This window comes from Staurois parvus, unplaced genomic scaffold (assembly GCF_062004578.1).
Source record: "Staurois parvus isolate SC_StPar_1 unplaced genomic scaffold, SC_StPar_1.0 ptg000914l, whole genome shotgun sequence".
NCBI lineage: Eukaryota > Metazoa > Chordata > Amphibia > Anura > Ranidae > Staurois > Staurois parvus.
This window is the reverse complement of record NW_028318710.1, coordinates 1-70000: the sequence shown is the minus strand read 5'-3', so window position 1 is coordinate 70000 and position 70000 is coordinate 1. Positions and strand designations below refer to the sequence as shown.

Here is a 70000-nt window from a genome sequence, read left to right as displayed (position 1 = left end):
AATCACAGCTCACACAGTATTTCTCAATGACTGCAAGAATGCAGACAGAGAGAAAGAGAAATGATTGCTTTTACATCCTATATGGGTGTAAAAGCAATCAGTGTAAAAAAAAAATCTTCATCACCCCCCACAAGTAGTGCAGTGTCACCATGGTGACACTGTACTGCTAGGGTGACAATATGTAAAAAAAATAAATAAATAAATAATAATATAAAAAAATAAAATAAAAATGTAAAAAAAAATGTTTAAAAATTATAATTTTTGGTTATAAACCAATTTGGATTTTTTTTTTACTAAAAAAATAACGGAATACATTTTGGCCGAGATTTATGATGAAATATTATTTATTTGCAAAATTTTATAAAAAAAACACTTTTTTTCAAAATTTTTGGACTTTTTCATTACATAGTAAAAAAAATAAAAATCCCAGCGGTGAATAAATACCACCAAAATAAAGCTTTATCTGTCTCAAAAAAATGCTAAAAATTTCATATGGGTACAGTGTTGCATGACCGCGCAATTGTCATTCAAAGTGTGATAGCGCTGAAAGCTGAAAATTGCCCTGGACAGGAAGGGGGGGGAAGTGTCCGGACTGGAAGGGGGGGAAAGTGTCCGGACTGGAAGGGGGGGAAAGTGTCCGGACTGGAAGGGGGGGAAAGTGTCCGGACTGGAAGGGGGGGAAAGTGTCCGGACTGGAAGGGGGGGAAAGTGTCCGGACTGGAAGGGGGGGGAAAGTGTCCGGACTGGAAGGGGGGGAAAAGTGTCCGGACTGGAAGGGGGGGAAAGTGTCCAGACTGGAAGGGGGGAAAGTGTCCGGACTGGAAGGGGGGAAAGTGTCCGGACTGGAAGGGGGGGAAAGTGTCCGGACTGGAAGGGGGGGAAAGTGTCCGGACTGGAAGGGGGGGAAAGTGTCCGGACTGGAAGGGGGGGAAAGTGTCCGGACTGGAAGGGGGGGAAGTGTCCGGACTGGAAGGGGGGGAAGTGTCCGGACTGGAAGGGGGGGAAAGTGTCCAGACTGGAAGGGGGGAAAGTGTCCGGACTGGAAGGGGGGAAAGTGTCCGGACTGGAAGGGGGGGAAAGTGTCCGGACTGGAAGGGGGGGAAAGTGTCCGGACTGGAAGTGGTTAAAATCCGAAGTTTACCCCCAGTTCACACCTATGCGGCCGTGCGGGCCGCGTTTTGCTCGGGCACGAGAGCGCATTCATTTGAATGGACTCCCGTGTCACGCAAGGAAAGAAGTCCCTGCACTACTTTGGAGAACGCAGCCCGCACGGGAACTTCGGTTCGCAGTACGGTTGCGTTTCCCAGTGCGGGCGGAGTGTCCTTAGAACTAATGGCACCTGCCCACGGGTCCGTAATTCTCTGTGCGGGTGGTGCGGCAGCACGGATATTCGTGCAAATCCGCAGGGGCACCACCCGCACAGATGTGAACCAAGACTTAAAGTGGAACTACGTAAAAAAAAGAATAACTAAAAAAAAAAAAAGTTATACTGTAGCGAAGAACAACTTTTTTTCCCCCGGATGGAATGGAGAGGGTTTTCGTTGCTGTCTGAGCCCCCGATAGCAGATTCACCCTGGTCACCATTATCCTACATTTTGGGTTGTCACCAGTGCAGGAAGAGAGGGAAGATCTCTCTATTGGGACGCCAGTTCTGAATTCCCTCACTTTGGGGAGGAGGGGGGGGGAGATTTCCTCACACTTCCTGCTATGGTCATGGAAAAGGACGCGCAGGGAAATCTCCACAATGGGACACAACTGGCAAAAAAAACAAAAAACATAGGTTACACCTCCACCCCCCCTCCCCCATCTACTCAAAAAATTAAGAAAAAAAAAAGTTCAATCCACTTTATTATGCCTATACTATGTCTTTCCTGGCTCCTCCCCCCCATCGACATGCTGACATTTTTAACTATTTCCTGTCCGGCCGTTGTATATAAACAATCGAACGGTGACAGTGAAGGGCCTCCCCGCCCCCTGCTTGCCCTCCGGACACAGTGGAACACCAATCATCGGACAGAACCTCTGTGCGAGGTCCCGATCATGTGATCGCTGACTGGCCAATCAGCAATCACATGCAGAGTAGTAAGCACTGGAAGGGGGGAAGTGTCAGACTTGAAGTGATTAAGCTCAGTGATGTCATTGTTGGGTCTCTGTGCTTCTCTATGCAGTGCGGGCAGATCATGGCTGGTGGGAGGGGCCGGCAGGGTGCTGTACATAGCTACCTGAAAACATCCCAGCACCCTGCGGCGTCAGTCCTCCTCTCAGGAGCCCTCTGCAGTGGGAGGAGTTATGCAAATATCAGAACGTCATAATGGGTGGGGTCAGTGAAGAGTGGGCGTTCCTAGGCTGGCTGTATTTGCATAGGTAGCGCCCACATGTGATGCTGAGCCTCCATGATTGTAAGAACTGACATCCAATGAATGAAAGGGGCGGGAAATGCAGGTTTTCAGGAGTTGCTCCTCTCTGTAAGTAGTGAACGTAGTTCTGGGGGCACAGATGAAGGACGATGCAGCGGGGTCACTGTACCTGTCACGGCCTCGGTGAGACACAGGGTGACATGCTGGCCCTCCCCGCCTCCTCCGGTGAACTCCGCCATTCCTTGGGAGTCACGGTTTATCTGAGCCAACAACATGTTTTTTACCTGGAAGACAGGAAAGTCGGGTTAGTTATTACAGCATTGACAGGATCCCATCACAGACCATCACGTCCGCTGTCACAGACCACACAGACCATCGCGTCCGCTGTCACAGACCATACAGACCATCGCATCCGCTGTCACAGACCATACAGACCATCGCATCCGCTGTCACAGACCATACAGACCATCGCATCCGCTGTCACAGACCATACAGACCATCGTGTCCGCTGTCACAGACCATCGCATCCGCTGTCACAGACCATACAGACCATCGTGTCCGCTGTCACAGACCATACAGACCATACGTGTCCGCTGTCACAGACCATACAGACCATACGTGTCCGCTGTCACAGACCATCGCATCCGCTGTCACAGACCATCGCATCCACTGTCACAGACCATCGCGTCCGCTGTCACAGACCATACAGACCATCGTGTCCGCTGTCACAGACCATACAGACCATCGCGTCCGCTGTCACAGACCATACAGACCATCGTGTCCGCTGTCACAGACCATACGTGTCCACTGTCACAGACCATACGTGTCCGCTGTCACAGACCATACAGACCATCGCGTCCGCTGTCACAGACCATCATGTCCGCTGTCACAGACCATACGTGTCCACTGTCACAGACCATACAGACCATACGTGTCCGCTGTCACAGACCATACAGACCATACGTGTCCGCTGTCACAGACCATACAGACCATACGTGTCCGCTGTCACAGACCATACGTGTCCGCTGTCACAGAGCATACATGTCCGCTGTCACAGACCATACAGACCATCGCGTCCGCTGTCACAGAGCATACGTGTCCGCTGTCACAGACCATACAGACCATCGCGTCCGCTGTCACAGACCATACAGACCATCGCGTCCGCTGTCACAGACCATCGCGTCCGCTGTCACAGACCATCGCGTCCGCTGTCACAGACCATCGCGTCCGCTGTCACAGACCATCGCGTCCGCTGTCACAGACCATACGTGTCCACTGTCACAGACCATACGTGTCCACTGTCACAGATCATACAGACCATACGTGTCCGCTGTCACAGACCATACGTGTCCGCTGTCACAGACCATACAGACCATCGCGTCCGCTGTCACAGACCATACAGACCATCGCGTCCGCTGTCACAGACCATACGTGTCCGCTGTCACAGACCATACAGACCATCGCGTCCGCTGTCACAGACCATACAGACCATCGCGTCCGCTGTCACAGACCATTGCGTCCGCTGTCACAGACCATACAGACCATCGCGTCCGCTGTCACAGACCATTGCGTCCGCTGTCACAGACCATACAGACCATCGCGTCCGCTGTCACAGACCATACAGACCATACGTGTCCACTGTCACAGACCATACGTGTCCGCTGTCACAGACCATCGTGTCCGCTGTCACAGACCATACAGACCATCGCGTCCGCTGTCACAGACCATACGTGTCCACTGTCACAGACCATACAGACCATACGTGTCCACTGTCACAGAGCATACGTGTCCGCTGTCACAGACCATACGTGTCCACTGTCACAGACCATACGTGTCCACTGTCACAGACCATACGTGTCCACTGTCACAGACCATACAGACCATACAGACCATACGTGTCCGCTGTCACAGAGCATACGTGTCCACTGTCACAGACCATCGCGTCCGCTGTCACAGAGCATACGTGTCCGCTGTCACAGACCATACAGACCATCGCGTCCGCTGTCACAGACCATCGCGTCCGCTGTCACAGACCATCGCGTCCGCTGTCACAGACCATACGTGTCCACTGTCACAGACCATAAAGACCATACATGTCCGCTGTCACAGACCATACAGGTCCGCTGTCACAGACCATACAGACCATCGCGTCCGCTGTCACAGACCATACGTGTCCGCTGTCACAGACCATACAGACCATCGCGTCCGCTGTCACAGACCATACAGACCATCGCGTCCGCTGTCACAGACCATACAGACCATACGTGTCCACTGTCACAGACCATACAGACCATACGTGTCCGCTGTCACAGACCATCGTGTCTGCTGTCACAGACCATACAGACCATCGCGTCCGCTGTCACAGACCATACAGACCATACGTGTCCACTGTCACAGAGCATACGTGTCCACTGTCACAGAGCATACGTGTCCACTGTCACAGACCATACGTGTCCACTGTCACAGACCATACGTGTCCACTGTCACAGACCATACGTGTCCACTGTCACAGACCATACGTGTCCACTGTCACAGACCATACGTGTCCGCTGTCACAGATCATACAGACCATACGTGTCCGCTGTCACAGAGCATACGTGTCCGCTGTCACAGACCATACGTGTCCACTGTCACAGACCATACGTGTCCACTGTCACAGACCATACAGACCATCGCATCCGCTGTCACAGACCATACATGTCCACTGTCACAGACCATACAGACCATCGCGTCCGCTGTCACAGACCATCGCGTCCGCTGTCACAGACCATACAGACCATACGTGTCCGCTGTCACAGACCATACGTGTCCGCTGTCACAGACCATACAGACCATCGCGTCCGCTGTCACAAAGCATACGTGTCCACTGTCACAGACCATACAGACCATCGCATCCGCTGTCACAGACCATACGTGTCCGCTGTCACAGACCATACAGACCATCGCGTCTACTGTCACAGACCATACAGACCATCGCGCCCGCTGTCACAGACCATACGTGTCCACTGTCACAGACCATACAGACCATATGTGTCCGCTGTCACAGATCATACAGACCATACGTGTCCGCTGTCACAGATCATACAGACCATACGTGGCCGCTGTCACAGACCATACGTGTCCGCTGTCACAGACCATACAGACCATACGTGTCCGCTGTCACAGACCATACAGACCATACGTGTCCGCTGTCACAGACCATACAGACCATACGTGTCCGCTGTCACAGACCATACGTGTCCGCTGTCACAGACCATCGCGTCCACTGTCACAGACCATCGCGTCCACTGTCACAGACCATACAGACCATAGCGTCCGCTGTCACAGACCATCGCGTCCGCTGTCACAGACCATCGCGTCCGCTGTCACAGACCATACAGACCATCGCGTCCGCTGTCACAGACCATACAGACCATCGCGTCCGCTGTCACAGACCATACACAGCACACTCCTGAAATTCGGCTTGGACTGAGTGGGAAACGATTAGAACCTCTGCTAGGTTTTGTATTGGTCTGTCCCCGTGGGGTGATGTGACATCACTTCCTGTCCCAGCGACAATGTGTCTAGGGGACAAGAAGTGATGGGCTATTTCTCCAGCAGGGACAGAGCTGACACGGTTAAAACTAGTGATGCACCGATAGATCGGCCGCCAAAATTATCGGCCCAAAGTAGGATTAACAGCGTTTTGCCCATAGAAGTGCCAATAATGATAACTGACTTCAATGTAAAATCGCGTCCCACTGACTTCAATGTAAAATCGTGTCCCACTGACTTCAATGTAAAATCGCGTCCCACTGACTTCAATGTAAAATCGCGTCCCACTGACTTCAATGTAAAATCGTGTCCCACTGACTTCAATGCTAACTTGACTCCTGTTGACCTCAATGCTAAATCGGCTCCCGTTGACTTCAATGCAAAATCGCCTCCCAGTGACTTATGCAAAAATGTCTCTCATTGACTCCAATGCATAAACTCCTCTTATTGACTTCAATGCAAAAACGCTCCCCCACTGACTTCAATGCAAAATCACGTCTATTTACATTTTTAATTTGATATACATTTCATTTTACTTTCCATCCAATGTTTGTGTTACTTTCGATAAAAGTTATTTTACGTTAATGGATTGTATTTCTGAGTTCATATTAACTAAAAAGTCGAATACAAAACAATTAAATAAAAAAATTACCTCAGACTGTCTACTTTCCAAAAAGGGGTCATTTGGGGGGATTTGTACCATCCTGACATTTGGGGGGATTTGTACCGTCCTGACATTGGGGGGGATTTGTACCGTCCTGACATTGGGGGGGATTTGTACCGTCCTGACGTTTGGGGGGGATTTGTACCGTCCTGACCTTTGGGGGGGATTTGTACCGTCCTGACCTTTGGGGGGGATTTGTACCGTCCTGACCTTTGGGGGGATTTGTACAGTCCTGACATTGGGGGGGATTTGTACCGTCCTGACATTGGGGGGGATTTGTACCGTCCTGACATTGGGGGGGATTTGTACCGTCCTGACATTGGGGGGGATTTGTACCGTCCTGACATTGGGGGGGATTTGTACCGTCCTGACATTGGGGGGGATTTGTACCGTCCTGACATTGGGGGGGATTTGTACCGTCCTGACATTTGGGGGGGATTTGTACCGTCCTGACATTTGGGGGGGGATTTGTACCGTCCTGACATTTGGGGGGGATTTGTACCGTCCTGACATTTGGGGGGGATTTGTACCGTCCTGACATTGGGGGGGATTTGTACCGTCCTGACATTGGGGGGGATTTGTACCGTCCTGACATTTGGGGGGATTTGTACCGTCCTGACATTTGGGGGGATTTGTACCGTCCTGACATTGGGGGGGATTTGTACCGTCCTGACATTGGGGGGGATTTGTACCGTCCTGACATTGGGGGGGATTTGTACCGTCCTGACATTGGGGGGGGATTTGTACCGTCCTGACATTGGGGGGGATTTCTACCGTCCTGACATTTGGGGGGGATTTCTACCGTCCTGACATTGGGGGGGATTTGTACCGTCCTGACATTGGGGGGGATTTGTACCGTCCTGACATTGGGGGGGATTTGTACCGTCCTGACATTGGGGGGGATTTGTACCGTCCTGACATTTGGGGGGGATTTGTACCGTCCTGACATTTGGGGGGGATTTGTACCATCCTGACATTTGGGGGGGATTTGTACCGTCCTGACATTTGGGGGGGATTTGTACCGTCCTGACATTGGGGGGGATTTGTACCGTCCTGACATTGGGGGGGATTTGTACCGTCCTGACATTTGGGGGGATTTGTACCGTCCTGACATTTGGGGGGATTTGTACCGTCCTGACATTGGGGGGGATTTGTACCGTCCTGACATTGGGGGGGATTTGTACCGTCCTGACATTGGGGGGGATTTGTACCGTCCTGACATTGGGGGGGATTTGTACCGTCCTGACATTGGGGGGGGATTTGTACCGTCCTGACATTGGGGGGGATTTGTACCGTCCTGACATTTGGGGGGGATTTCTACCGTCCTGACATTGGGGGGGATTTGTACCGTCCTGACATTGGGGGGGATTTGTACCGTCCTGACATTTGGGGGGGATTTGTACCGTCCTGACATTTGGGGGGGATTTGTACCGTCCTGACATTGGGGGGGATTTGTACCGTCCTGACATTGGGGGGGATTTGTACCGTCCTGACATTGGGGGGGATTTGTACCGTCCTGACATTTGGGGGGGATTTGTACCGTCCTGACATTTGGGGGGGGGATTTGTACCGTCCTGACATTGGGGGGGATTTGTACCGTCCTGACATTGGGGGGGATTTGTACCGTCCTGACATTGGGGGGATTTGTACCGTCCTGACATTTGGGGGGGATTTGTACCGTCCTGACATTGGGGGGATTTGTACCGTCCTGACATTTGGGGGGATTTGTGTGTGTGTTGAAGACGTCACAGGACAAGATGCACATTTGTATCAGGATTATGTTACAATGTAACAAATGTATTTACCAAAAGTCCGTTTATGAAGGGAAGGCGACCGTGAGACACAGCAGATTGTCTCAGATTGTCCTGTATTGTCTGGAAAGTCGTGGAAAATTGACAAAATCAGTGTGAACGATCGGGAGAAAACCTTTGTCATGGGGACAGGATATCGCAATCTGCTGTGTGAGGGCGGCCATACATTATACAATTTTCCGTTAGATTTACCAAAACTTTATAATACGGGGTCAGGCCTAAACAATTAATTTGTATGCAATCAGGCCACGCCCCTGCACTACATAATGAAGGTAAATCGAAGAAAATTGTATCATGTATGGCCAGCTTTATACTCGACTATTTTGCGCATACTGTGATCTGCACTGTACATCCCATTCATACAATGTGGCCGGGGGGGGGGGGGAAGCCTGAGCTTCATGTAACATGCTTCTGTGATTGGAGGACAAGCATACTGAGCTCTCTGTATACAGGAATATATGGATCTGAATATATATATACACACGGCTGGAAAAAAATTAAAGGACGACGTTGTAATCCAAGTCGCATCAAGTCCATGACACTCCTGGGATATGGATCTGGTCAGGAAAGTCGCAGAGGGGGTTGCTCATCAGTTGCAGCTGCTTTGGTGTTCATGAAATTAACAGGGGAACTAGATGGGTAACAATGAGATGACCCCCAAAACAGGAATGGTTTTACAGGTGATATTTTTTCCCCTACTCATCTTTTCTTTTTTTCACTCGTTTTGCATTTGGCTCGGGTCGGTGTCACTACTGGTAGTATGAGGCCGTACCTGGACCCTACAGAGGTTGCACAGGCAGTCCAACGCCTCCAGGATGGCACATCAATACATGTCATTGCCAGAAGGTTTGCTGTGTCTCCCAGCACAGTCTCAAGAGCATGGAGGAGATTCCAGGAGACGAGAGCACGGAGTAGATTCCGGGAGACGAGAGCACGGAGGAGATTCCAGGAGACGAGAGCACGGAGGAGATTCCAGGAGACGAGAGCACGGAGGAGATTCCAGGAGACGAGAGCACGGAGGAGATTCCAGGAGACGAGAGCACGGAGGAGATTCCAGGAGACGAGAGCACGGAGGAGATTCCAGGAGACGAGAGCACGGAGGAGATTCCAGGAGACGAGAGCACAGAGGAGATTCCAGGAGACGAGAGCACGGAGGAGATTCCAGGAGACGAGAGCACGGAGGAGATTCCAGGAGACGAGAGCACGGAGGAGATTCCAGGAGACGAGAGCACGGAGGAGATTCCAGGAGACGAGAGCACGGAGGAGATTCCAGGAGACGAGAGCACGGAGGAGATTCCAGGAGACGAGAGCACGGAGGAGATTCCAGGAGACGAGAGCACGGAGGAGATTCCAGGAGACGAGAGCACGGAGGAGATTCCAGGAGACAGGCAGTTCCTCTAGGAGGGCCGGGCAGAGCCGTAGAAGGTCCTTAACCCATCAGCAGGACCGGTATCTGCTCCTTTGTACAAGGAGGAACAGGATGAGCCCTGCCAGAGCCCTACAAAATGACCTCCAGCAGGCCACTGGTGTGAATGTCTCTGACCAAACAATCAGAAACAGACTTCATGAGGGTGGTCTGAGGGCCCAACATCCTCTAGTGGGCCCTGTGCTCACAGCCCGGCACCATAGAGCTGGATTGGCATTTGCCATTGAACACCAGAATTGGCAGGTCCACCACTGGCACCCTGTGCTTTTCACAGATGAGAGCAGGTTCCCCCTGAGCACATGTGACAGACATGAAAGGGTCTGAAGATGCCGTGGAGAACATTCTGCTGCCTGTAACATGGTTCAGCATGGTGGTGGTGGGTCAGTGATGGTCTGGGGGGCATATCCATGGAGGGACACACAGACCTCTACAGGACAGACAATGGCACCCTGACTGCCATTAGGTATGGGGATGAAATCCTTGGACCCATTGTCAGACCCTATGCTGGTGCAGTGGGTCCTGGGTTCCTCCTGGTGCAGTGGGTCCTGGGTTCCTCCTGGTGCAGTGGGTCCTGGGTTCCTCCTGGTACACGACAATGCCTGGCCTCATGTGGGGGGAGTATGCAGGCAGTTCCTGGAGGATGAAGAAATTGATACCATTGAATGGCCCCCACGCTCGCCTGACCTAAATCCAATAGAACCCCTCTGGGATGTCATGTTTCAATCCATCCGACGCATCCAGGAGCTCAGTGATGTTCTGGTCCAGATCTGGGAGTAAATCCCCCAGGACACCATCCGTGGTCTCATTAGGACCCTCCCCCGACATTGTCAGGCATGCATACAAGCACGTGGGGGCCACACAGACTACTGAGGACCATTCTGAGTTGCTGCAATGACATTTCAGCAAAATGGACTCGCCAGCTGCATAATTTCTTCACTTTGATATTCGGGGTGTCTTTGAATTCAGTCCTCGGTAGGTCAATCATTTCCATTTCCATCAAATGATGGGGCGTCCTTACGTTCCTCACCCATCCCCCGTCCATGTCAGGATAGAGATCCAGCAGGAGATTCCTCCCCATTGAGATGGGTTTTCAAAGTGGTCCTTTCTTTTTTTTTTGAGCCGTGTATATGTATCTTAGGGTTCAACAAATCCCAGGCGCCTGGGTTCATACACTGCCTCTGACTCCAATGCAAAGTCGTGTTTTATTGACTCCAATGCAAAGTCGTGTCTTATTGACTCCAATACAAAGTCGTGTCTTATTGACTCCAATGCAAAGTCGTGTCTTATTGACTCCAATGCAAAGTCGTGTCTTATTGACTCCAATGCAAAGTCGTGTCTTATTGACTCCAATACAAAGTCGTGTCTTATTGACTCCAATACAAAGTCGTGTCTTATTGACTCCAATACAAAGTCGTGTCTTATTGACTCCAATACAAAGTCGTGTCTTATTGACTCCAATACAAAGTCGTGTCTTATTGACTCCAATACAAAGTCGTGTCTTATTGACTCCAATACAAAGTCGTGTCTTATTGACTTCAATGCAAAGTCGTGTCTTATTGACTCCAATACAAAGTCGTGTCTTATTGACTTCAATGCAAAGTCGTGTTTTATTGACTCCAATGCAAAGTCGTGTCTTATTGACTCCAATGCAAAGTCACATCCCATTGACTTCAATGCAAAGTCATAGATGTTTAACCCCTTCCCAATCAGTGTCAGTACAGTGACAGTGTATATTTTTAGCACGGATCACTGTATTAGTGCCACTGGTTCCCACCAAGCATCAGTTAGTGCCAGATTATCCACCGCAGTCTCCCAGTCCCACTATAACTGATCGCCGCCATTGCTGGTATAAAAGATAAATAAAAAATTCCAGTATATATCCCATAGTTGGCAGATGCTACAACTTTCGCACAAACCAATCAATATATACTTACAGGGATTTTTTTTTTTTTTGGTAACAAAGACGTAGCAGAATTTGTACCTAAGATTGCACCTAAATCCACCATTCATTGGATCATCAAGAACTTCCAGGAGAGGTTCAGTTGTTGTGAAGAACGCTTCAGGGCGGCCAAGAAAGTCCAGCGAGCACCAGGAGAGGATTCATCTACGGGATGGGGGCACCACCAGTGCAGAGCTAGCTCAGGAATGGCGGCAGGCAGGTGTGATGCATCGGCACGCACAGTGAGAAGACTTTTGGCGGATGGCCTGGTGTCAAGAAGGGCAGCAAAGAAGCCACATCTCTGCAGGAAAAACATCCGGGACAGACTGATATCCTGCAGAAGGTCCAGGGATTGGACGGGTGAGGACTGGGAGAAAGTCCTTTCTCTGATAAATCCCCTTTCCGACTGGAAGCCTTGTCCAGAGAAGGAAAGGCGAGAGCTCCCATCAGTCCGGTGTCATCCCCACAGTAAAGCCTCCTGACACCATTCATGTGTGGGGTCACTTCTCAGCCAAGGGAGTGGGCTCACTCACAAGAACACATCCATGAATGAAGAATGGTCCAAAACATCCTCCGAGAGCAACTTCTCCCAACCATCCAAGGACAGTTTGGTGAGGAACAATGCCTTCTCCAGCATGATGGAGCGCCTTGCCAGAAGGCCAAAGTCATAACTAAGTGGCTTGGGGAACCAAACATAGAAATTTTGGGTCCATGGCCAGGAAACTCCCCACATCTTAATCCCATGGAGAACTTGTGGTCAATCCTCAAGAGGCGGGTACACAAAACACCGCCACAAATTCTTACAATCTCCAAGCATTGATTATGGAAGAATGGGCCGCCATCAGTCAGGACGTGGCCCAGAAGTTGACGGAGAGCATGCCGGGGGGAATCGCAGAGGTCCTGAAAAAGAAGGGTCAACACTGCGAATATTGACTGCAGAAACTTCATGTCGTTGTCAACAGAAGCCTCGGACAATTGTGAAATGCTTGTCATTCTACCAGAGGAACATCGGACAAAAAGATAGAAAAATACTGAAGCAGCAGGCTTTGTGAACATTAACATTTGTGTCATTTTCTAAATTTTTGGCCACAGCTGCAGATGAAGGTCTCTGTATATAGTATATATATCCCTGTATACAGAAGCCAGTACAGTATATAGTATACAGGGATATAAACTATATTGTCAAAAGTATTGGGCCCACCCTCCAAATCATGTGATTCGGGTGTTCCAATCCCCTCCCTATCCACTGATTCAGGTGTTCCAATCCCCTCCCTATCAACTGATTCAGGTGTTCCAATCCCCTCCCTATCAACTGATTCAGGTGTTCCAATCCCCTCTATATCATCTGATTCAGGTGTTCCAATCCCCTCCATATCATCTGATTCAGGTGTTCCAATCCCCTCCATATCATCTGATTCAGGTGTTCCAATCCCCTCCCTATCAACTGATTCAGGTGTTCCAATCCCCTCCCTATCATGTGATTCGGGTGTTCCAATCCCCTCCATATCATCTGATTCAGGTGTTCCAATCCCCTCCATATCATCTGATTCAGGTGTTCCAATCCCCTCCCTATCATGTGATTCGGGTGTTCCAATCCCCTCCATATCATGTGATTCAGGCGTTCCAATCCCCTCCAAATCATGTGATTCAGGCGTTCCAATCCCCTCCCAATCATGTGATTCAGGCGTTCCAATCCCCTCCATGTGATTCAAGTGTTCCAATCCCCTCCCAATCATGTGATTCAGGTGTTCCAATCCCCTCCCAATCATGTGATTCAGGTGTTCCAATCCCCTCCCAATCATGTGATTCAGGTGTTCCAATCCCCTCCCAATCATGTGATTCAGGTGTTCCAATCCCCTCCCAATCATGTGATTCAGGTGTTCCAATCCCCTCCCAATCATGTGATTCAGGTGTTCCAATCCCCTCCCAATCATGTGATTCAGGTGTTCCAATCCCCTCCCAATCATGTGATTCAGGTGTTCCAATCCCCTCCCAATCATGTGATTCAGGTGTTCCAATCCCCTCCCAATCATGTGATTCAGGTGTTCCAATCCCCTCCCAATCATGTGATTCAGGTGTTCCAATCCCCTCCCAATCATGTGATTCAGGTGTTCCAATCCCCTCCATGGACACAGGTGTATACAATCAAGCCCCTAGGCATGCAGACGGCTTCTACAAACATTGGTGAAAGAATGGGTCGCTCTCAGAAGCTCAGTGACTCCAAGCGTGGTCCTGTGGTAGGTGGTCACCTGAGCAATAAGTCCATCCGTGACATTTCCTGGCTACTAAATATTCCACGCTCAACTGTTAGTGGGATTATAACAAAGTGGAAGCAACTGGGAACAACAGCCACTCAGCCACCAAGTGGTAGGCCACGTCACATGACAGGGCAGGATCAGCGCATGCTGAAGCGCACAGTGCGCAGAAGTCACCAACTGTCTGCAGAGTCAATAGCTAAAGACCTCCAAACTTGGTGTGGCCTTCAGATGAGCCCAACAACAGTGCGTAGAGAGCTTCATGGAATGGGTTTCCATGGCCGAGCAGCTGCATCCAAGCCTTCCATCACCAAGTGCAATGCAAAGCATCGGATGCCGTGGTGTAAAGTACGCCACCACTGGACACTAGAGCAGTGGAGACTTGTTCTCTGGAGGGGCCAATCACGCTTCTCTGTCTGGCAATCCGATGGACGTGTCTGGGTTTGGCGGGTGCCAGGAGAACAGTCCTTGCCTGACTGCATTGTGCCAAGTGTAAGGTTTGGTGGAGGGAGGATTATGGTGTGGGGGTGTTTTTCAGGGGTTGGGCTTTCTGGATGTGCTGTATATCTCCCTGTATACAGAAGACAGTAGAGTATAGATTATACAGGGATATAGATGGAGGTCAGTATACAACGATGAAGATTTTATATAGGAAAACCTCCTGTATAGATGGTAATATATAGTGGTGCAGCGAAATGAAAATCCTGGTGCCGAAAACCAAAATTCAAAATGAACTTGGCCGAAAAACGAAAATGAATATATATTTTTTTGGAAAAAAATACACTTTGATTAAAAAAAACAAAAAAACTCTTTATGGAGAGATATGGGGGGGTCAATAGGACATAATTAGTGACAGGTCCTCTTTATGGAGATATGGGGTCAATAGGACATAATTAGTGGCAGGTCCTCTTTATGGAGAGATATGGGGTCAATAGGACATAATTAGTGGCGGGTCCTCTTTATGGAGATATGGGATCCATGAGGCATAATTAGTGACAGGTCCTCTTTATGGAGACATATGGGATCGAGACATAATTAGCGACAGGTCCTTTTTATGGAGATATGGGGTCAATGAGACATAATTAGTAACAGGTCCTCTTTATGGAGAGATATAGGGTCAAGATGGAGGATTGGCTTTCCTCCGTGAAGGGACTGGACAGGGAAGGCGGAGGATTGGCTTTCCTCCGTGAAGGCACTGGACAGGGAAGGCGGAGGATTGGCTTTCCTCTGTGAAGGGACTGGACAGGGAAGGCGGAGGATTGGCTTTCCTCCGTGAAGGCACTGGACAGGGAAGGCGGAGGATTGGCTTTCCTCTGTGAAGGGACTGGACCGGGAAGGCGGAGGATTGGCTTTCCTCCGTGAAGGGACTGGACAGGGAAGGCGGAGGATTGGCTTTCCTCCGTGAAGGGACTGGACAGGGAAGGCGGAGGATTGGCTTTCCTCCGTGAAGGGACTGGACAGGGAAGGCGGAGGATTGGCTTTCCTCCGTGAAGGGACTGGACAGGGAAGGCGGAGGATTGGCTTTCCTCCGTGAAGGGACTGGACAGGGAAGGCGGAGGATTGGCTTTCCTTCGTGAAGGCACTGGACAGGGAAGGCGGAGGATTGGCTTTCCTGCATCAGAAGTTTCCACGGGTTATCATGGAAAACCTTACGGCAGACATATTTGATGGTCCTCAGATAAAGGAGCTCATGAAGGACGCTAGTTATGATGAAGCATCGAATCCTGCTGAACTCTCTGCCTGGCTGTCCCTTAAAGCGGAGCTCCACCCAAAAGGGGAAGTTCCACATTAAGCCTTTGTCCCCCGCTCCCCATTAAGGATTGGCACCTTTGGGGAGCAGGTACCCGACTTTGACAGGTTCCCGCTCCCACTGCGATCGCCTAGGTGATCGGAAGCAGAATTTGTCCTCCCCGTAGTCTTCTGGGACAGGTGACAGGTCCAAGAAGACTACAGGACCATTTGCAAAGCGCAGCTCTTCTCGCACATGTGCAGTGGGCACCCGGCTGCAAAGCCGCAAGCTGTCCCAGCCAGGTGCCCACACTAAAGATGCCGGCACCAGGGAGGGTAGACAGCCAGTGAAAACAGCCGTGGTGAGGACAAAGCTGGACCAAGGGGATCGGAAGTTGTCCTCCCTCCCCGTAGTCTTCTGGGAAACGTGACAGGTCCAAGAAGACTACAGGACCATTCACAAAGTGCAGCGCTTCTCGCGCATGAGCAGTGGGCACCCGGCTGTGAAGCCACAAGCTGTCACAGCCAGGTGCCCACACTAAAGATGCCGGCGCCAGGGAGAGAGGACGGCTGGTGAAACCAGCCGTGGTGAGGACACCGCTGGACCGACGAGATCGGAAGTGGAAGTTGTCCTCCTACCCTCTCTCCCCGTAGTCTTCTGGGACACGTGACAGGTCCGAGAAGACTACGGGGCCATTTACAAAGCGCAGCGCTTCTCGCACATGTGCAGTGGGCACCCAGCTGTGAAGCCGCAAACTGTCCCAGCCGGGTGCCCACACTAAAGATGCCGGCGCCAGGGAGAGAAGACGGCCGGTGAAACCTGCGGTGGTGAGGACACCGCTGGACCAAGGGACAGGTAAGTGGCTGTATTTTAAAAGTCAGCAGCTACAGTTTTTATCTTTTCCAGATGGAAGTCAGTCCTTGGCAGCCACAGAAGTCCTCAGTGGGAGACGGCCATTGATGAGTTTGTGAAGAACTTCTGCCAACTTCGGGTGCGCACGTCGGTGAAAACGCATTTCCTTTGGTCCCGCCTTGACTATCTCCCGGAGGATTGTGGAGACTTCAGTCAGGAACGGGAGGGGTATCACCGAGATCTCCGGGTGATGGAGGAACGTCATCGAGGACGGTGGGATGTCGGCTTTCTGGCCAACGACTGCTGATGCCTGCAAAGGGGCGTGGTGCCCAGAGGGGCATGGTGCCCAGAGGGACGTGGTGTCCGCAGAGGGGTGTGGTGTCCGCAGAGGGGTGTGGTGCCCGCAGAGGGGTGTGGTGCCCGCAGAGGGGCGTGGTGCCCGCAGAGGGGCGTGGTGCCCGCAGAGGGACGTGGTGTCCGCAGAGGGGTGTGGTGTCCGCAGAGGGGTGTGGTGTCCGCAGAGGGGCGTGGTGCCCGCTCAGCACCAGCCGAAGTCCCTGAAGGGACCTTTCAGCCAGGATTGGGGCTTTTTTGTGTTTTTTACTCTTTTTTTAGTATATTTTAGGAACATTTTGTAAATCTTTCGTGAAGACAAAAAAGCATTGCGATGTCTGCTATGTGCTTACAGCTCAAAAACCTGGACGGGTGAGAGGAGCAGAATCTTCAGAATCAGCGCAAAACAAAAAAAGAAGAAAAAACTGGTTTAAAATCAGCTGTTACATCTTAGGCCTTCAAAACATGGCAGCCGTGTAATATGTGGGGTCTCTGTATATAGTAACACATATAATGGAGCTGTGTGTACAGAAATGTATATATAGGAGGTCTCTGTATATAGTAACACATATAACTGAGGTCTATGGAGCTGTGTATACAGTGATGTATATATGAGATGTGTATATAGTAACATATATAATGGAGGTGTATGGCGCTCTCTGTATACAGTGATGGATGAGGTCTCTGTATACAGTGATGTATGAGGTGTCTGTATATAGATGCGCTCTCTGTATATAGATGTATATATGAGGTCTCTGTATATAGATGATGTATAGAAGAGCTCTCTATATACAGTGATGTATGAGGTGTCTGTATATATGAGCTCTCTGTATATAGTAACACATATAATGGAGTGGTGTGTATATAGATGTATATATGAGGTCTCTGTATATAGATGATGTATATAAGAGCTCTCTATATACAGTGATGTATGAGGTGTCTGTATATAGATGCGCTCTCTGTATATAGATGCGCTCTCTGTATACAGTGATGGATAAGGTCTCTGTATACAGTGATGTATGAGGTGTCTGTATATAGATGCGCTCTCTGTATATAGATGTATATATGAGCTCTCTGTATATAAATGTATATATGAAGTGTCTGTATATAGATGATGTATGAGGTGTCTGTATATAGATGATGTATGAGGTGTCTGTATATAGATGATGTATGAGGTCTCTGTATATATGAGCTCTCTGTATATAGATGATGTATGAACTCTCTGTATATTGATGTAGTCTCTGTATACAGTAACACATACAATGGAGCTCTCTGTATACAGATGATGTATGAGGTCCCTGTATATAGATGTATATAGATGCGCTCTCTGTATAGTGATGTATGAGATCTCTGTATATAGATGATGTATGAACTCTCTGTATATAGATGTAGTCTCTGTATATAGTAACACATACAATGGAGCGCTGTGTATACAGATGATGTATATATGAAGTGTCTGTATAGTGATGTATGAGGTCCCTGTATATAGATGTAGTCTCTGTATATAGATGTAGTCTCTGTATATAATGTATGAGCTCTCTGTATATAGATGAGGTATGAGGTCCCTGTATATAGATGAGGTCTCTGTATATAGATGAGGTATGAGGTGTCTGTATATAGATGTAGTCTCTGTATATAGATGATGTATGAGGTCCCTGTATACAGATGATATATATGTCGTCCAGGAAGGCCTCTGTATAGAAGGTCTCACAGCCCCCTCCTCCCCCCCGTATAGTAGAATCCTCCCCGGTGTGTGTCCGCCTCCCCTCCCCCTCCAGGCCCGGTATTCCGGTGTGTCGGAGCGGTGAGGTAGGCCTAGGCCTGTCCCCCCGGGCGGGCTCTCCTCACACACAAGGCACACTGGGTAACACACATTTATACACCAACCTCCGACACAATTTTCCAACAATTCCTCCGTCCGACCACCATGCATCAGGGCAGGAAACGGCCGCGCTCTGCGCCCTGCGCCCGGGATTCCAGCATAACAACAGGCCGGGGGGCGGGGCCGCGACGGCACGGCGAAACGTCTCATTGGTCGGGGCGGGGGCGGGCTTTCCCCTGGGCGCCCTGCGATTGGAGGAGGAGTCCGGGACGGGCAGACGCACGCCTGGGAGACGCGTGTCGCCATCCAGAGCGCAGGGCTCCACAGAGGAGACCCGAGGGCCCGCCCATTCCGCTGATTGGACGGGAGGCCCGCGAAGTGTGGAAGGTCCGTGTTTCGAGATTGGTCCGCCAGGATGTCAATAGACAGCGAGGCCCGCCCCTCTCAGCCCTGGAAGAAGCTGCTGGTTCTGGGGCTGAGGAGAGGCGCCGCCATCTTGTGGTGTGGAGAGGCCGGGAGCGGGAAGGACCCCGGGGGGGTCAAAGGAGGGCCAAGCGGGCGAGAGTCACTCCGAATTATCTCTCTGCACTGGGGAGGACAGAGCGGGCCCTGCCGAGTACACCTCCCCCCACACCTCGGTGAGAAGGCTCTGAGGGAAGCGGGGACTCCATCCTTTGGGCTCAGCCACCACCTATGTGCTGGTCGGGGAGGGACAGCTTCCATCAGAGGCTTCTCACACAGGTCCTGTGCTGATCCCACAGCCTGTAATAGAGGAACTCGTGACCAAACCTGTGTTACCATAACGACTGATCCGCGGGGGAACGCCGTCCGAATCCGCGGGGGAACGCCGAGCACCGCGCCATCCGATCTGCGGGGGAACGTCATACACCGTCCGATCCGCGGTGGAACGCCGAGCACCGCACCATCCGATCCGCGGGGGAACGCCGAGCACCGCACCATCCGATCCGCGGGGGAACGTCATACACCGTCCGATCCGCAGAGGAACGCCGTGCACTGCGCCGTCCGATCCGCGGGGGAACGCCGTGCATTGCACCCCTGATCCCCGGTACAGTGCCGCATTGTGACCCCTGATCCCCGGTACAGTGCCGCATTGTGACCCCCGGTACAGTGCCGCATTGTGACCCCCTGATCCCCGGTACAGTGCCGCATTGTGACCCCCTGATCCCCGGTACAGTGCCGCATTGTGACCCCTGATCCCCGGTACAGTGCCGTATCCTGATCCCCGGTACAGTGCCGTATCCTGATCCCCGGTACAGTGCCGTATCCTGATCCCCGGTACAGCGCCGTATCGTGACCCCCTGATCCCCGGTACAGCGCCGTATCGTGACCCCCTGATCCCCGGTACAGCGCCGTATCGAGACCCCCTGATCCCCGGTACAGCGTCGTATCGTGACCCCCTGATCCCCGATACAGCGCCGTATCGTGACCCCCTGATCCCCGGTACAGCGCCGTATCGTGACCCCTGATCCCCGGTACAGTTCCATATACACTATATTGCCAAAAGTATTCTCCCCGCCCCCCAAATCGTGATTCAGTTGCAGTAGAGGCCTGGCAGAGCATCACCAGGGATGACACCCAGCGTCTGCTGATGTCTATGCGTTCCACACTTCAGGCTGTAATTGACTGCAAAGGATTTGCAACCAAGTATTAAAAAGTGAAAGTTTGATTTATGATTATTATTCTCTCCCATTACTTTTGGTCCCTTAACAAGTGGGAGGCACATATGCAAACTGTTGTCATTCCTACACCGTTCACCTGATTTGGATGTAAATGCCCTCAAATTAAAGCTGACAGTCTGCAGTTAAAGCACATCTTGTTCGTTTCATTTCAAATCCATTGTGGTGTATAGAGCCAAAAATGTTAGAATTGTGTCCATGTCCCAATATTTATGGACCTGACTGTATGATAGTCCCTGATCCCCGAAGCAGTTTCATGTATGATAGTCCTGGATCCCCGGAGTAGTTTTATATATGATAGCCCCTGATCCCAGGAGTAGTTCCATATATGATAGTCCCTGATCCCCGGAGTAGTTTCATGTATGATAGTCCCGGATCCCCGGAGTAGTTCCATATATGATAGCCCCTGATCCCAGGAGTAGTTCCATGTATGATAGCCCCTGATCCCCGGAGTAGTTCCATGTATGATAGTCCCGGATCCCCGGAGTAGTTCCATATATGATAGTCCCTGATCCCCGGAGTAGTTCCATATATGATAGTCCCTGATCCCCGGAGCAGTTCCATGTATGATAGTCCCGGATCCCCGGAGTAGTTCCATATATGATAGTCCCTGATCCCAGGAGTAGTTCCATATATGATAGTCCCTGATCCCAGGAGTAGTTCCATATATGATAGCCCCTGATCCCCGGAGTAGTTCCATATATGATAGCCCCTGATCCCAGGAATAGTTCCATATATGATAGTCCCTGATCCCCGGAGTAGTTCCATATATGATAGTCCCTGATCCCAGGAGTAGTTCCATGTATGATAGTCCCTGATCCCCGGAGTAGTTCCATGTATGATAGTCCCGGATCCCAGGAGCAGTTCCATATATGATAGTCCCTGATCCCCGGAGTAGTTCCATATATGATAGTCCCTGATCCCCGGAGCAGTTCCATATATGATAGCCCCTGATCCCCGGAGCAGTTCCATATATGATAGCCCCTGATCCCCGCAGCAGTTCCATATATGATAGCCCCTGATCCCCGGAGCAGTTCCATGTATGATAGTCCCTGATCCCAGGAGTAGTTCCATGTATGATAGTCCCTGATCCCCGGAGTAGTTCCATATATGATAGCCCCTGATCCCCGGAGTAGTTCCGTATATGATAGCCCCTGATCCCCGGAGTAGTTCCGTATATGATAGTCCCTGATCCCCGGAGTAGTTCCGTATATGATAGTCCCTGATCCCAGGAGTAGTTCCATATATGATAGTCCCTGATCCCAGGAGTAGCTCCATATATGATAGTCCCTGATCCCCGGAGTAGTTCCGTATATGATAGTCCCTGATCCCAGGAGTAGTTCCATATATGATAGTCCCTGATCCCCGGAGTAGCTCCATATATGATAGTCCCTGATCCCAGGAGTAGTTCCATATATGATAGTCCATAGTCCCTGATCCCAGGAGTAGCTCCATATATGATAGTCCCTGATCCCCGGAGTAGTTCCATATATGATAGCCCCTGATCCCTGGAGTAGTTCCATATATGATAGTCCCTGATCCCAGGAGTAGTTCCATGTATGATAGCCCCTGATCCCCGGAGTAGTTCCGTATATGATAGCCCCTGATCCCCGGAGTAGTTCCGTATATGATAGTCCCTGATCCCCGGAGTAGTTCCATATATGATAGTCCCTGATCCCCGGAGTAGTTCCGTATATGATAGTCCCTGATCCCCGGAGTAGTTCCGTATATGATAGTCCCTGATCCCAGGAGTAGTTCCATATATGATAGTCCCTGATCCCCGGAGTAGTTCCGTATATGATAGTCCCTGATCCCCGGAGTAGTTCCATATATGATAGTCCCTGATCCCCGGAGCAGTTCCATGTATGATAGTCCCGGATCCCCGGAGTAGTTCCATATATGATAGTCCCTGATCCACGGAGTAGTTCCGTATATGATAGTCCCTGATCCCCGGAGTAGTTCCATATATGATAGCCCCTGATCCCAGGAGTAGTTCCATATATGATAGTCCCTGATCCCCGGAGTAGTTCCATATATGATAGTCCCTGATCCCCGGAGTAGTTCCATATATGATAGTTCCTGATCCCCGGAGTAGTTCCGTATATGATAGCCCCTGATCCCCGGAGTAGTTCCGTATATGATAGTCCCTGATCCCCGGAGTAGTTCCATATATGATAGTCCCTGATCCCAGGAGTAGTTCCATGTATGATAGTCCCTGATCCCCGGAGTAGTTCCATGTATGATAGTCCCTGATCCCCGGAGTAGTTCCATGTATGATAGTCCCTGATCCCCGGAGTAGTTCCGTATATGATAGCCCCTGATCCCCGGAGTAGTTCCGTATATGATAGTCCCTGATCCCCGGAGTAGTTCCGTATATGATAGTCCCTGATCCCAGGAGTAGTTCCATGTATGATAGTCCCTGATCCCCGGAGTAGTTCCATGTATGATAGTCCCTGATCCCCGGAGTAGTTCCGTATATGATAGTCCCTGATCCCAGGAGTAGTTCCGTATATGATAGTCCCTGATCCCCGGAGTAGTTCCGTATATGATAGTCCCTGATCCCCGGAGTAGTTCCATATATGATAGTCCCTGATCCCAGGAGTAGTTCCATATATGATAGTCCCTGATCCCCGGAGTAGTTCCATATATGATAGTCCCTGATCCCTGGAGTAGTTCCATATATGATAGCCCCTGATCCCAGGAGTAGTTCCATATATGATAGTCCCTGATCCCTGGAGTAGTTCCATATATGATAGTCCCTGATCCCTGGAGTAGTTCCATATATGATAGCCCCTGATCCCTGGAGCAGTTCCATATATGATAGTCCCTGGTCCCCGGAGTAGTTCCATATATGATAGTCCCTGATCCCCGGAGCAGTTCCATATATGATAGTCCCTGATCCCAGGAGTAGTTCCGTATATGATAGTCCCTGTGCCTTCCTTTCTGTATCATCCTCTTCCCACCATACAAGCTGAGCATTGTCCTGCGATCCGACACACTCTGGGGCCCCATGGAGCCACCTTCTCCTCCTATGTCACCAGGAGCCGCCGGTCCCTTCCGGGTTCTTACAGCCAAACTTTTCAGAAAATGGGTTGGGTCACTTTATTCAAAATGGATGGACTGCCCTATCGTCACACGCCAAGCCGGGGCCCCCAACATTACATACCAGCCAGGTGTGAGGGGCCACAGTGCCCACCGGGACCAGTGTATGCCATAGATGTGTTGGTGTGCTTTGGTGTCATTCATCATCTATGGCAGCCGTCCCCAGGCTACAGCTGACACTGCAGGACTTCCTCTTCGCACTACTGGACTTCCTCTTCGCACTGTGATTTCTTCTTCGCACTACTGGACTTCCTCTTTGCACTACTGGACTTCCTCTTTGCACTACTGGACTTCCTCTTCGCACTACTGGACTTCCTCTTTGCACCAATGGACTTCCTCTTTGCACCAATGGACTTCCTCTTTGCACTACTGGACTTTCTCTTCGCACTACTGGACTTCCTCTTCGCACCAATGGACTTCCTTTTCGCACTGCGGGACTTCCTTTTCGCACTGCGTGACTTCCCCTTTGCACTGCGGGACTTCCTCTTCGCACTACTGGATTTCCTCTTCGCACACTGAACTTCCTTTTGGCACCGTGGGACTTCCCCTTTGCATTGCGGGACTTCCTCTTCGCACTACTGTATTTCTTCTTCACACTGCAGTTTCCTGATCTCACTATGGGACTTGCTCATTGCTCTGAACAATTTCCTCCTCACGCTGCAAAGTTTCCTCATTTTCTTGCAAGGTTTCATCATCTCACTGCAGGGCTTCCTCTTCGCATTGCACAGATTCCTTATTATACTGTGAGGTTTCCTCATCGCTCTGGACAGTTTCCTCATTACACTGCAGGGCTTCCTCTTCCACTGCACAGTTTCCCTATCAAACTATGGAGCTTCCTCTTTCCAACTGCACAGTTTCCTCATCTCACTATGGAGCTTCCTCTTCGCACTGCACAGTTTCCTCATCACGCTATGGGGCTTCCTCTTTGCACTGCACAGTTTCCTCATCACTTAATGGGGCTTCCTCTTTGCACTGCAGTTTCCTCATCACACTATGGGACTTCCTCTTCGCATTGCATAGTTTCCTCATCACACTATGGGGCTTCCTCTTCGCACTGCAGTTTCCTCATCACACTATGGGGCTTCCTCTTCGCACTGCACAGTTTCCTCATCACACTATAGGGCTTCCTCTTTGCACTGCAGTTTCCTCATCACACTATGGGGCTTCCTCTTCGCATTGCACAGTTTCCTCATCACACTATGGGGCTTTCTCTTCGCATTGCACAGTTTTCTCATCTCGCTATGGGGCTTCCTCTTCGCATTGCATAGTTTCCTCATCACACTATGGGACTTCCTCTTCGCATTGCATACTTTCCTCATCTCACTATGGGGCTTCCTCTTCGCACTGCACAGTTTCTTCATCACTCTATGGGGCTTCCTCTTCGCACTGCACAGTTTCCTCATCACACTATGGGGCTTCCTCTTTGCACTGCAGTTTCCTTATCACACTATGGGGCTTCCTCTTCACATTGCACAGTTTCCTCATCACACTATGGGGCTTCCTCTTCGCACTGCACAGTTTCATCATCTCACTATGGGGCTTCCTCTTCGCATTGCAGTTTCCTCATCACACTATGGGGCTTCCTCTTCACACTGCACAGTTTCCTCATCACACTATGGGGATTCCTCTTTGCACTGCAATTTCCTCATCTCACTATGGGGCTTCCTCTTCGCACTGCACAGTTTCCTCATCACTCTATGGGGCATCCTCCTCACACTGCAGTTTCCTCTTTGCACTGCAGTTTCCTCATCACACTATGGGGCTTCCTCTTCGCACTGCACAGTTTCCTCATCACACTATGGGGCTTCCTCTTCGCACTGCAGTTTCCTCATCACACTATGGGGCTTCCTCTTCGCATTGCATAGTTTCCTCATCTCACTATGGGGCTTCCTCTTCGCACTGCACAGTTTCCTCATCACTCTATGGGGCATCCTCCTCACACTGCAGTTTCCTCTTCGCACTGCACAGTTTCCTCATCACACTATGGGGCTTCCTCTTCGCACTGCAGTTTCCTCATCACACTATGGGGCTTCCTCTTCGCATTGCATAGTTTCCTCATCTCACTATGGGGCTTCCTCTTCGCACTGCATAGTTTCCTCATCTCACTATGGGGCTTCCTCTTCACATTGCACAGTTTCCTCATCACACTATGGGGCTTCCTCTTCGCACTGCACAGTTTCCTCATCACTCTATGGGGTTTCCTCTTCGCACTGCACAGTTTCCTCATCACTCTATGGGGCTTCCTCTTCACACTGAAGTTTCCTTATCTCACTATGGGGCATCCTCTTCGCACTGCACAGTTTCCTCATCTCACTATGGGGCTTACTCTTTACACTGCACAGTTTCCTCATCTCACTATGGGGCTTCCTCTTTGGATCGCACTGCACAGTTTCATCATCTCACTATGGGGCTTCCTCTTCACACTGCACAGTTTCCTCATCACACTATGGGGCTTCCTCTTCGCACTGCACAGTTTCCTCATCACACTATGGGGCTTCCTCTTCGCATTGCATAGTTTCCTCATCTCACTATGGGGCTTCTTCTTCGTACTGCATAGTTTCCTCATCTCACTATGGGGCTTCTTCTTCGTACTGCATAGTTTCCTCATCTCACTATGGGGCTTCCTCTTCACATTGCACAGTTTCCTCATCACACTATGGGGCTTCCTCTTCGCACTGCACAGTTTCCTCATCACACTATGGGGCTTCCTCTTTGCACTGCACAGTTTCCTCATCACTCTATGGGACTTCCTCTTCGCACTGCACAGTTTCCTCATCACACTATGGGGCTTCCTCTTTGCACTGCAGTTTCCTTATCACACTATGGGGCTTCCTCTTCACATTGCACAGTTTCCTCATCACACTATGGGGCTTCCTCTTCGTACTGCACAGTTTCATCATCTCACTATGGGGCTTCCTCTTCGCATTGCACAGTTTCCTCATCACTCTATGGGGCTTCCTCTTTGCATTGCAGTTTCCTCATCACTCTATGGGGTTTCCTCTTCGCATTGCAGTTTCCTCATCACACTATGGGGCTTCCTCTTTGCACTGCAATTTCCTCATCTCACTATGGGGCTTCCTCTTCGCACTGCACAGTTTCCTCATCACTCTATGGGGCATCCTCCTCACACTGCAGTTTCCTCTTCGCACTGCACAGTTTCCTCATCACACTATGGGGCTTCCTCTTCGCACTGCACAGTTTCCTCATCACACTATGGGGCTTCCTCTTCGCATTGCATAGTTTCCTCATCTCACTATGGGGCTTCCTCTTTGCACTGCATAGTTTCCTCATCTCACTATGGGGCTTCCTCTTCACATTGCACAGTTTCCTCATCACACTATGGGGCTTCCTCTTCGCACTGCAGTTTCCTCATCACTCTATGGGGCATCCTCTTCGCACTGCACAGTTTCCTCATCTCACTATGGGGCATCCTCTTCGCACTGCACAGTTTCCTCATCTCACTATGGGGCTTACTCTTTACACTGCACAGTTTCCTCATCTCACTATGGGGCTTCCTCTTTGGATCGCACTGCACAGTTTCATCATCTCACTATGGGGCTTCCTCTTCGCACTGCACAGTTTCCTCATCACACTATGGGGCTTCCTCTTCGCACTGCACAGTTTCCTCATCACACTATGGGGCTTCCTCTTCGCATTGCATAGTTTCCTCATCTCACTATGGGGCTTCCTCTTCGCACTGCATAGTTTCCTCATCTCACTATGGGGCTTCCTCTTCACATTGCACAGTTTCCTCATCACACTATGGGGCTTCCTCTTCGCACTGCAGTTTCCTCATCACTCTATGGGGCATCCTCTTCGCACTGCACAGTTTCCTCATCTCACTATGGGGCATCCTCTTCGCACTGCACAGTTTCCTCATCTCACTATGGGGCTTACTCTTTACACTGCACAGTTTCCTCATCTCACTATGGGGCTTCCTCTTTGGATCGCACTGCACAGTTTCATCATCTCACTATGGGGCTTCCTCTTCGCACTGCACAGTTTCCTCATCACACTATGGGGCTTCCTCTTCGCATTGCATAGTTTCCTCATCTCACTATGGGGCTTCCTCTTCGCACTGCATAGTTTCCTCATCACACTATGGGGCTTCCTCTTTGCACTGCACAGTTTCCTCATCACTCTATGGGGCTTCCTCTTTGCACTGCACAGTTTCCTCATCACTCTATGGGGCTTACTCTTTGGATCGCACTTGAGGTCCCATTAAACAAGAGGGACAAGCGGGTCAGCCTGCCGCTGATCTTTCCCTCATTACTAACTTACCATGCCTTGTTCTGCACTGTTTTTGAAGGCGGCCATCTTGGCAGAGGAGCATGGCTTTGCTTCCTCATGTTAGAGCTCCCCCCATGACAGTGACCTGTGTCTGGAGTCATCATATGAATGGTGTTGTACTGATAGAAGTGGGGGAAGCACAGAATGAATGAAGTGGAGGCAGGGAGATCTTTTGACTGCAGGTCCTCAGGTACAGCTTCCCCTCCAGCAAGGAGAACAGTGAGCAGCACAGCAATGACATCACCAAATCCAACTCCATAGCTGGTGAGTTTATCATTCAGAAGCAGCATTGCCTTAGACCAGGGGTGTCAAACTGGCGGCCCTCCAGCGGTTGCAAAACTACAAGTCCCATCATGCCTCTGCGTTTGGGAGTCCTGCTTGTAGCTGTCAATCTTGCAATGCCTCATGGGACTTGTAGTTTGGCAACAGCTGGAGGGCCGCCAGTTTCACACCCCTGATCTAAGGCAATGCTGCCTCTGAATGTTTGACCCACCAACTTTGGAGTTGGATTTGGTGATGTCATTGCTGTGCTGCTCGTTGTTCTCTTTGCTGGAGGGGAAGCTGTATCTGAGGACCTGCAGTCCAAAGATCTCCTTGCCTCTGCTTCATTCGTGCCTTAGATGATTTCACAAGGCTTGAAAATGAATCTGGTTGGCTCTGAAACACGTTGCCACGCCCTTTGCACTCCCCAGCGCTGATGTCACTTCAGGCTGGCTCCGCCCTGCGTTCCGCAGCCTGGGCCATGAGTAATCCAGCCAGTAGCGGTGCCCCAGGAACCCCTGGATCATACTTACCCCCGTTGTGTGCAGTTTCTGGCCTTGGATGATGCATTTGTGACGTGCATTTTACTGCTGCGTGTGAGTTGCCATTTGTTTTTTTTTTTTATTAAAGTATTTTGCATTATGACACTCAGATCAGCGCCCTCTCGTATTTACTTACACCTTAGAACAGTGGTCCCCAACCTCCCCCGCACCAGGGACCGGCCCACAGAATTCAATCCCTCCATGCACTGGGGGGGAATTTATGCAGCTGTCCCCTTGGGGGAGGGGTTGTGGGTATAGCTTGTTACCTTGGGGGAGGGGTTGTGGGTATAGCTTGTCCCCTTGGGGGAGGGGTTGTGGGTATAGCTTGTCCCCTTGGGGGAGGGGTTGTGGGTATAGCTTGTCACCTTGGGGGAGGGGTTGAGGGTATAGCTTGTCACCTTGGGGAAGGGGTTGTGGGTATAGCTTGTCACCTTGGGGGAGGGGTTGAGGGTATAGCTTGTCACCTTGGGGAAGGGGTTGTGGGTATAGCTTGTCCCCTTGGGGGAGGGGTTGTGGGTATAGCTTGTCCCCTTGGGGGAGGGGTTGTGGGTATAGCTTGTCACCTTGGGGGAGGGGTCGTGGGTATAACTTGTCACCTTGGGGGAGGGGTTGTGGGTATAGCTTGTCACCTTGGGGGAGGGGTTGTGGGTATAGCTTGTCACCTTGGAGGAGGGGTTTTGGGTATAGCTTGTCACCTTGGGGGTTGGATGGTCCCGCTCCTCACTTCATGGGGGGGGGGGATGTGCAGCCTTGGTCACACCAGTGCTCTATGACATCATGGCTCAGCTCTCCTCCCTCTTTTGTGACCACAGAAAGGGAGTAGTGGTGCTGGGAGAAGGGGAGCGTGTGCCCTCTGGTGGTCGGAGGGTGGCAGTGCAGGTTTTGCTGGCTTGCTCTGCCCCTCACCGACTGTCCCACCACACGGCTGCCCCCCAGCAGGCCAAGGACCGGTCCATGGGTTTGGGGACTCCTGCCGTAGATGATCTCACGCTGCGGATACACAGCTATGATGATACAGAAGTGCCTAGGCACGAGTGCGCCGATATATTTCAGAAGGAATTCCAGACAAAATGGAACCTTTCTCAGGGTTCTGTGTAATTCCAGATCTAATACTACCCCCTGGAGCATTGCTACCCCCGGCAAGCATTTCTGTCACCCTGACCCCCGCGCTCCTAGCCTGAGCATCCTATGGACATCGTAGCGCTCTTCCAGCTGAATTTCAGATACGGCAAGTTGTAGCTGCATTGATCCAGGTTGGAGTATCTGTGGGATCCCCCTGGAACCTGGAAATCAGTGCAGTATGAACCGCTACTGCCGCTCAGAGACACTCGTCATGAAAAATGGATCTCTGCGCCCACCAATCACAGGATTCCCCCCTAAAAGTGCCTTCCCCTGCTATTCCCTCCAGAACACCATCTCAGCTCAGGCATCATCCAGAGTCACCATCTACTTCCTGGACAGAGATGACACAATCGTGTATATACTGGTGCCTGTGCAACTCCTGGCTGTGTTCACAAATGTCTGACACAGATCAGCCCCCTGCTGCAGACTCTCACCTTGTGACTCGCTACAAAGTTACAATGTAGTCTGGTCACTGGGGGAGGGGAGACTGAGGAAACGCCTCCTCCCCCTTCTACAAAGTTACAATGTACAGTCTGATCACTGGGGGAGGGGAGACTGAGGAAATGCTTCCTCCTCCTTCTACAAAGTTACAATGTACGGTCTGATCACTGGGGGAGGAGACTGAGGAAATGCCTCCTCCTTCTACATAGTTACAATGTACAGTCTGATCACTGGGGGAGGAGACTGAGGAAATGCCTCCTCTTCCTTCTACAAAGTTACAATGTACAGTCTGATCACTGGGGGAGGGGAGGGGAGACTGAGGAAATGCCTCCTCCTTCTACAAAGTTACAATGTACAGTCTGATCACTGGGGGAGGGGAGACTGAGGAAATGCCTCCTCCTCCTTCTACAAAGTTACAATGTACAGTCTGATCACTGGGGGAGGGGAGACTGAGGAAATTACTCCTCCTCCTTCTACAAAGTTACAATGTACGGTCTGATCACTGGGGGAGGGGAGACTGAGGAAATGACTCCTCCTCCTTCTACAAAGTTACAATGTACAGTCTGATCACTGGAGGAGACTGAGGAAATGCTTCCTCCTCCTTCTACAAAGTTACAATGTACAGTCTGATCACTGGGGGAGGGGAGACTGAGGAAATGCCTCCTCTTCCTTCTACAAAGTTACAATGTACAGTCTGATCACTTGATCACTAGAGGGGGGTGGGGACTGAGGAAATGCTTCCTCCTGCCTGCAGCAGACTGATGATGTCATCACAGCCTCTGGAAGGTCACTGGAGGATGGGGCGTTGATGATAAAAGGGGCAAACGGTGTAATTATACAGTTGCAAGAAAAAGTATGTGAACCCCTTGGGATTACGTGGAGTTTTGCATGAATTGGGCATAAAATGTGCTCTGAATGTCATCTAAGTCACAACAATAGAAGAACACAGTCTGCTGAACATAATACTACACAAACATTAGATGTTGCCATGGTTTAATTGCACATAACATGTAAACATTCACAGTGCAGGAAGGAAAAAGTATGTGAACCTTTGAACTTAACTGGTTGACCCTCCTTTGGCAGCAATAACCTCAACCAAATGTTCCCTGTAGTTGCAGATCAGACCTGCACAACGATCTGGAGTCATTTTGGACCACTCCTCTTCACAAAACTGTTTCAGTGTAGCAATATTCTTGGGATGTCTGGTGTGAATCGCTCTCTTAAGGTCATGCCACAGCATTTCAATGGGGTTGAGGTCAGGACTCTGACTGGGCCACTCCAGAAGGCATATTCTGTGCTGTTGCAGCCATTGTTTTGTTGAATGACTTGTATGCTTTGGGTCATCATTGTCCTGTTGCATCACCCATCCTCTGCGGAGCTTCAGTTGGCGGACAGATGGTCGTATGTTTTCCTGCAAAATGTCTTGATAAACTCTGGAATTCATTTTCCCATCAATGACAACAATCCGTCCAGGCCCTGAGGCAGCAAAGCAGCCCCAAACCATGATGTTCCCTCCACCATGTTTCACAGTGGGGATGAGGTTTTGATGTTGGTGTGCTGGGCCTTTTTTTCTCCACACATAGTGTTGTGTGTTCTTCCCAAACAACTCAATCTTGGTTTCATCTGTCCACAGTATATTCTGCCAGTAGTGCTGTGGAACATCCAGGTGCTCTTTTGCAAACTTCAAACGTGCTGCAATCTTCTTTTTGGACAGCAATGGCTTCCTCCGTGGTGTCCTCCCATGTACTCCATTCTTGTTTCATGTTTTCCTTATTGTAGATGTGTCAACAAAAATGTTAGCATGTGCCAGAGATTTCTGTAGGTCTTTAGCTGACACTCTGGGATTCTTCTTTACCTCATGCAGCATTCTGCGCTGGGCTCTTGCAGTCATTTTTACAGGACGACCACGCCTAGGGAGAGTAGCAACAGTGCTAAACTTTCTCCATTTGTAGACAGTCTGTCTTACCGTGGACACATGAACATCAAGGCTCAAGGAGATACTTTTGTAACCCTTTCCAGCTTCATGCAAGTCAACAATTCTTGATCGTAGGTCTTCTGAGAGCTCTTTTCTGCGAGGCATGGTTCACATCAGACAGTGCTTTTTGAAACCAGTAAACCCAAAACAGGTGTCAGCAACACATCCAATATCATCACACTGATTGGAGTCAAGGTTGGCTCACTCCTGGCTCCAATTAGCTCTGGGAGAAGTCATTAAGCTAGGGCCTCACATACTATTTCCTCCCTGCACTGTGAATGTTTACATGTTATGTGCAAAATAACCATGGCAACATCTAATGTTTGTGTAGTATTATGTTCAGCAGACTGTGTTCTTCTATTGTTGTGACTTAGATGACATTCAGAGCATATTTTATGCCCAATTCATGCAAAACTCCACGTAATCCCAAGGGGTTCACATACTTTTTCTTGCAACTGTACTTTTGCTGAATATTGTAACAAGTAAACAAGTCAAAGTCTCTACAGCTTTATTTATTCCTATTGGTAAAGACATAAACAGAGGGACCCCTGGGGGCCGCCATGAGTACAGCTCAGTCATTTATTTATTATAGGTACTTGTATAGCGCCATCAATGTACGCAGCGCTTTACATATATATTGTACATTCACATCAGTCCCCGCCCCCGAGGAGCTTACAATCTAAGGGCCCTAACTCACATTCATACATACACAGACTAGGGACAATTTAGACAGGAGCCAATTCACCTCCCAGCATGTCTTTGGAGTGTGGGAGGAAACCCACGCAGGCACAGGGAGAACATGCAAACTCCAGGCAGGTGGTGTCATGGTTGGGATTCGAACCAATGACCCGATTACTGCCAGGCGGAAGTGCTAAGTCAGAAATAAACATGGCGGCGGCGGCGGCACACCAAGTGCATTATGAAGAGGACCTGGACCTTGTCATAGGGAAAGTCATGGCATTGAGGGGGGCGGTGTTGAGGAGGGGGAGAGGGTTCCATTTACTAAAATGGACCAACTATCCTATTGGTGGAGTTGTTTTTGAAGATCCAACTGAGATCTCCACAGCTGGTGACTAACCGCAAAGGAGGCAAGTGTTAGTGGGTGGGGGAGGGGTGACAGACTGGTGGTGCCCATTAATCTTCAGTGTCCCGGCTGATACAAGGAGATAGTAGACATCTCAATTCGTATCGAAATTCGGAGGGATCTTCCGTTGTTTGGAGATTCGGATGTATTGCATGACCGCGCAATTGTCAATTAAATTTGAATTTATTAAAAGGAAAAACTGAACCATCCCATTGGCGGAAGCAGGGGCGGACTGACCATTTGGAAACTCAGGCACTGCCCGAGGGCCCGGGGTCAGTAAGGGGCCCCATGAGATGCCCCTACCTTTTTCATAGGCTTTTTTGAGTTTGGGCAAGGACACAGCGGCCCCATGATCCCCTATTGCCCGGGGGCCCCATGAGTTGTCAGTCCACCCCTGGGCGGAAGTATTCGACCCTTTACAACATTTCACTCAGGTGCCTCCCGCTTCTCTTGGTCGTTGCTCAGATGTTTCTACACCCTGATTGGAGCTCATCTGTGGCCAATTCATGATTTGGAAAGGCGCGGACCTCTCTATAATATAAAGGCCGCACAGCTGACCATGCATACTGTATCAGAGCAAAAGCCATGAGGCCAAAGGAACTGCCTGCAGAGCTCAGAGACAGGATTATTGCAAGGCCTGGGGAAGGCTACAAAAACATTTCTGCTGCACTGAAGGTTCCTAAGAGGACAGCGGCTTCTATAATTCTCAAATGTTAGAGGTTTGGCACAACCAGGTATCTTCCAAGAGCTGGTTGCCCGGCCAATCAGAGGGGAGAAGGGCCTTTGTAAGAGAGGTGACCAAGAACCCAATGGCCACTCTGACTGAGCTCCAGCAATCCTGTGTGGAGATGGGACAAAGTTTCAAGAGGACAGCCATCACTGCAGACCCCCCCACTGATCTGGGCTTCATGGCAGAGGGTCTAGACCAGCCTTTCTCAACCTTTTGAACACAGAGGAACCCTTGACATAACTTTCCGGTCTCAGGGAACCCCCGGCTAAAAAAAAAAAATGACTATCTCCAATTCATGATACATTAGTGTGATAGTCAGAGGTAAGAATGCTCCTTACATGTGTGGTCATTGGGAAGAATTACCCCCTTACAGATCCCTAAAAAGATCAATGGTGTCAGAGGGAACTTAACTGAGAGGCAAAAGTTGCTCATTGCTCAAGGAACCCCTGGCATCATCTGGAGGAACCCTTTTTTTTAGAAACCCTGGTCTAGACTGAAGCCTCTCCTCAATGCAAAACACATGAAAGCCTGCTTGGAGTTTGCAAAAAAGCACCTGAAGGACTCTCAGACTGTGAGGAACCAGATTCTCTGGTCTGATGAAACCAAGATTGAACAGTTTGGCCTCAATTCTAAACGTTGTTTGGAGTAAACCAGGCACCGCTCATCACCTGCCCAATACCATCCCAACAGTGAAGCATGGTGGTGGCAGCATCAAGCTGTGGGTGTGGCACTGGGAGACTGGTCAGGGTTGCGGGAAAGCTGAATGGAGCAAAGTACAGAGATCTCTTCAATGAAAACCTGTTCCACAGCACTCAGGACCTCAGACTGGGCAGAAGGTTCACCTTCCAACATGACAACCATCCTAAGCACACAGCCAAGACAACACAGGAGTGGCTTAGGGACAGTTCTGTGAATGTTCTAGAGTGGCCCAGCAAGAGCCTTGACTTGAACCCTATTGAACATCTCTGGAGAGACCTGAAAATGGCCGTCCACCAACGGCCACCATCCAACCTAACCGAGCAAAGAAGAAAGGCAGAAAATCCCCCAATCTGGGTGTGCAAAGCTTGAGGCTTCATCCCCAAAAAGACTCGAGTCTGGAGCAGCTTCCAAAGGTGCTTCAACAAAGTCCTGAGTAAGGGGTCTGAATACTTAGATCAGAATTCCAGGATTTCTTTTTTTTGCCTGTGCAGTGTGGATGTGCTGGAACTGCACGGATTAAATGCCCATATCGTTCTAGGAGAGAGGACACCAAAGATATACTCACCTGACAATTCACAAGACCGGTCCTTTCGGCTCCTACACCCCCCCCTCCGCAGTCCAGTGATCTTGTAAATGGACTGTTTCTGACACCAGCATGCTCCACAGACACGAGCAGTCCACCTTAGGATTGGAGGGTCAGGTAAAGATGAGCTTAGTCCTCAACCCTACCGAAAAACGAGGAGCTGATACATACTTCTCCATCACATCCAACAACGCCACCATCAAACCCGTCCCGCAGGCCAGAGTACTTGGTGTCATTCTGGACTCCAACCTATCCTTCCAGCCCCAAGTCCAATCTTTAACAAACTCATGCAGACTCCACCTCCGCAACATGCAGACTCCGCCTCCGCAACATCGCCAAAATCCGCACGTTCCTAACCCCAGAAATCACTAAACAGCTCATCCACTCCCTCATCATATCATGACTCGACTACTGCAACTCCCTCCTCACTGGCCTGCCTCGCCACAGGCTATCCCCACTTCAGTCCATCCTGAATACGGCTGCCAGACTCATTCACCTTTCCAACCGCTCTGTCTCCGCCACCCCCCTCTGCAAATCCCTCCACTGACCTCCACTCAGTGTCCTCCACCCCCCTCTGCCAATCCCTCCACTGGCTTCCACTCAGTGTCCTCCACCCCCCTCTGCCAATCCCTCCACTGGCCTCCACTCAGTGTCCTCCACCCCCCTCTGCCAATCCCTCCACTGGCTTCCGATTGCCCAACGGATCAAATTCAAAATCCTAACACTGACGTACAAAGCCGTCCACCATACTGCCCCGAACTACATCACTGACCTAATATCCAAGTACCGCCCAACACGCACACTCCGCTCCTCACAAGACCTTCTTCTCTCTAGTTCCCTGGTCTCCTCCTCCCATGCCCGCCTCCAGGACTTCTCCAGGGTGTCACCCATCCTCTGGAACTCCCTGCCCCAACCCATCAGACTATCACCTACTCTCCTCTCCTTTAGGCGCACCCTGAAAACCCATCTCTTCAGGGAAGCCTACCCCACCCCCTGCTAACCTGCCGACCTCCTCCACTCTTCCTACCACTCCATCCCCCACAGCTATCTCCTCCTGTCCCACCACCCCCTCCCTCCTAGATTGTAAGCTCCAAGGAGCAGGGCCCTCGATCCCCTTGTGTATCACATTGTATTGGTATTGTTCTGTCACATGTTCTGTCCCCCTTTGTAATGTACAGCGCTGAGCGAACTATTGGCGCTTTATAAATACTGTATAATAATAACTGTATAATAATACTTCCAAAAAACCGTTCACCAAGTCTGAAGACAAATATTGTGCCTGCCATAGGGCATCGACCTACAGCGCTTTAGCTGTGAATGTGCTGCTGATTCTTTGGTTTCAGTCATTTCCATATCACTGACCCTGGCCAAGGGTTGTCATAACTCCATACTTCTTGGTATGCGACTCAAGGTATTATATCATTAATCACCATGATAGCCAGTCAACTAGCATTTTAAGGAAAGTTCTGCCATTACAGCTTCTTTCTTCAATTCAGATATCAGGGATCAGGCCCGAAGACCAGCAGCTATAGCAGTTGCGGGACTTTCACCGATCAGTAGGATAAGTACATAGGCAGATCACCCTAGTGGATTACGAGGGTTCTGTAAGGGACCGCCCGGCGACACCACTAGCACTCCACTAATCAGGCATCCCCAGCGCACGGAGTCTAAGTCCCAGAGTACTTGTTCACCAAGGCCCCTGATGGTGGGGATGGACTTGGAGTACCCTGGGACCAGGTCGTGCTTACTGAGGATACCCGCCAGTGGTAGGGGTGTTCGCCAGGGGCTCCCATGGGAGAGAGCCTGATATGAGGAGGTCTGGAGACCCCGTTGAGAGGGATGGATGGATGGCTGGCTGAGCAGGTGCAGAGTCAGGCAAGCCGGGTCGGTAACAGGGAGGACAGTACGGTACAAGGCAGCGGGCAGAGAATAGTCGGGTCACACGCCAGGTCAGCAACAGCAGGTCAGATCCAATAGGGAACATACGGAAGAGAGGTCAGGCAAAGCAAGGGTCTGGGCAGGAGAATACAGCAGTGGTCAGGTACAATCCGGGTCAGCAACTTACAGGTACAGGTTCAGGATACAGGATGCAGGGCAAGGATAAGACCAGAAGGCACCGAATGACAGCTCAGGGCCGTTTAAATATCGCGCCCTGCGCTGCCATTGGTGCCCAGCGGGCGGGCGCGGCTTCTACTGCACATGCGCGAACTCGCGCGCCGCGGCGGGCCCTAGAGCTCGCGTCCCTGCACAGGGCGGCATACTGCGCCTGCGCCGGGACCATCGCGGCGGGGATCGAGGGGATCCCTGACAGGTTCACCCGAGGTGCGGAGTCTAAGTACCAACCGGTGTTCACCAGAGCTCCTGATGGTGGATTTTGCTGCGTGTTAGTACCTGGTTGCGGTTCTCAGGATCGCCCCACCAGGGGATGAGCAAGCCAGGGACCAGTTGCGGGGTGAGCAGGTAAGGATCAAACAGAAGCGTAGTCGGAAAACAAGCCAAATGGTAAGTAACGAGTAGTTGCAGGCAGGGACGGACTGACAACTCCCCTAGCAATAGGGGATCATGGGGCCCCTGTGTCCTTGTCCACACTCAAAGTACACCCAAAAAAGCCTATAAAAGGTACCAGGGGCATTTCATGGGGCCCCCTACTGACCCTGGGCCCTCGGGCAGTGCCCGAGTGCTCGAATGGTCAGTCCGCCCCTGGTCGCAGGTTGGGAATCAGGCAGAAGCGTAGTCAAGGAACAAGCCAAGGATCGGGAACGAGTGGTAGAAAAATATGGATGGCAGCAGGGAAGACAAGGGCGAGATACCGGCTGAAGACAATAATCTTGCAAACAGGAAGTGCAGAGACATGGCTTAGAACAGGAAGCTCGTAGGAGGAGCAAAAAGTTCAAGGTTCAAGACAACCAAGATTATGGCAAGATCATTCCAGCAATCCAGGTGGCTCAGCAAGAAGAGACATTGCCATACACAGCAGAGGTCCCAGGTTTGGACCCAGGCTCTGACAACAGAACTTCCTAAATTATCCACCAGGGCAATACGCTACAGAGATGGCTCCACCCTCCAGGAAACACAAGAACAAAGCGTTTAAAAGGCTCCTAGGAGCTACCTCTCAGTTCTTGTGTTTACTGGCTCCTGGAAACACTCCATGAACCAGCTCCAGGCTTGGCCAAAGGCTAAATTTATAGTCCATTAGACTCTACAGGCCCTAAGCATAGGGGCCAAAGCAGGGTGCCTTGCAAAGATCACAAGCTAACTTTCTTTCCCTTATGACCTTTTTTTAGGTTCGGCTGTCTCGGGTGGAATTCTAACTTTTACTTTTTGTGGTAAACGTAGGCCTTCAGAGGACTCTCCACTGTTGACCATTCTCCCCAGTTCACTCCCAGTGGTAGGCTCGACAGTTGTAGCAGGCCTATTAGAAAAGGTGTTTTGTGAACCGCTGCCTGGCCCCATTCTGTCCAATGCTCTTCCCGGAGTGCACACACCCAGGTGATGGATGTTTGCCTGGCCTCAGCACCAAGAATTTTTTACAGATAACATAGGAAGTGATGGTCATCTTAGGGAAACAAGGTGTCAGCATCATTCCATTCCTATCACCACTTGCTATAATATGCACCAGAAGAGAAGACACAACTTCCAAAAGACCATCTTCTCCTAGACCTGGCATGGAACCAAAATTGGGAGAAGTCAGAGAGCAACATTTCTGGGTTACCAGTTGGGCTCAAACAGAAAACTTGCCTCAAAGAAGAAAGTGTCAAAAGATCTCAAGTCTAGCAGGGTGGGAAGAAAATGCTGAGAAGTTATGTCCATTTTAGGCAGCATGACGTCTGCTATACCTGGGGTCATATGGACTCAACCTCACTCCGGGAGCTGGCCCTGCAAATGGAAATGGTCAAAAACAAAGCCTGGACAGGCCACCCCTGGAAAACTTGGAAAGTGAAAGATACCATAAAAAAGTGAACCAACTCACCGTTAGGTACCACTGTAGTGTTACCCTATTCAGACGAGTTACCACAGATGGAAGTGCATGGAGCCGAGGAGCCCACTTAGAAACCAAGGTTGCCTAACCAAACTGTCCACCCTTAGTAATGCTATGGTCATCAAATCCCAGAACTGAGGGAAATGACAGAAGGATTTCCCCCAAAGATTATGACAAATAAATATTGGTGATTGTCTGATAACATTACAGCAGATTTTTATCTAGAACCAGGGAGGGACCAGATCCAGGACTCTTGTGAGCAGTGGTTTCCAAACTGTCGCATGGGTCAGATGCAGCCCTTTGCTTGCCTTTATTCAGCCCTTGGGACACAATTTGTTTCCATTGATATAAGGCAATATTCCTCCGAGACCAACAATAGGGTATTATTCCTCCCACTGACACCAATGTTGGGGCACTATTCCTTCCACTGACACCAATGATGGGGCACTACTATTCTTCCCACTGACACCAATGTTGGGGCACTACTTTTCCTTCCACTGACACCAATGATGGGGCACTACTATTCCTTCCACTGACACCAATGATGGGGCACTACTATTCCTTCCACCGACACCAATGATGGGGCACTATTCTTCCCACTGACACCAATGTTGGGGCACTATTCCGTCCACTGACACCTACAATGGGGCACTATTTATCTCACTAACACCAATGATGGGGCACTATTCCTTCCACTGATACCGATGGGGCACTATTCCTTCCACTGATACCAATGATGGGGCACTATTCCCTCCACTGATACCAATGATGGAGCCTTACTTCTTCCTCTGGTACAGGGGTAGGCAACCTAGTTCCATCATGCCTCTGCAAGTCATAGCTGTAACTGTCAATTTTGTAATCTTTGCAATGCCTCATGGGAAATATAGTTCCACAACAGCTAGAGAGCCACAGGTTGCCTACCTCTGGTACTATTAAGGAGGCTCTAATCCTTTCACGAACACCAATGATGGGGCACTATTTATCCTACACCGACACCAACAATGGAGCACTATTCCTCTCACTGACACCAATGATGGGGCCAGTGGCATCAATATGGGGGTGCAGATCGCACCCAGGTGATACTCACCAGAGCAGTGACACCGACTGCATCATCCCCCCAACAAGATGGTGTGCAGGGTCCAGGAGGTCCATCTTCCAGTTGTGTGGTAAGAGCACCAGATCAGAGCTGAAGCAGACCCAGGAGGACACCAAAAGCCAAACTGGAGGTGGGGGGGGGGGGGGGAGAGAAGCTGCACTCCTAATGTCACCCAGGGTGGTCACATGATGTTTTACTGCACCGGGTGACACCAATCCTAGTAACGCCACTGGATGGGACACTTCCAATACCACTATTACTGATACCATTGTGGCACTATTCCGTCCACTGACACCAATGATGGGGCACTATTCCTCCCACTGACACCAATGATGGGGCACTATTCCTCCCACTGACAATGATGGGGCACTATTCCTCCCACTGACACCAACGACGGGGCACTATTCCTCCCACTGACACCAACGACGGGGCACTATTCCTCCCACTGACACCAACGACGGGGCACTATTCCTCCCACTGACACCAACGACGGGGCACTATTCCTCTCACTGACACCAACGACGGGGCACTATTCCTCCCACTGACACCAACGATGGGGCACTATTCCTCCCACTGATACCAACAAACGGGCACTATTCCCCCCACTGATACCAATGATGGGGCTCCTAATCACAGGGGTGTTGTGTAATTTTTTTTCATTCCCACTGACCACCAAGCCTGAGTCATTATCTACTCCCACTGGCCACAGTTCGGCCCTGCTAAAGTCTGATGGTAAACTGGCCCATTGTTTGGAAGATTTGGAGACCCCAGCTTTAAAAAAGAGCTGAGCCAGTTATCACATTGGTCAATAATAACCCGGCCTCATTTACAGCTACGCACATAAGAGGAAAGGAAAATGTCACAGCAAACCTACTGACTAGGAACCAACTCAGACAAGGGGAGTAGACTCTGCACCCAGAAGTGTTTTAGCTACTAGTTAGGACATGGGAACTTCTTCAAGCAGACCTCTGGCACAGCTCAAAATCAAAATTTTTTCTTTTGAACCTACAATGGAGTCCAGTGGGTTAAGATACGCTAGCCCACATGTGGGACCTTCTGCTAGCATATGCTTTCCAACAGTCTTTCTGGAAGAAGTGATCATGGAACATTGCAGAATCTTTAAATCACTTCACTATGGCCAAGGAGGGCTTGGCTCTCAATTCTCCAGGAACAGTCAGAAGAGTCTCCAATGCTACGCCAAAATGGTCACACGAATCAGAAAGCGTTTTTACCATTCTTCTATCAACAAGCATCAACCCATAAAGAAGCCACGTTCTTCTTGACATAAAAAAAAATGAAAGACCATTTCCTGATTTTTGCAACCACTTTGGCCAGGAATGCTGAATTTGTCCTCCTAATGACCCTATTCGGTAAGCAAGGGTCCCTTTACTGACGGGGCCACACTACTGAAATGGTCAAAAACAGAGACTGGACAGGCCATCCCTGGAAATCCCAAAAAGTGAAAGATACCATAAAAAAGTGAACCAAGAAAACTCACTGTTAGGTACCACTGTAGCGTTACCCTATTCAGACGAGTTACCACAGATGGAAGTGCATGGAGCTGAGGAGCCCACTTAGAAAACAAGGTTGCCTAACCAAACTGTCCACCCCTAGTAATGCTATGGTCATCAAATCCCAGAACTGAGGGAAATGGCGGAAGGACATCCCTCAAAGATTATGACAAATTATGGCCACTTTGGCCAGGAATGCTGAATTTCTCCTCCTAATGACCCTATCCGGTAAGCAAGGGTCCCTTTACTGAAAGGGCCACACCAACTCCAACAACAAAAGTAATAGGGACCAGTATTGCAAGTATGACATTCGTATATTGCTTCTTTGGAAGTTAGACGTTACATACTCCAGTGCATTAAGAGTACATCCAACACTCTCCATTTTCTTCTACAAACCTAAGAAAGGAGCAAGGCACCCAAAATATTCATTGCAAGATGGATCCAGTCAGCCATTATGACCTACACTGTAGCAGAGAAATCCAGCTCCCTATGCAGCAAAGTGACTTCCACAAGGTCTCTCTCCACATCCTGTACCAGAAGGGTCATTCCCTCTGCTGACCACTTCCATACAGCAGCCACATGGGCCCAAGGTTAAAGTTTGTGAAGTATTATTGGATTAACCTCCTATACAGCCAATAATATGTTTTATGGAAGAAAATGCTTCAAGCCATGGTCCCAGCCTAGGGTAGTCTTAAAAGTTCATGGGCCGACGGAGTGACTACTCAGACCTTCGCTGCACGAAGCCACTCCTCCAGAGGGTCAGCACGGAAAATGGTGCATACACACTATACAGTTCTCATGCCCTCTTTGGTACTCAAGTTAAAAAAGGAGAAAGTGGAAGAAAAAGGCTAAGTGATCCATCAACAGGCAAAGTGATGGGAACAGTCTTGTGTGCTGCACACCCTTCAAATCCCAGAAGAGTGATGGCCCATCTTTTGTTTTCTGCAGGGGGGGGCAGATCCATCTCTCAAGCTTACTGTCCTAAAGGACTTCATGAAGGGCATTAGCGGGATATAATGTGAGTTTTCTTTACAGTCTCAGTAATCCGGAGTGGAAGAAAAGGGCTCGGAGTGTTCCATCAGCGGGCAAAGTGATGGCAACAGTCTTGTCCACCGCTGCTGCACACCCTTGGAATCCCAGAAGAGTGATGGCCCATCTTGTGTTTTCTGCAGAGGAGCAGATCTATCTCTCAAGTTTACTGTCCTAAAGGACTTCATGGAAGGGCATTATCGGGTTATGTTTTCTTTACAGTCTAGGTAATCCAGAGTGGAAGAAAAGGTCTCGGAGTGTTCTATCAGAGGACAAAGTGATGGCAACAGTCTTGTGGGCCGAGCACCCTTCAAATCCCAGAAGAGTGATGGACCATCTTGTGTTTTCTGCAGAGGAGCAGATCCATCTCTCACGTTTTCTGTCCTAAAGGACTTCATGGAAAGGCATTATCTGGTTATAATGTGAGTTTTCTGTACAGTCTCGGTAATCCAGAGTGGAATAAAAGGGCTCAGAGTGTTCCATCATTGGGCAAAGTGATGGCAACAGTCTTGTCCACCGCTGTTGCACACCATTGGAATCCCAGAAGACTGTTGCTATCACTTTGCCCTCTGATGGAACTTTGAGCCTTCTTCCACTTTCACCATTGGGGTTTCAACTGTTTGCTAAGAGAGCATGAAAACCAGATAGCGTGCATGCTCCATTTTTTCTAGAGTAGAACCTACTGAATAGCTTGGTGCATTGATAAAGCTTCATGTCTGTGTGGTCACTCCTTCTGTGTCAGGCCATGAACTTTTCAGACTACCCTCGTAATCTCTCTAGGAAACCCAAGTGGAGGGTGATTTGGGAAATCTAATACTGGATAACTGCTGTTCCAAGAAGGTAATTTCCTTCTCTTTTGCACGTCTGCGATGGATATATTTATGGTGTTAGGTTTGTGAGTTATGATGGTGGTGGTCCATCTTGTGTTTTCTTCAGGGGGGGGCAAATCCAGCTCTGAAGTTTACGGTCCTAAAGGACTCATGGAAGAGCATTAACAGGTTAGAATGTGAGTTTTCTTTACAGTCACTGGTGAGCCAGAGTTAACCGTGTCAAATTCCAATTTAGAAGGCTGAGTTGATTTGCAATGGTTCCTGGGACTGTGAAATGCTCGTTCAGGCTGACCACATCTATAGGGATTCCGGTCCTGCAGTAATCTCCCAATAAAAACATTAAAAGCCATGTGAGGTTTTAGCGATTGGGATTACATAAACTCGTTTATTCTGCTCCTGGTTCCCCATGCTGAGAATTTGAAATACGAGGTGTGACAATTGAATTCCCAGAATGCCCGCGGCGTAGCACGATGGTCAGTCACACCGCCCTTCGCATTCGAGCATGTTTTTGCATGTTCTCACACTCGCCTGGGTAGCAGACCAGTGGACTCGGTGTTTATGGAGTAGTAGAAGACACAACACGTATGTGCCGGACAACAAGCGACAGGAATTTGGAGCAGCGGAATAACATCAAATTTTGTACAATTGTGCAAAAGTGCGAGTGAAACTTTAGAGTGGTTATAAACAGGCTTCTGGTGAACATTCCATGAAGAAGTCCATTGTTTTCGAATGGCTTAAGATGTTTTAAGGAGGGGCGGGAAAATGTACACAAAGATGCAAGAAGAGGGCAGCCAAAAACACAAAACGTCGGATGGAAATGTAGAAAATGAAAAGTTTACAAGAATCTGTTTCAGAGGAAAAGACTAGAACTCTGGCCTGACAAGTGGATTCCCCAACACGACAATGCTCCTGCCCATGCGTTCAAGTGTTTGGTCAAGTTTCCGAATGGATTTCTGGGGCAGGCATTTGCAACCACTTTATTTCCCAGACTTGGCACCCGTCCACTTCTGGCAGTTTCCAAAATCAAAAAATGTCGTAAAAGGACACAAATTTGATGACCTTCCAGACATCCAGCACAGCAAAGACACCGCATGGCGTTCCAGAAAATGAATTCCAGGAAAGTTGCCGGCTGTGGCACCGAGAAGTGTGTCACTTGACAAGGGGGCTACCTTGAAGGTGACAGCGGCTATGATATACGCAAGCAAACGGGTTTTTGGTCAGCCCATTCCAGGAATTTATTTGTCACACCAACCCTTTCCATTTGCAGTTTATGCCTTCGTTTTGGACCCAATGATCCTATCATGGAGTCTCAGTGGTGGTGGGAGGGCCAGCAGGGTGCTGACCATAGCTCCCCCCCCCCCCCCCCCAAGAAAAAGAAAATCACAGCATGCTGCTGCAGTAATCCTCTTCACAGCCCTCAGTCCTGATGCAACCAGTGGGTGGGCTCTTGGGAGGAGTTATGCAAATTTCAAATGCTTTGACAGGTGGGCGTTGTTGTATTTGCATGCATGGCACCCTAAGTAATGTTAGGTCTCCATAAATTCAACAACTGAAATCCAAGGGTTGAATGGGGTGTGGCCAGAGACAAGAACCACAGCTGATGCTGGACACCCTCCATCCAGGAAAGGAGGCGGAGCTCTAACTTGTTGCAGCTTCTGCCACACATTGTTAGACACTCACAGTGTGCAGTGATTTCAGTACAGGAGGAGGAGCCTGTTTAACCGCAAGGCTGAAGTTAAGCTGTAACGCAGGCAGACGCAAAGTAGAAAGGAATGTTTTATTTGCCAATTCATAATTATTATTTATTTTATTTTTTTTTTTTTAGCTGGGCATTTCCAAAAAGCCAAGAAATTAGTCAAAGTCAGCAAATTAGCCAAATTCACCTTTTTTTTTTTCTCTTTAATAGATTGCATGTATAGATGTTCCATCCACAAAACTTCACACTCGTTAAGAGTTACACCTTCATCTCCTATTATTTTGTTTTTTTGTACATGCGTCAGCAGATAAACCAGGATTTTATCTCAGCGCTTACATGACTTACTTTGTATCCAAATCGAACTCGTACATTTAGAGAAGTCAGGAGGGGGGGAAAAAAACAAAACAAAACAAAAAAAAAAAGGACACAGAGGGTGTTGCCAATTGTAGCAGCAATGAATTATTACTTAACCTTAATTTTTTTTTTTTTCGGTTTGTGGTTTTTTTTTTTGTTTTTTTTTTTTACAGATCCAGATTCAAGTCACGACCAGGAAGTGACTTTCCCCCCCCCCACGAAAGTCACCAGTTACAAAACAAAAAAAAAATTGACCGTCAAGTTTTACCCCTTTTGACTTGAAGCTGTCCCTAAATTCAATCCCTTTTTTTTTCTGTATAATATATAAACAGCAGAGACGCGGCCAATTTGTACACAGGGTGAGCAGGATTAACTTTCCATATAAAAGTGCTGTCATGTACATCGTAAGTCGTTGGTGTAGTGCTACAAGTGTTCAGACATTCAGGAACAGTCAAGTCAATCCGGGATCAGGAAGAGCCTAACCTAAGGCTACAATTCATTTGCCTCCATTGGGGTTTGTTGTGGGTTTTTGTTGTGTTTTTTTAATGTTTACAATAAAAGACCGAACACCAATCTGAGGCAAAAACAGAAATGTGTTAGAAGCTATTACACTAAAACTGGTGACGTAAAATGGAAATTGGCCCTCATGAGTGCTGAATGATTAAATAGTCCCCTGTTTGCCCCCCCCCGCACATGGTCTCTCTTTCCCCCTCCCCTTGCAAAAGAGGGAAAAATATTTTATTTTTTTTTTTTTCTTTTTACAAATACAAAGCTGCCTCGGTGACATGACCCCCTCCGGTTTTCAGATCTCAGCGTGTTCTGGAAATTGAGCTCTTATTTTTGGAAGAAAAAACTTTTTTTTAAAAAAAAAAAGAGGAAACAAAATTCAGAAACCCCTCTGTTTGCTGTCCCAGGGCCGGGTGTTTCATGACGCGCTCTCCCAAAAAAAAAAAAATTCCAGATTTCCAATGGATGTCAAAGAGTTCAGGATTGGGCGACGACGGAGAGCGTGAACCGGTTCTGGAACCGCTACTGGGAGGAACACAAGCTTCTTCACTACAATCAGTCACACGTTAGCAGGAAGAGGAAAGCGACAGCTCAATTCATGCCGGGCCCGCCAAAATTGAAGGAACTTGGCACAACTGGAGCGTTGAATTTGTAGCCTCCGTGTTTCTCGATCATTTTGGATTCTGTGAAGAAGGAGAAACTGATTAACATTGGAGCCAAACAAAAAAACCGGATTCCCCTGCGGATGTTAGTTAGGAGAACAACCAGCCTGGACTTGGGTTGCACAAATTTGTTTGAAACCATTGGTTGGTTCTGGAAGTTGAAGAAAACACCAACAACTCAATTCTAAGGGCCATAAAATGGACTGGATACATCTGGGGTAAGTTTGGGCGTCGGTCAAGGAGTGCCTTTGACCGATTGAACAAGGCTAAAGCTAATTTCCAAAATACAGCCCTTCTGGACAGATACCACCAAGCTTCTAATTCACGCCCTTGTTATCCCTCACCTCAACTTTTGCACCTTCTCATTGGCTTATCTTTATACAGACTACCTCCCCCCATAATCATGAAAACTGCCAGACATACACCCCATGTCCACCACCCCTCTCTGCCAATTCAGCCCCGAGCTCCACATCCAACCACATCTCAAAACCACCACCACCCAGTCTTCTTCGTTCCTCAGAACTCCCATTCTCATCTCCTGCTCCAATGTTCTCCTCCAGAGCCTCTGCCATCCTCTGGAACTCACCCCTGCCCCGATCTGTGCAGAGCCTCTGGAATTCCCTCCTGCCCCAATCTGTGCAGAGCCTCTGCCGTTCTCTGGAACTGCCCCATGCCCCAATCAAATCATAACCTCTCCCATCCTAAAACTCCCCCCTACCCCAGTGTGGAACCCATCCATACCCCACTTTCTCCAGATCTGCTCACAGGATAGGAGAGGCTCTGCGCAGACTGGGGTAGGGGTGAGTTCCAGAGGCTCTTATCTGTGAAACATCCTCTACCAGTCTACCCCAATCAGTCCAGAACCTCTGCCCATCCTCTGGAACTCCCTACCCCAGTCTGTCCAATCCACTACTGTGTCTGCCTTTAGGTGATCCCTGAAAACTGACCTATTCAGAAAAGCCTATCCTGCCTCTAGTTAGCAGCTAGAACTTTCTACATCATGTCCCTCCCCTTTTCAAATTGGCATCACAAGCGCGGGGCCCCCTCCTAACCCGCTTGGCATCACAAGCGCGGGGCCCCCTCCTAACCCGCTTGGCATCACAAGCGGGGGGCCCCCTCCTAACCCGCTTGGCATCACAAGCGGGGCCCCCTCCTAACCCGCTTGGCATCACAAGCGGGGCCCCCTCCTAACCCGCTTGGCATCACAAGCGGGGCCCCCTCCTAACCCGCTTGGCATCACAAGCGGGGCCCCCTCCTAACCCGCTTGGCATCACACTGAAAATTACAATGTACAGGAAAGACAGTATATTGAAAAGGACTGCACAATATAAAAAAAAAGCAATAATTAATCAATAAAATCATACAAAATAAAAAAACAACAACGATAATAATGCTTTATTATATTTTTTATTATAATTAGAATTTTTTGGGGTTCTGGGAATAAATTATTTTGAGTACAGGTAGAAGGATCACTCAAGGCTCTCACTGTATCTGTGGCTGAAAGTTGAAGCTTTAATGTCTTGACTATTATTTTTTGCGGCGCTCTTCCCCGGCTGACACCCAAAGCCAGTGTGAACTAGGATCAGGCGGAATAAAATGTTACTGTACTGCATTTACCGTGAGCTGCTCGCCTCTGATCTGCCAGCGTGACGATGTCTTGTAATTGTTTTCCTTGCTCTTCGCTGAGTCCTTGAGTAAGCGTTTGATACCAGCCAGGATCCTGTCCTTGCAGCTCTACAATAAAAACCACAAAAACATCTATATACTCAAGCGTCAATTAAAAAGGAAAGCATGTGCTAAAAAGGCAAACATGAGCTGCTCCTCCATGAACAACGCATGCGACGTTCCCACTGTACCATCGGACACAGATAAAAGCATTTTTGTTTTTTTAAAATCACACGGTGGCCGCGGGGCCCCGTTATAGCTCACGTGCGGGGGAGACGTGTATACGTTCACTGCTGCGCACGAACACCGGTGGACAGGGGTGCTTAAAATATTTTATTTCTTTACCCTGTCCTTTAATTTTTTCTTATTAAATCACTTTTACTCCCAGCACAAGAAATATAAACATCCCTTGTGAGAGACATCAGCCATGATGAGTCCTCTTTATGGAGAAAAAAAAAAAAAAAAGATATCTGCCTTACAGAAAAAAAAAAAAAAAAAAAGGGGGATTACATTTGCCAGAACTAGGAGTGACGTCATGACGCTTCTGGCCTCCCATGACCATAGAAATAGCCGGGAACCATCCGCAGCTCTAAGATAACCACCTGATCAGATAGCAGGCTTTAGACCTCACGGGAGAGCCTGGAAAGGCGCCGGGAGGCATCATCCCGAAATCTCCACTTCAACTCCAGGACGTCATGACGTCCTATGGACAGGAATTGGTTAAATACTGCAATGCACTATGCCCAAGCCCCTCCTCCAGCCTCTGCCATACGTCATTTCTGTGCCTCCAGGGAACCGGCAGGTCTCCACTTTTTGAGTAAAGTTCCACTTTAATGATTATATGTCTGTTAATTTTATTTTATATTGCTTTTGTCCTTTCTTCCCTTCTAAGTGAAGTAGTAGATGTACTCATTTATACTTCATCTTTTTGGTACAAAAATAAAAAAAAAAGGTAAAATCACAACTTTACAGGAAATGTTATAAAAAGTGCAGTCAGAAGGAAAACACACCAAACAATAAAAAAAAACAAAAAAAAACACACCAAACAATAAAAAAAAACAAAAAAAAAAAAACACACCAAACAAAAAAAAAAAAACACACCAAACAAAAAAAAACAAAAAAAAAAAAAAAACACACCAAACAAAAAAAACACACCAAACAAAAAAAAAAAAAACACACAACACTTACTCTGAAATATAGCTTTAAATATTTGATATTCGTCTACGGGGTTATCCTCGTCATCGATCAGAGTCGTATAACCTTCTAGTGCCGTTTCCTCCGCATCATCTTCCTCCCAATCTTCGTCATCGCCGTCCTCTCCGGCTTGTTTCGCCAACATTTCCAGATATTCCTGTCCCTCCTCATCGATGTCATCTTCATCGCTGCCCAGCTCTGCAGAGAACATTCAAGGATTAACCACTTGCCAACCGGGCTACAGCCGAATGACGGTTACAGAGCGGTTGTCCAGTTCTGGGAGGGCGTCACATGGCGTCCTCCCAGAACACGCCATCCTCCGTCGATCTCCGTGTATTATGGACACAGCTGATCACGTGAGGTGGTAAAAAGCCAAATCACAGCGGCCTTTTATCACATGATCAGCCAGGCCCAATGACAGCAGATGACCGGTAAATTCAGTTGCCGGCGGCACTTTCCTCATGCGGTCACATCGTGAGGACTGTCGATAACTGGCATTTGTCAGAGGGCGGATCGGCACTGATGATCAGGGCCCAGCAGGGCTGCCTATAATTACCTGTTTTTTTCTTCAGAGCAAAACATTTGCAAAAAGAAACAAAGTTTTATTTTTTGCACTATAAACACTCAGCGGAGAGTAAATACAACCAAAATCAAACTATTTGTGTGAAAAAAAAAAAAAGATACAAATTTCATATGGGTACAGTGTTGCATGACCGCGCAACTGTCATCCAAAAAGTGTGACAGCGCTGAAAGCGGAAAATTGGCCTGGACAGGGAGGGGGTGAAAGTGTCCGGTAGGCGAGGGGTTAACCCCAAAGGTGCTCATCACAGCCTTTATATTGCCTGGACAGTAGGAGGCGCCCTTCCTAGGAGGCATCCATAAGAAAAAAAAAAAAAAAAACTTACCTTTGATCCACATTTAATGCCCCTTTAATACCCCAGCTTGGCCCGAATGAACTACTTATTGTACCAAAAAGATGCTTGCCAGACCATTCCATGTGGCCCTTGCACCTCTCCTGCAGCTGTGGCCCCGCCCCCTCGTCTCCACCCCCCACCTTATCTCAGCAGTTGGCATCAGAGGATGACAGAACTCAGCTTCTCTGTGCGGCTCCAGACAGGTTAGTCTCTGTACTGCGCCCCCCACACAGGCCCCGGCCGCCACCCCCACACAGGCCCCGGCCGCCACCCCCACACAGGCCCCGGCCGCCACCCCCACACAGGCCCCGGCCGCCACCCCCACACAGGCCCCGGCCGCCACCCCCACACAGGCCCCGGCCGCCACCCCCACACAGGCCCCGGCAGCCACCCCCACACAGGCCCCGGCAGCCACCCCCACACAGGCCCCGGCAGCCACCCCCACACAGGCCCCGGCAGCCACCCCCACACAGGCCCCGGCAGCCACCCCCACACAGGCCCCGGCAGCCACCCCCACACAGGCCCCGGCAGCCACCCCCACACAGGCCCCGGCAGCCACCCCCACACAGGCCCCGGCAGCCACCCCCACACAGGCCCCGGCAGCCACCCCCACACAGGCCCCGGCAGCCACCCCCACACAGGCCCCGGCAGCCACCCCCACACAGGCCCCGGCAGCCACCCCCACACAGGCCCCGGCAGCCACCCCCACACAGGCCCCGGCAGCCACCCCCACACAGGCCCCGGCAGCCACCCCCACACAGGCCCCGGCAGCCACCCCCACACAGGCCCCGGCAGCCACCCCCACACAGGCCCCGGCAGCCACCCCCACACAGGCCCCGGCAGCCACCCCCACACAGGCCCCGGCAGCCATCCTCTGGTCCTCCTCCAGACACTGCACTTTCTGCTTCTCTGCTCCACCCTCAGCCTATTCCTGGTAGCAGCACAAGTTAAGAGGGATGCACTGCGAAGCAACGGAGGGTGGGGGACGACTCTTGACTTCGTATGGTGGGGTGGGGCTTTGGGGTGCTCTGGACATCTAGTCTTACAGATCCAATCAGCTGATGGAACCAAAGTGCAGATGCGGCCAACGATGAAAGCGAGTACAACAACCCCGCCCTAGGGTAAGACTACAGAACACCTCCCCCTCCGATCTAGTCAACAGAGATCACTAGGGGAGAGAAAAAAAAAAAGTAAACCATCACTGAAGCCCTGGAATATCTAAACAGACGCACTTACCGGCTTCATCGTCGTCCTCTCCATCCTCGTCATCATCGCTGTCGTTCTCTTGCTCTGCATGGCAGGCGTATGCTCTCTTCAGACCGTTGAATAAGAGGATGAAGGCGGGCAGGATCTGCGTGGAGACTTCGCCCAGGATCTGCGGCCTCTGATCGAGTTCTATCAGGGCGCACAGGCCGAGGACGCAGATTTTCCGATCGTGTAACCTAGATGAGCGCCAAAAAAAGAAAAAAAAATTGGTCATCAAAACGTTGGCTTTGACAACCTAAAAGTCACTTGGAAATCAGAGATGAGAACCAATCAATGTTCTACATTGCCAGTTTCATGCGTTAAGTGAGAAGCTTCAGTGAACCATGAAATCTATTGACCACAAACTGCCAATTTCTACGGCCATTTCTACAGACCGGCCTCTATACTGGGGGCCTGCTCTGTAGCGGCCATTATACTGGTGTTACCCCCAACCTCCAGGCCGAGGGCCCAGTGCCAGGCTGCAGTCTTCTTCCTGCCAGGCCATGATAGCGGTCAAATACTGAGAGCTAAAAAATCCAAAAATATCAATTTTAAAGTGATTTTATTTTGTACACCATTAGTTAATATTTGGTATATATTGTATTTTGTCATTCATTTTTGTTTTGATGTATTATATCATTGTGATGTCTCTGCAGTAATCCAGTCAGCGGTCCGTTCTTTTGGTTCACTTTTAATAAAATCGGCCGATTTTCACTTTGTTAGTGGGGTCAATGGCACCAACTGATTTTCGTGGTTCCTTCCCTTTTCCGTGATCGGGCATGTTGGAAAATTTGTAAAAAACGAACGATTTTCGACTCAATGATAGTCAAATCGTACGATCGTTTTTTCCCAAAAAGAATATGCGCATGAGCCGTGACCTGGAAGAAACAGAAGTTTCGTCTGTTATACGGGGTGAACTTTAGGACTTGGTCAGCTGATTTTCGAAGTCATTGATGGCGATTACCGAGCGAACAATTTCGATTTTCGGACGGAAAATCGCTCGGCAATCGAACCATGTATGGCCTGCATTAGCATGACCAATCCTGTAAAACACAATCCCAGTAGACACGCAGACTTCTCCAGATGTGGCGAGAACTTGACACTTCGGAGCTCAAAAATGGGAGGGGCAGGCGGCGCCAGACCGGGAGGGGCAGGCGGCGCCAGACCGGGAGGGGCAGGCGGCGCCAGACCGGGAGGGGCAGGCGGCGCCAGACCGGGAGGGGCAGGCGGCGCCAGACCGGGAGGGGCAGGCGGCGCCAGACCGGGAGGGGCAGGCGGCGCCAGACCGGGAGGGGCAGGCGGCGCCAGACCGGGAGGGGCAGGCGGCGCCAGACCGGGAGGGGCAGGCGGCGCCAGACCGGGAGGGGCAGGCGGCGCCAGACCGGGAGGGGCAGGCGGCGCCAGACCGGGAGGGGCAGGCGGCGCCAGACCGGGAGGGGCAGGCGGCGCCAGACCGGGAGGGGCAGGCGGCGCCAGACCGGGAGGGGCAGGCGGCGCCAGACCGGGAGGGGCAGGCGGCGCCAGACCGGGAGGGGCAGGCGGCGCCAGACCGGGAGGGGCAGGCGGCGCCAGACCGGGAGGGGCAGGCGGCGCCAGACCGGGAGGGGCAGGCGGCGCCAGACCGGGAGGGGCAGGCGGCGCCAGACCGGGAGGGGCAGGCGGCGCCAGACCGGGAGGGGCAGGCGGCGCCAGACCGGGAGGGGCAGGCGGCGCCAGACCGGGAGGGGCAGGCGGCGCCAGACCGGGAGGGGCAGGCGGCGCCAGACCGGGAGGGGCAGGCGGCGCCAGACCGGGAGGGGCAGGCGGCGCCAGACCGGGAGGGGCAGGCGGCGCCAGACCGGGAGGGGCAGGCGGCGCCAGACCGGGAGGGGCAGGCGGCGCCAGACCGGGAGGGGCAGGCGGCGCCAGACCGGGAGGGGCAGGCGGCGCCAGACCGGGAGGGGCAGGCGGCGCCAGACCGGGAGGGGCAGGCGGCGCCAGACCTCCTCAAAATTGGGGAAATTCAATGCTATAAAACACAGCCAGATGTCTCCACTCACCCTAGGAAGCAGTCCACGTCATTCAGCCACTGTTTGATGAAATGACTGGTGACCGGCTCCACCGTGTTGGGGAAACGAAGGTTCTCCAGGGTGTTGAGAAGCAGCGGAGGGCTGTAGTACAACGCAGCTATGGAGACCTGCAGGCACATCGTCCTAAGCTCACTGGTCTTCACCTCCCGAGTCAGCCTCTCCAGGGCGGCTTCCACAAACAATGGTATGACCTGGCGGAAGTGAAAATTCAGCATATGAATCTAAAGACTGATGTCACAGCTGTATAACCACAATTTAAAAAAAATAAATAAATAAAAATAATAGGGCATCCAAGAGGCGCATGACGATGAAGAATCCAGAGTCCACAGAACCACTTTAATGGACTGACCCAAACATCTCACCTGGTCAATTCCACGCCCTTTACACTGTAAGATGACGACTTCTAGAAGTTTAGCTGCGTGACATTCAGCATCCTCCCCCGCCACTCCCGTCAGGACCTAAAAAAAAAAAAAAAAAAAAAAGAACAAAAAAAAAAAGTGTGTTATATAATGGATTTATGGGTCACCTGTGTCTGCTTGACCAGAACCAGATCAGGAGCAACGCAGATAAAACAATCCGCCATCATCTGGCTAATCAACTTCTAGTAAGAGCTAGCCCAATCTAAAATGTATTTTGTGGAAGGGATGATGATGATAGATGATGGATGATGATGATGATGGATGATGATGAGATCCCAATCCAGGAACAAACTGCTGAATTACAGTATATTTAATGCGGGACTGAAGGGGACACATCATTCAGAGCCCTTATCCCCGGGGGAGGTGACCAGACCCCAGCATTTCCAATTGTGCTGGAAAGTAATCTAGTTAAAAGACGGCAAATGTTTTAACATACTAAGGTTTTAAAGGAGTATATTTGTATAACTTGTTTATCTGAAAAATTAATTATGCTGGGAGTGTTCTAAAATACAAGAGTATTGGGGGAAATGGTAAGCTTGATTCAGAAACTGACAGAGGTTGATATTCTAGTAGACCCAGAGATTTGCCTTTTTCATAGTACTGAGCTTTCAGTTAAAAAAATACAAAGAATCTGGTTTATTGTACTATTTGAATGCAGCAAAAGGGACGGATACAAGTATTGTGTCGAAAAAAAAAAAAAAAAGTGGGTGGATCAAATACGTAAATTGGAGGAACTTCATCATTGGAATGAAGATAAGATGGAGAGTCACCATACAAGATGGAACAAATGGGAGGAATTCAAAAAGTCAAGGCCAGCCTTCGAGGTTATGGGGGATTAACAGAATAATATGGAAACAAATTTTGTTCTTTTATAGGGATTACGATCAACAGAAATGAACAGGGAAAAGGAACGAGCAGAAGGGGGTTTGGGATTGGATGGGGAGGAGGAGGGATGAAACGATAAAGGTTTTGATAATATGCTAAGGTTTTAATGAGTATGTTTGTATAACTTGTTTATCTAAATTTGAAAGAAAGAAAGAAAGAGAGAAAGAAAGAAAGAGAGAAAGAAAGAAAGAAAGAGAGAAAGAAAGAAAGAAAGAAAGAAAGAAAGAAAGAAAGAAAGAAAGAAAGAAGACTGCAAATACCTTTTTACACATACTGTAGATCATCTCCAGATACTTGGTGTCAGACAGAAGGGTGTCAGTGTCCACCGTGACATAATTGTGCAGGAGAGGCATCATGTCTGGAAAGAAGAGGAGGTTCCGGTAAGCAGCACTAAATTGACATATTAAGACTCCTAATGTGTCAACTAGAAGCCACAGAGCAACCACAAATGAAGACCACATAGCCCGGCTACAGACATTCCAGGTATTGACAGCCGCTAAACGTGCCATAAAGGCTTTGGGAAAAATTCCTCACTGACCTCTGTAGCTGTAGACACTGTGAAGTAGTTCATCCTCAAAGTCCAGAAAAGAGGCACTTAAGGTCCTTGTCTAAGGTCAGCTCCGTTCACCCTGCCCCACTCCATCCCCCCCAGCAGTGTCTTTGCAACTCACCCTGTTCAGATGGACACAAAGGGATTTACAAAACCTGATTCACTCAGAATTTTGTGCCCTTCTGCGTGGATTCCAATCAGCTTACAGATCTTAGTGCTAAATCTTATAGTGTTACTGAACCCCAACAGTACAATCAATCTGTAGATGCAGTAAAGCGTGCTTGTTATACTCACTGTGGAACCTAAGGGGTTAATCCGCATTGTGTAAAAAGTCTGTTTGATCCTGTCTTCTCTGCCCCTCCTCTTGTTCAAATACCCACGACTGAACCGTGCCCTTCTGTACATGCTCTGTTTGGTGTGTATTGCTAGAGGGGTTTTTTTTCCCTCTTGGGAAAGTGCATGTGATCAGCACAGGGCCAATCAGCACTGTGCAGACAGTCAGGGGATTTCCATCCTCCTAGAGAAAACTTCTATAAGCTTTACCAGTGCTCCGCTGAAGTCCCAAGACTGCTATATACTGCTGATAAGGAAAGGTTTAGCCGTTTATATTTACTAAAATAATTGCATTTTCATGCTGTGTGTACTGTGGGAGAGCGGCCATAGCGAAGGCGCCGGGGAGAGCGGCCATAGCGAAGGCGCCGGGGAGAGCGGCCATAGCGAAGGCGCCGGGGAGAGCGGCCATAGCGAAGGCGCCGGGGAGAGCGGCCATAGCGAAGGCGCCGGGGAGAGCGGCCATAGCGAAGGCGCCGGGGAGAGCGGCCATAGCGAAGGCGCCGGGGAGAGCGGCCATAGCGAAGGCGCCGGGGAGAGCGGCCATAGCGAAGGCGCCGGGGAGAGCGGCCATAGCGAAGGCGCCGGGGAGAGCGGCCATAGCGAAGGCGCCGGGGAGAGCGGCCATAGCGAAGGCGCCGGGGAGAGCGGCCATAGCGAAGGCGCCGGGGAGAGCGGCCATAGCGAAGGCGCCGGGGAGAGCGGCCATAGCGAAGGCGCCGGGGAGAGCGGCCATAGCGAAGGCGCCGGGGAGAGCGGCCATAGCGAAGGCGCCGGGGAGAGCGGCCATAGCGAAGGCGCCGGGGAGAGCGGCCATAGCGAAGGCGCCGGGGAGAGCGGCCATAGCGAAGGCGCCGGGGAGAGCGGCCATAGCGAAGGCGCCGGGGAGAGCGGCCATAGCGAAGGCGCCGGGGAGAGCGGCCATAGCGAAGGCGCCGGGGAGAGCGGCCATAGCGAAGGCGCCGGGGAGAGCGGCCATAGCGAAGGCGCCGGGGAGAGCGGCCATAGCGAAGGCGCCGGGGAGAGCGGCCATAGCGAAGGCGCCGGGGAGAGCGGCCATAGCGAAGGCGCCGGGTTCCTGCCACTCTCTCTCCTACCACTGAGAATATGGTGCATCTGCCTCCATAGTATATGTCCTCACTGTCTGCTGCAGGAAATCTCCCAGCACTGCTCCTGTGTGAAGTACAACAAGCCGGGGTTCATACAGGAGCAGTGGGGAAACAGTATGCGGTTCCTGCCCAAATCTCATGCGATTCTTTTCGGTGCAATTTAAGTCTATTAACATCCGCAAACCGCACTGCAAAGTATCGATGAGTACTTGACCGAACGTATCAGCACTCACTCACCAAAACTGTATGGGTGCATCCCTACCTCGTACATAGAGAAGCAGGGCAGTGCCAAGCTAATGACATCATCTGCTCACCTGTGAAATAATCAAAGCCATCCTGCTGGAAAACCTCAAACACCAGAGACAAGAGCTGCCACATCTGGGCCGAAACTTGCTGGCAGGTGAGACTGTGCGCCAGGGAGAAGATTTCTTCGTAAAACTCTGCAGACAGGTGGAGAGACGTCAGAAGAAATCGTCATCATTGCTGCGAATTGAAGAAATGTCCACCTACAGAACCATCTCGCCACCCCCACCTTCAAACCTGCCCTCCATACAAAACCTACACCGCCCACTCTCCGCCCCCACCAAAGATGGCGCCCACTCTCCGCCCCCACCAAAGATGGCGCCCACTCTCCGCCCCCACCAAAGATGGCGCCCACTCTCCGCCCCCACCAAAGATGGCGCCCACTCTCCGCCCCCACCAAAGATGGCGCCCACTCTCCGCCCCCACCAAAGATGGCGCCCACTCTCCGCCCCCACCAAAGATGGCGCCCACTCTCCGCCCCCACCAAAGATGGCGCCCACTCTCCGCCCCCACCAAAGATGGCGCCCACTCTCCGCCCCCACCAAAGATGGCGCCCACTCTCCGCCCCCACCAAAGAAGCGCCCACTCTCCGCCCCCACCAAAGAAGCGCCCACTCTCCGGCCCCACCAAAGAAGCGCCCACTCTCCGGCCCCACCAGTTACCTGCTGAACCACACCCAGGAGCCACCCTTTCACCCCATCAACCATGTCCTCCAGCCCATCGCCCCCGCACAAAATAGAATCCTCTTGGCCTCCTCAAAACTTTTTGGAGTAGCCACAAGAACCTAGAACTAACCTTTGCCAGAAAAAGCTCTGCCCAGAGCAGCTCCAACCTATCACCTAGCCATCTAAAAATCACCCCCGCACTCACCTAGAACATGTTGCTGTAGGACCGTTCCGATGACCTGCAGGCAGATTCCTTCCAGCTGTTGAGTGATCTGTATAAAAACATCACAAGGTCTATATATTATCTATGAAAAATTAACACAAAATGGCTTTTTTCTTGACACAGCCGCTACAAGGTCTTTATGAAATTCAGTTTTTGCACCAAAATCATGAAATGCATTTCACTACGGAGAGTGCAGGATCATCCATACTGGAGGAGATCATATTAGTATGGCGGATCCTGTGTTCCTTCATGGTTTAATGTGACATCTCCCCCACAATGGATGATCCTGAATTCCTACATATTATGTGACTCCATATTGAAATCTCTAGTATGGAGGATCCTGTGTTCCTTCATGGTATAGAGATTTTAATATGGAGTCATATAATATGTAGGAATTCAGAATCATCCATTGTGGGGGAGATGTCACATACTATGGAGGAATGCAGGATCAGCCATTGGGCTAGGTTAAACATTGGAGAATTGTCATGCGATTTGTATGCAGTTCAAAATGCATCCATGTGAACCAAACCGGCTTTCTATGGGGCAGATTCACATATGGTCCGGGCCAGCCGCAGTCTGGCTCAGAGAAGTGTTAAACATTGTAAATTCACGCTTAGTGCAGTTTCATTCATTGGTTCAATTTAAAGTAATAAAAAAAAAAAAATGCAAGGAAACTGTACCTGGACATACACTATATTGCCAAAAGTATTGTCCCTGCCCTTCCAATCATGTGATTCAGGTGTCCCAATCATGTGATTCAGGTGTCCCAATCATGTGATTCAGGTGTCCCAATCATGTGATTCAGGTGTCCCAATCATGTGATTCAGGTGTCCCAATCATGTGATTCAGGTGTCCCAATCATGTGATTCAGGTGTCCCAATCATGTGATTCAGGTGTCCCAATCATGTGATTCAGGTGTCCCAATCATGTGATTCAGGTGTCCCAATCATGTGATTCAGGTGTCCCAATCATGTGATTCAGGTGTCCCAATCATGTGATTCAGGTGTCCCAATCATGTGATTCAGGTGTCCCAATCATGTGATTCAGGTGTCCCAATCATGTGATTCAGGTGTCCCAATCATGTGATTCAGGTGTCCCAATCATGTGATTCAGGTGTCCCAATCCCCTCCCAATCATGTGATCCAGGTGTTCCAATCCCCTCCATGGACACAGGTGTATACAATCAAGCCCCTAGGCATGCAGACGGCTTCTACAAACATTGGTGAAAGAATGGGTCGCTCTCAGGAGCTCAGTGACTCCAAGCGTGGTCCCGTGATAGGTGGCCACCTGGGCAATAAGTCCATCCGTGACATTTCCTGGCTACTAAATATTCCACGCTCAACTGTTAGTGGGATTATAACAAAGTGGAAGCAACTGGGAACACCAGCAACTCAGCCACCAAGTGGTAGGCCACGTCACATGACAGGGCGGGGTCAGCGCATGCTGAAGCACACAAGTCACCGTCTGCAGAGTCAATAGCTAAAGACCCCCAAACTTGGTGTGGCCTTCAGATGAGCCCAACAACAGTGTGTAGAGAGCTTCATGGAATGGGTTTCCATGGCCGAGCAGCTGCATCCAAACCTTCCATCACCAAGTGCAATGCAAAGCGTCGGATGCCGTGGTGTAAAGCACGCCGCCACTGGACTCTAGAGCAGAGATGTGTTCTCTGGAGGGACCAATCACGCTTCTGCCTGGCAATCCGATGGACGTGTCTGGGTTTGGCGGTGGCCAGGAGAACGGTACTTACCTGACTGCATTGTGCCAAGTGTAAAGTTTGGTGGAGGGTGGATTATAGGGGGGGGGGGGTTTCAGGGGTTGGGATTGACCCTAGTTCCAGTGAAAGGAACTCTTCAGGCCACATTTTGGACAATTTCATGCTCCCAACTTTGTGGGAGGAGTTTGGGGATGGCCCCTTCCTGTTCCAACATGACTGCCCACCAGTGCACAAAGCAAGGTCCATAAAGACATGGAGGAGCCAGTTTGGGGTGGAGGAACTTGACTGTCCTGCACAGAGTCCTGACCTCAACCCCATAGAACACCTTTGGGATGAATTAGAGCGGAGACTGCGAGCCAGGCCTCCTCCCCCGACATCAGTGCCTGACCTGACAATTGTGCTTCTGGAAGAATGGTCCAACCTTCCCATAGACACCCTCCTAAACCTTGTGGACGGCCTTCCCAGAAGAGTTGAAGCTGTTATAGCTGCAAAGGGCGGGGACAACTCAATATTGAACCCTACGGACTAAGACTGGGAGACCATTAAAGGTCATGTGCGTGGAAAGGGTGGGGCCAACTCAATATTGAACCCTACGGACTAAGACTGGGGGGCCATTAAAGGTCATGTGTGTGGAAAGGTCAGCAATACTTTTGGCAATATAGTGTATGTGAACCAAGCGTAATGGAGAGGAGGACCTCATCATACTGTGAGGGGAATTCAGGATCATCCACAATGGAGGGGAGGACCTCACATACTGTGTGGATGATCCTGCATTCCCCTGAATGGAGAGGAGGACCTCACATCATACTGTATGATGAAGGATCATCCACAATGGAGAGGAGGACCTCACATCATACTGTATGATGAAGGATCATCCACAATGGAGGGGAGGACCTCACATCATACTGTACGATTAAGGATCACCCACAATGGAGGGGAGGACCTCGCATCATACTTTACGATTAAGGATCACCCACAATGGAGGGGAGGACCTCGCATCATACTGTACGATGAAGGATCATCCACAATGGAGGGGAGGACCTCACATCATACTGTACGATGAAGGATCATCCACAATGGAGGGGATGACGTCACACCGCTCTCACCTCTTTATGATCCTCTACCACACTGAGTAACGTATCTATAGTATTGAGGATTCCCATTGCCGTCACCGCTTTGTCATCGCTGCCCTCTTCATCTGAACCCGCCTGAATGACTTGATTAAACGTCATCGCCTGGAAAAAGAAAAATGCAAATTAAATGCTGAACACAGACAGCCCTCGATGCTGCCAACACAGAGATCGAACATTTCTGTGACAGGAAGTGCTGAAGTTCCATTCCAGCTCTGTAGATCCAAACCGCAAACTGAGCGCCCAAGGAATCAAATGTGTGAGAATTTGGAGGCTGGCCAGCGGTGGAAGCGTCCAAACAGACGGCACTAGACCAGTACTATGATCTCACGGTTATCTCCGGCTGCAGGATTTAGTGTGAGCGGAGCGGGGAGGTAGCAGCACGCCAACACCCCGGCTCCACCAGACACAGACTGACACTGCGCACACTGCACTGCCGCCGAAAATGCACAAAGGACCAGTCCGGGGATAGCATCACATAGGTGAATTGAAACACGGGTTTAGAGGAGAGACACTTACTTTTCCCCATTTGGTGCGTTTATAAAAACAGACATGTGCCCCGGTTATACTTGCTACACCAGTGATCCTGTGCGCCTCAAATTCCCAGAATTCTCAGCTCCAGGTCTCTGCAATAGCGTCTCAACCTTTGGGAACCGACTCCATTACGGTCCATCCCCACCAGCCAAATATACTAGATACATGCACCGGAGCTTCCTTCGATGCATTTCATCCTCTAGTGGGCGTGACCATAATTTATGAAACGCGTAGAACGGAGGAAAGATGGGCATCGGTAGGAGGAGCTCAGGCAGTTAACGTGACATCTCAAACAATTGTGTGAAGGATAGCGAAGATCCTTCTGAAGTGTATTGGCCCGGTACTGGTTTATCCTGAGCTGGAGAGAAAACCAGATACTTCTAGGTACGGGAAAGAAGGTCACCTGATTCCACCAACAATGAGTCAATGTGTGCAAGTAGTGCTGCTCCAAGCTGGAGGTGCAGCGCCCTGCTGGTGGCTCAGGATTACCGGCGTGAAAAAGTGACTCGTCCAATGAGAAGTCTACATTAAAAACAAGAAACCGCTGCATACCTAAGCAGACCCTAGTAATGATGGTGGCCGAAATGTTTTCGCCCGAAAACGCCCCTTTCAGCTGTTGGCCGAAATGGAAAAAAAAGCACCAATACAGGTGCAGAAAAAAAAAAAAAAAAAAAAAACCCCACACAAAAAAAAAAAAACCCGCCCCTCACCGCTGTCTGCCCGCCATCCCTCGCTGCTCGGTAGTTCTCAGCCTTACCTGAGAAACCAATTGATCCTGGCACTGGGCATAGAGATGAGTGAAGGAAAGATGGCCGCCACTCACCTCTATGCCCTTGGAGGACCGGAACGATGTCACTTCCCGCTCCGGCCATTTTTTTTATTATAAAAGTACTAGATCAATGCTTTACATTGCAGAGGAGAAATGTGGGGTCTCACCCATGGAGATTTTAAGCAGTTTCACGCCATTGCACGAGCGTGCGCAATTGTAAAGCGTGACATGTTGGGTATCTATTTACTTAACGTAACATCCGCTTTCATATTTCACACACACACAAAAAAAAAAAAAAAAAGATTTTTTTTAATCAGTATTCTTTTTCCAAAATAATATATATTCACTTTTAAAACCTGTGCATTTCAGTTTTCGGCCAAGTGCATTTTAAATTTTTGGTTTCGGTACCAGAATTTTCATTTTAGTGCACCACTAGTGTGCATGTGAACAGGGGCGGACTGACAACTCATGGGGCCCCCGGGCAATAGGGGATCACAGGGCCCCTGTGTTCTTGCCCAATCTCAAAAAAGCCCAAAAAAAAAAAACAAAAAAAAAAAAAAAAAAAAACACACCGCATCCATTTAATCTGGCTTGGGGCAAAACTCAACATGGTAATACTTACACTGAACTGGTCCCATTCACGTCAAAAACAAAAATCCCATTACACACAGCACTGCAATACAGCGTTCTCAACTCACTAAATGCTGCGTCATTTCCACCGCGATGGGCGTGACCTCCTCGCTGTATTCACAGATCATCTTCTGAATCACGTTGGTGAGGTCGTCATTTTCTGTCTCCCTGATTATATGCAGCAAAGCCTGCATGACCGGCCGGATGAAGGGCGCTATGTACTCCTTGGCTGAAAAATGGGACAAAAAGCAAAAAAACAAAAAAAAAAAGGACACGGATTTAAAACTATGCAGTAGAAAATTAAAAGCGGAGTTCCAGTCACAATTTAAAAAAATAAATAAAAGTCAGCAGCTACAAAAACTGTAGCTGATGACTAAAAAAACAAAAAACAAAAAAAAACAAAACAACCAGCCACTCACCTGTCCCTCGGTCCTGCAGTGTCCTCCGCACAGCCCGTTTCACCAGCAGTCTGGTGTTCCAAGTGCCGGCATCCTCAGTGTGGGCAGCCGGCTTGGACAGCTTGCGGCTTGACAGCTGGGTTCCCGTTGCGCATGCACGAGTAGCGCTGCGCTTCCCGAATGGCCCCGTAGTCTTCTGGGAATGGTCACACGTCTCAGAAGACTATGGGGAGGGAGGGTAGGACAACATCTTCCACTTCTGATCGGCTAGGCGATCGCAACGAAAATGGGAGCAGGTACCTGTCAGTTTCAGGTACCCGCTCCCCCCCCCCCCCACAAGGTGCCAATCCTTAATGGGGAGCAGTCTTTAACTACTTCAAGTCCGGACACTTTTACCCCCCCTTCTTGTCCAGGCCAAATTTTCAGCGCTATCACACTTTGAATGACAATTGCACGGTCATGCAACACCATAAGCATATTAATTTTTTTGGCATTTTTTTGAGATAGATTAAAAAAAAAAAAAAAAAAAAAACCACACAACTTTATTTTGGTGGTATTTATTCACCACTGGGATTTTTATTTTTTTTATGCTATATAAAATGAAAAAGTTAAAAAAATTTAGAAAAAAGTGTTTTATAAAACTTTTCAAATCAATCTTTCATTAATCTTAGGCAAAATGTAGTTATTTTTAGAAGAAAAAAAAAAAAAAAAAAAAAAAAAACACACACCACACACAAAATTAGTTAAGCAAAAATTATAATTTTGGTAAATTTTTTTACGTTATTTTATTTTTTATACTATTTGTTTTTTTTAACATACTGTCACCCTAGCAGTACAGTGTCACCGTAGAACTTGTGGGGGGTGAAGATTTATTTCTCAATGTCTCTCAAGTGTTTCAGTCAAAACACCCTTTAATAATCATGCACAAAAACCTCAAGGCACCCGATTCTAAAATGTATTAAAAAAAAAAACAAAAAAAAAAAAACCAGTGCAGCAGAATCCCCACACATAGGACATCCAACGTCAGCTATGCAGAGCCATAGAAAGCAGTGTGCAGGAGCCGACGGGAGAAATCTGTATTGTTTACATACAGGTCTCTCCCCTGGAGATACACAGCAATCACCGGCCAGGACGTGGTGCTTGACAGCTGAAGCTGCGAATGGCGTGCACCCCCTAGCCAGAACTGCAAAATCACACACGCGTGCGATTTTGCACACACGTACCACCCTGTAGCAGTATTCCTGCTATAGGGCGGCCCAAAAATGGTTAATACCTTTTTCCTGGTTGCTGATTAGGACCTGGAGCGCGATGGCAGCTTCCACTTTCACTGGCATCTCCCGGTCATCAATGAGACACCTCCGGGTCAGCTCCAAGGCTGTCTGCAGGTTCTGGTCAATCTTGAACTTCACTTCACAGAAGTAGTGAAGGACCCAGCAGGCCTGCGAAAGGAACAGAGGCCAAGTATTAAAATGGCTGGACGAGGACAGAGAACAGGTCTTGGCTGAAGCAAAGTGTTTACAAATGTCGTGATTTCAGAGACGACCCTTGTGATGACCCAAAGACCCCATATAGATGTTGGTAATATACAGATGGGCTTTGTGATGACCCATAGACCCCATATAGATGTTGGTAATACACAGATGTGCTGTGTGATGACCCATAGACCCCATATAGATGTTGGTAATACACATGTGGGCTGTGATGACCCATAGACCCCATATAGATGTTGGGTTACACAGATGGGCTGTGTGATGACCCATAGACCCCATATAGATGTTGGTAATACACATGTGGGCTTTGTGATGACCCATAGACCCCATATAAATGTTGGTAATATACAGATGGGCTTTGTGATGACCCATAGACCCCATATAGATGTTGGTAATACACAGATGGGCTTTGTGATGACCCATAGACCCCATATAGATGTTGGGGTTACACATGTGGGCTTTGTGATGACCCATAGACCCCATATAGATGTTGGTAATATACAGATGGGCTGTGTGATGACCCATAGACCCCATATAGATGTTGGTAATACACATGTGGGCTTTGTGATGACCCACAGACCCCATGTAGATGTTGGTAATACACAGATGGGCTTTGTGATGACCCATAGACCCCATATAGATGTTGGGGTTACACATGTGGGCTTTGTGATGACCCATAGACCCCATATAGATGTTGGTAATACACATGTGGGCTTTGTGATGACCCACAGACCCCATGTAGATGTTGGTAATACACAGATGGGCTTTGTGATGACCCATAGACCCCATATAGATGTTGGGGTTACACATGTGGGCTTTGTGATGACCCATAGACCCCATATAGATGTTGGTAATACACATGTGGGCTTTGTGATGACCCATAGACCCCATATAGATGTTGGTAATATACAGATGGGCTTTGTGATGACCCATAGACCCCATATAGATGTTGGTAATATACAGATGGGCTGTGTGATGACCCATAGACCCCATATAGATGTTGGGGTTACACATGTGGGCTTTGTGATGACCCACAGACCCCATATAGATGTTGGTAATATACAGATGGGCTTTGTGATGACCCATAGACCCCATATAGATGTTGGGTTACACAGATGGGCTTTGTGATGACCCATAGACCCCATGTAGATGTTGGTAATATACAGATGGGCTTTGTGATGACCCATAGACCCCATGTAGATGTTGGTAATACACAGATGGGCTTTGTGATGACCCATAGACCCCATATAGATGTTGGTAATATACAGATGGGCTGTGTGATGACCCATAGACCCCATATAGATGTTGGGTTACACAGATGGGCTTTGTGATGACCCATAGACCCCAAATAGATGTTGGTAATATACAGATGGGCTTTGTGATGACCCATAGACCCCATATAGATGTTGGTAATACACAGATATGGGAAAAACAGATGTGTGAGAGTTTGGAGGCTGGCCAGCGGTTGGGGTGTCCAGCAGACGTCACTAGACCAGTACTATGATCTCACATTTATCTCTGGCAGCGGGATTTGTGTGAGAGGAGCAGAGAGCCAGCAGCACACCGACACACTGCTCCCCCAGACACAGACTGGCACTGTGCACACGGCACCGCCGCCACATTCAGCAGACACCAACATACGTGTTTTTCATAGGTTGCAGTTCCATTACACCCAGTGCCGCAAGTCTTCACTCTCCTTGGTTACGCCTGCACATCTGAGCTCAACAGACTCCTATGGGTGAAGTGGTATGAGGCCAGAGATGGTCCCATAGAAGTCTATGGAGAAAAGGCACAGGCAGGACAGTGAAGATATGAGGTGCTGGATGAAAACAGACAGCAGAACCATGGCCATCAACCGGAGGAAAGTATTTATCTGCAGGAGGGTGGGGATAGGTTAGGTCAGGGAAGAGGGCAAAAACATAACACCCCTTCCTCTCAGCAGATACCAGGCTTCATATATTTTACTCCCCCCCCATGTCATATGAAGCACAGGACCTATTTTGATCTTGTGAGCGGAAACAGGCCCTGACATAACCTCTGTACCATGCGCTAGATTATTATATTTCAGTTGCTTCTATACGCAGCGCTTTACATATATATTGTACATTCACATCAGTCCCCGCCCCCGAGGAGCGTACAATCTAAGGTCCCTAACTCACATACAAGGGCCAATTTAGACGGGAGCCAATTAACCTCCCAGCATGTCTTTGGAGTGTGGGAGGAAACCCACGCAGGCACAGGGAGAACATGCAAAACTAGAACCAGCGATTTGTGATGAGATGCTTCTCATTTTTAATGCTGGCTGAAAATTTCTACAAAAGAAAAAAAAAAAAAAAAAGGCCCAGATTTGGGTTGAGATCCAATCAGAAAACAGGAGGAATTTGAAAATAAAAGAACCAATAAACTAGCTTTTAGTCAGTGTGATGGTACAGCTCTATAGAAAACAAAAAAATAAATAAATAACAAAACAAAAAACCCAAAAACACCAAAAACAAAAAAAACAGACAGTCAATAGGAAGGCTTGTCTGAAGGATACAATTACAATATTCTACAAATCCTGTAAATGAACGCCGTAGAGAATATCTTACAATCCAAACACAGTGAAATTCTATTAAAGGCTTGCGGTGTGCCCCTAGGCATAGGGAAAGGACAGAATTATTACCCGGGCTCGCATGTAGCCCAGCTCGCTGCTGAAGAGAGGAAAGACGTGATTCTGCAGCATGAACTCCATCTGGTCTTTGTAGATCTTTTTCTGTTGAAATAAAAATAGACAAGTTCTAAAAATCACAAAGTTTTTTCCTGGAAAGATAAGGATCCTTCCTGTAAGAATTACGTGAAACGTACGCCTACACCCCCGAGCAACCACCCCCTCCATGCCTGTCACAGCCGAATCTAAAGCAGCAGCACAAATACTGCGCACGCCACCAATAACTGGTGTTAAAGGATGAGCTCACTTTAACCTCTTCCCAACCGCGCTATAGCAGAAGAACGGCTACAGCGCGGTTGTCTGGTTCTGGGACGACGTCCATTGACGTCACTCCAGAACACGCCGCCCCTGCGCACCCCAGCGGCACGTACCCGATGCCGCCGGTGATCGCTGTGTCCTACGAACACAGCTGATTAAGGGACACGGTAAACAGCCAATCACGGCGGCCTTTGGCCGCGTGATCAGCTGCGTTCAATGACAGAGCAGATCACCAGTAAATGCAGTTGACGGTTCTGGGCTGCACTTTCCCCACCCTGTCAGAGCGTTAGGAAAGTACTGCAGAGAACCGGCACTGGCGATCAGTGCCCTGATAATCAGTGGCCACCAGCGCCCCGCCCCCACCCGTTGGCCACCAGCGCCCAGCCCCCACCCGTTGGCCACCAGCGCCCAGCCCCCACCCGTTGGCCACCAGCGCCCAGCCCCCACCCGTTGGCCACCAGCGCCCAGCCCCCACCCGTTGGCCACCAGCGCCCAGCCCCCACCCGTTGGCCACCAGCGCCCAGCCCCCACCCGTTGGCCACCAGCGCCCAGCCCCCACCCGTTGGCCACCAGCGCCCAGCCCCCACCCGTTGGCCACCAGCGCCCAGCCCCCACCCGTTGGCCACCAGCGCCCAGCCCCCACCCGTTGGCCACCAGCGCCCAGCCCCCACCCGTTGGCCACCAGCGCCCAGCCCCCACCCGTTGGCCACCAGCGCCCAGCCCCCACCCGTTGGCCACCAGCGCCCAGCCCCCACCCGTTGGCCACCAGCGCCCAGCCCCCACCTGTGCAGCTTCATCATTACACATCAGTGGAGAAAAAAAAAAAAAAAAAAGTTACCAGTTTGCAAAATTTTATAATAGAAAGACTTCTAGTTTGTTTTTTTTTGCGCAAAAAAAAAAAAAAAAAACCCATACCAGCAGCTAATACCACCAAAAGAAAGCTATATTTGTGTGAAAAAAAATTATAATTTCAAATGGGTACAGTGTTGCATGACCGCACAATTGTTATTAAAAAGTGCAACAGCAATGAAAGCTGAAAATGGGCCTGGGCAGGAAGAGGGTGAGCGTGCCCAGTAGGCGAGGGGTTAAAAGATGGGGGGTTTGGAGGAAAAATACTTTTTTTGTAGGTAAATATGCATTTAATTTTTCTTAGGGGCCGGCAGAGCATTGCACCCTTGGATGAGCAGGCCGCGGGTGCAATGTCAGGCTCCTGCAGCCTGTCAGTACAGTGGCCTGTCCAGGAAGACCAATGAACTACAAGAGTGCTCACCAGCGCCCTCCCAGTTCAATGAGAACTACAATCCTGTCACTGCGCCGGCAGACTTCAGGAGGCGGTCCCTGCAGGCGCTCTGATCCAAGCCCCGCATCGGACATACCTTCAGTAAAATCTCTGCTAAGGAGCCGATCATGTGGAGGGCGCCATCTTTCTTGCGGGGATCTGCAGCCGGTTCCGTTAAAATCTGGTAACAAAATCCCATCGTTTTCTGCAACACCTGAGAAGACAAATCCGGAGAGATCATCAACCTCGCTAAAAAAACACAGAAGTCCAACACGCAACACGCTAAGCAGGCGTGAATTTTAGTCTGACTGCAGGAAGAGTTACAGATCCTTTCCGTGTACAGGGAATCATTTCTATGGGTCACAAATAGACAGAACAAAAACCCCACAAACCACAATCCCCCCCCCCCCCTTTTTTTTTTTACAAACTTTTTTTTCTCGCTTTGAGTTAGAGATACAATGTATCTCTCCTCCATTCATAGAAAAAAAACAAAAAAACAAGGGGGCCGGGCTATACAGTGACTGATCACTGTGATAGCCAATCAGAGGCAATCACAGCGATCATGTGACCCAGAATCGAGAGTCCCGGGTCCCAATAGTTAGAACGGG

At 49.7% G+C, this 70000-nt stretch overlaps 2 protein-coding genes and 2 non-coding genes across 5 annotated transcripts in view; all 4 read right to left on the bottom strand.

The window, feature by feature from the left end:
- The window catches only part of ZNF143 (zinc finger protein 143), a 65636-nt gene extending 46734 nt beyond the window's left edge, over positions 1-18902 (bottom strand). For both annotated transcript variants that reach the window (XM_089656538.1, XM_089656539.1), the window contains exons 1-2: positions 18788-18902; positions 2527-2641 (exon numbers count right to left, since the gene is read on the bottom strand). In XM_089656538.1, the coding sequence (XP_089512664.1) occupies positions 2527-2641; positions 18788-18829 (157 nt within the window). In that variant the 5' untranslated portion in view covers positions 18830-18902. The remainder of the gene's footprint in view (positions 1-2526; positions 2642-18787) is intronic.
- A 26554-nt stretch (positions 18903-45456) lies between these two features.
- On the bottom strand, positions 45457-69606 carry LOC149442082 (importin-7; the record flags this gene model as incomplete). The annotated part of the gene is made up of 14 exons (XM_089656537.1): positions 45457-46933; positions 48530-48646; positions 49766-49969; positions 51922-52127; positions 53970-54190; positions 54362-54457; positions 55564-55661; positions 57607-57732; positions 58466-58532; positions 61304-61432; positions 63329-63489; positions 64932-65097; positions 67811-67900; positions 69490-69606. Coding segments are annotated over 14 exons (1890 nt in total), but the record flags the coding sequence as incomplete, so codon positions are not given.
- Positions 61581-61764, bottom strand: LOC149442084 (small nucleolar RNA SNORA23). Its single transcript, XR_016307235.1, has one exon. It is a non-coding gene; the product is annotated as a small nucleolar RNA SNORA23 (small nucleolar RNA).
- On the bottom strand, positions 66582-66762 carry LOC149442083 (small nucleolar RNA SNORA23). The gene has a single exon (XR_016307234.1). It is a non-coding gene; the product is annotated as a small nucleolar RNA SNORA23 (small nucleolar RNA).
- Positions 69607-70000: the final 394 nt, after the last annotated feature.